Source organism: Neoarius graeffei, chromosome 1 (genome assembly GCF_027579695.1).
Source record: "Neoarius graeffei isolate fNeoGra1 chromosome 1, fNeoGra1.pri, whole genome shotgun sequence".
In the NCBI taxonomy this organism is placed as follows: domain Eukaryota; kingdom Metazoa; phylum Chordata; class Actinopteri; order Siluriformes; family Ariidae; genus Neoarius; species Neoarius graeffei.
This window is the reverse complement of record NC_083569.1, coordinates 55,956,241-56,028,329: the sequence shown is the minus strand read 5'-3', so window position 1 is coordinate 56,028,329 and position 72,089 is coordinate 55,956,241. Positions and strand designations below refer to the sequence as shown.

Here is a 72,089-nt window from a genome sequence, read left to right as displayed (position 1 = left end):
AGGTTTTTGTTGCAATTACATTGCGGGAGGAAGTGAAAGTTGTGAGAAATTGTTGCGATTTTCTCTTTTTGTGATTAAAATTGAGTGATATGTTAAATATTAAGTTATTACTGAAAAACTATTGATTAAAAAAACAAAGACACTGAGAAATGGTCCTATAAACAACTTTACCAATATAAAAGATTACCAGGACTACAAAAATGCAGAAAAATAGGCTTTACTCATCCAAATGCACCTGTTGGTTCAAAAGTTAAAGTGCATCGAACCTCACAGCACAACATGAAGTTACCTTAAAATATAATATAAATGCCTCAGCTTTCATGTAAGAAAAAAAAACTATTAATACTAGTACTGTGTGCAGGCAGTCTCTCCTGAAGACTAAATTAAACAATAATTATAAACTAATAAAATAAATGGCTCAGGCTTCATAGAAGAAAAAAAACAATTTGAACAGAATCTCTCAGTATGATGCTGAAGCTGCCTAAACAATGGAAAATAAAATACCATTTTGGCAAAAATGTTGGCATCCATTAATTTCTTGCATTAGGTAAAAAATAATGTAAAGTGCACACAGTCCTTCACTGTAAACATAACACACTTTCAGTAACAGTAGTTTGTCGACGTCACCTCAAGACGACGCCAACGATTGGTCAAATTTGCGGGAAACACCGCACTGAATTCGTGGGGATTGAATTTGCGTTGAAGTTGCAAATCGCAACATCGCGAAATCCTGGAGGGTCTGTCAAATGAAAATACAAAACGAAATAAAAAAACAACAGTACAGTGTAAAACATTGCACAAATGCGATTTATAGGTGACCTAAAACATAATACTTTATCAGGGAATTGTTTGACTAAAACAATTCAGTGTAAATATGACTTTTAATAACTTTTCTCTAGAACCCACATTATCCCAACCTACCTGAAGCAGGGTAAAGCTCTTCCTGCTGCAAAACACCCACAATGCAAAACTGTACAGAAAGGCTACAAAATAAAAGTCTTGACCCATTTATGCAGGATTTAATGCAAAATACAAATAACTATTTATTAACTCTGTTACACATAGATTCGCAAAATCTTTGGCGCCTGGCTTCTCCACCTCTATGCACAGATCTTATCCCGGTGCGCTGGACTCCTTGCTCCCCCCTCAAAACCACACGCACTGGCAGAGTATACGCTGTCGCCTCACAGCAAGAAGGTCCAGGTTCGAGCCCTGTGGCCGGCAAGGGCCTTTCTGTGTGGAGTTTGCATGTTCTCCCCGTGTCCGCGTGGGTTTCCTCTGGGTGCTCCAGTTTCCCCCACAGTCCAAAGACATGCAGGTTAGGTTAATTGGTGGCTCTAAATTGACCGTAGGTGTGAATGTGAGTGTGAATGGTTGTCTGTGTCTATGTGTCAGCCCTGCGATGACCTGGCGACTTGTCCAGGGTGTACCCCACCTTTCGCCCGTAGTCAGCTGGGATAGGCTCCAGCTTGCCTGCGACCCTGTAGAACAGGATAAAGCGGCTAGAGATGATGAGATGAGACACATAGATTCGCGAAATCTTTGGCGCCTGGCTCCTCCACCTCTACGCACGGATCTTATCCCGGTGCACTGGACTCCTTGCTGCCCCCTCAAAACCACACGCAGTGGCAGAGTAAATGCAGCAAATCTTCATTCACTACCAGCCCATATGAACTTAACATTATCCTCGACACCAACGGCTCAGCCATCACTGATCAGCGTCGCCCTAATAAATGTCCGATCCCTGACAAATAAGACTTTTATTTTAAATGACATCATAACATCTTGTCAACTGGATTTTTTTTTTGTTTGTAACCGAGACTTGGCTTACTGTTGGTGATCACCTTTCACTCAGCGAACTCTGTCCCCCTCATTTTTGTTTTTTAAGCTCACCAAGGTTTTCTGGTCGTGGAGGCGGTTTAGTCACCGTTTTCAATAACTCATTTAAATGCAGATTTCTTCCCACCAGTGCTTATTCCACTTTTGAGGTGCAACTCTTAGCGATTAATGGCCCTGCCCCTGTCCTATGTGCTCTGATGTGCAGGCCTCCCAAAGCCTCCAGCACTTTCATTCAAGAGTTTTCTGACCTTTTGTCTGTCATCGCCTCTCGTTCTGATAAGCTGTTAATTTTAGGTGACTTTAATGTTCATGTGTGTTGTCCAAATAAGCCCATGGTGAGCGAATTTTTAAACCTGGTTGACTCTTTTAATTTAACCCAATTAGTATCTGGCCCTACACATCAGAAAAGCCACACACTTCATTTTGTCCTGTCATCTGGTTTTCCTGTCTCACACTTCATCACTTCTGACATCGCTGTGTCAGATCATTTCTTGATACAGTTTAAATCTCTCTGGTCCTCCTCCTATCCCTCCTCCACCATCATCCCTTGCTCCTTTGCCTGATCTATAAACTTAGCCACTCCACAGCTTTTCTCCAATTTGTTTTCTGACTGCCACCTACCCCGAATCACTGAAGCCCTAGCCACCTGCAGCAACACCTCTGAGCTTGTCAATCTTTTTAACTCTACTTGCGCCAACATTTCAAATGATGTGGCCCTTCTCAAGTCTTGGAAAATTAGGTCCAACACTCCACCCTGGTTTAATGATTTCACCTGCACTGCACGACATGCCTGTAGACGGGCTGAACGTAAATGGAAAAAAGACAAACTACAAGTATCATATGAAATCTTGCAAGACCACCTAAAACGCTACCAACTCTCTGTACAGATGGCACGAAAGGACTATTTTAGCAACCTCATAAACAAAGACGCAAATAGACCCAGAGTGCTGTTCTAGACAATCAACTCTCTTTTAAACCCAGCTGCTCCAGTTATCTCTGCTTCCAATAATGAAACGTGAGGAATTTTTAAAATTCTTTACTGAAAAAATTGGCACTATAAGGGCAAACATCCCACAGTCACAGTCTGATTTCACAGATAGCCCCCATCCTGTTAATGTTCTCCAGCATTTTACACCAGTGACATCCTCCCAACTGTCTGAGGTGATCTCACAGATGAAGCCCACTGTCTGTCCCTCAGACATCATTCCTTCGCGTCTTTTTAAAGATGTTTCCCCTTCCATTTGGCCCCTGATTTTAGCCATAGTTAACAGCTCACTAAATAATGGTGGTGTCCCTTCTTGTTTTAAACATGCCACTGTACAACCACTTTAAAAAAAGCCAAGCTTAGATCCTTGTATCCTAAAGAATTACCGGCCCATATCCAAGCTACCTTTTTTTGTCTAAGATCTTGGAAAAGGTGGTTGCTTCTCAGCTTTTATCCTATTTGAACACGTTTGATATCTTTGACAAATTTCAATCTGGTTTTAGAGCTCTACGCAGCACCAAGTCTGCCTTGCTGAAGGTACTCAATGATATCTTGCTGTGTACTGACTCTGGGTCCAGTGCTGTTTTAGTCTTACTTGACCTTAGTGCCGCTTTTGATACAATTGATCATGATATCCTTTTAACTCACCTGAAGAACTGTGTTGGTCTACAGGGCTCAGTTTTAAATTGGTTTACCTCATACCTGAAGGATCAAACTTTTTCTGTTCATTTGGGAAACTGCACATCATCCTCCACCCCCATCAAATGTGGTGCCCCCCAAGGTTCAATTCTAGGCCCTCTTCTCTTCTCACTGTACATGCTACCACTTGGCTCAATTCTACAAAATCACAACATTCAATACCATTGCTATGCAGATGACACACAGTTGTACCTGCCTGTGACAACAGACAACACCTCACTAACCAATCTGTTCAACTGCCTGGATGATATTAAAATCTGGATGGCTACTAATTTTCTTCAATTAAACGACAATAAAACTGAAGTGATGGTATTTGGATCCCCCTGTTCTGTAGCCAGCCTGACAATTGCACTTGGCCCCCTATCGGCGAATGTTCACAGTACAGTGAGAAATCTTGGCATTTCAATGGACAGTTCACTGAGTTTTAACAGTCAAGTCAGCAGTGTGGTGAAGGGAAGCTTTTATCAGCTCCGAACCATAGCCAAACTAAAGCCACTTTTATCTTCTACTGATCTTGAAACTCTCATTCATGCTTTTATTTTATCCTGTTTGGACTATTGCAACTCTTTGTACACAGTTTTAACCCAGTCTAACATCAATAGGCTACAAATGGTCCAAAATGCAGCAGCTAGGCTTTTAACTGGTACTAAAAAGAGAGAACATATCTCACCTGTCTTGGCTCATCTCCACTGGCTACCAATTAAATATAGAATCGACTTTAAAATTTTACTTTTTGTTTTTAAAAGTTCTCAACGGTCTTGCTCTATCTTCTATAACAGAGCTTTTAACCCCCTACTCTCCCTCAAGGTCACTCAGGTCATCCTCCCAGCAACTCCTCACAGTCCCCCACTCACACCTCAAAAGCAGAGGTGACCGGGCCTTTTCTGTTTTTGCCCCAAAGCTTTGGAATAGTCTCCTACCCCACATCAAATCCTGCCCAACCATTGCCAGTTTGAAATCTAATTTAAAAACTGATCTTTTTACCCTTGCTTTTAGTTCAGTCTGACAGTTTTTCTTTTCTTTTTTATCCTGTTCTTATCTTAATCTTATTGTTTCTATTTATTTACTTATTTTAATTTGTGTATTTATTGATCATCTTTATCCTTGACTCTTAATATCTTTTTTTAACTTGTTTTATATTCCTTGCTCTTCTTATGTGTCCTGCCCTGATTTCTAAATGTCTTTTTACTGCCTTTATCTGTGAAGCACTTTGGGTCAACTGATGTTGTTTTTAAATGTTATATTAATAAACTGACTTGACTTCTGTTGCTTGCCAGCTGACAGCACTTTCAGGGTTTTTTTTTTTTTTTTTACACTGACCCCTGTATTACTGACACTGTCCAATGTGCTCGGGGACAGTAGGGGCTCTGGGTGTGCCTCCCCCATGGATGTTTCGGCCCTTAAATCATCCTCAGTGCTTGGAAAATCCCGCCCAAAAAAACTTCAGCCCAGACTGCGCCATTGTTCAGTTCACGTAGAGATGATTACATCACCACACCAGGCCGATTAAGACACACTGCAATTGGTCAAAAGCTTGGCACTCATGTGGCGATTATGTGTAGTCGATTTTTATTGGTCACAAGCACGCGCTCATGGTTTACAGTCTGGCTTCCTGCCGTCTCTTCACTGGGGTTGGATTTCAGCAAACAGAGGGATTTCTATAAAAGATGACTTATGATAAATATGACAGATACATTAGTCACTGTGATGACTGCTCGTAATTTTCTCTTCATCACTGATGGATTATGTCAAGGATGAGCGTGAGGAGCACCAGCGGGAACCCTGTGTATGGAAAATCTTTCACCTATAAGGACCTGGTGTTTAGCATATAGTTTGTATGTTGTCCATGGTGAATTTGAAACTACATTAAAGCACTGTCTTTTCAAATATCTCCATTCAGCTGAAGCTATGAAGGACAAAAAAAAAAAGACCTATGCAGGTCTGAGCTCAGCCTTTTTCTGATTGAGAGATAGAAGCTACAGTACATAAATAAAAAAAAAATAGCCCACTCAGAAATACATTGACACCAGGATTCAAACCTACTCCTTTCTTGGACAGCACTCTAGATCACTAAGCCACAGAGAATTACACTGAACTGAGATTATGTAACATGGCATTTACATGGTGAGTACATACAGTAGTGGTGCCACACTACAACTGTGGAATCACTACCTGAGAGTGACCAATTACATCATTAAACATATACATACAGACAGGTTCCTCTAAAGGGAATAAAAAAATCAGGAGATACGGTACTTTTCTTGGGGCAAATTTGATCAGATACGATAGTTTAACACATAAGCGATGTGAGGAGTAAGATGGCAGCCAGATGGCTTCACTCGTCTCTACAGCAGGGAATAGGCTACGAGTTCTCCAGATTTTTATGGAGAGCTCAGTGGTATGTTTATATTGGTGACACTTAACTTCCGGTACCTGGCTATGAATGAATTTCCGTCACATCCTGTGCACCATATTAGTTGCCCATGTGCAATGAAACTTGATGTGCTTTTGGACTTTTAAGCTTATAGCTAATGAGGCGGCTGTACTTGTGTGCAGTATTATAATTAGGGCTTGTACTATCGATATCAATCATGTTCAAATGTACCAATACCCTTAAATTGGTTTAAACCACAATGTGGCATTTCTGTATGCACAGTATTGAGTGCTTTAGTTTTTTATGAAAAGGTTTTACTGATACAAATGAAACAAACTAGCCTTCTCTGATCCATGTAAACATATTTTTTCAAAGGCAGGGGAGATTGAGCAGACTGAGCCCCAAGACTGTCAAACAAATACTTCAATAAAAATCTTTAAACTCCTCGGGGTCCTATACTGTCACACAAGCATGTTTATTCATCAGTCACATCAGCAAAATATATTCTATTTTGACATATTCTGTTAACAGTAACAATGAGTGCTCTGAGAGCACAATATCCCCCGCTAGCAACTATGCCATAACTCTGGTAAAATGTGACTGAATTGAACGAAACTGCAATGTGTGTGTATTTTATATATATATATATATATATATATATATATATATATATATATATATAAAAACACATACACACACACAACCCTGATTCCAAAAAAGTTGGGACAAAGTACAAATTGTAAATAAAAACAGAATGCAATGATGTGGAAGTTTCAAAATTCCATATTTTATTCAGAATAGAACATAGATGACATATCAAATGTTTAAACTGAGAAAATGTATCATTTAAAGAGAAAAATTAGGTGATTTTAAATTTCATGACAACAACACATCTCAAAAAAGTTGGGACAAGGCCATGTTTACCACTGTGAGACATCCCCTTTTCTCTTTACAACAGTCTGTAAACGTCTGGGGACTGAGGAGACAAGTTGCTCAAGTTTAGGGATAGGAATGTTAACCCATTCTTGTCTAATGTAGGATTCTAGTTGCTCAACTGTCTTGGGTCTTTTTTGTCGTATCTTCCGTTTTATGATGCGCCAAATGTTTTCTATGGGTGAAAGGTCTGGACTGCAGGCTGGCCAGTTCAGTACCCGGACCCTTCTTCTACGTAGCCATGATGCTGTAATTGATGCAGTATGTGGTTTGGCATTGTCATGTTGGAAAACATAAGGTCTTCCCTGAAAGAGACGTCGTCTGGATGGGAGCATATGTTGCTCTAGAACCTGGATATACCTTTCAGCACTGATGGTGTCTTTCCAGATGTGTAAGCTACCCATGCCACACGCACTAATGCAACCCCATACCATCAGAGATGCAGGCTTCTGAACTGAGCGCTGATAACAACTTGGGTCGTCCTTCTCCTCTTTAGTCCGAATGACACGGCGTCCCTGATTTCCATAAAGAACTTGAAATTTTGATTCGTCTGACCACAGAACAGTTTTCCACTTTGCCACAGTCCATTTTAAATGAGCCTTGACCCAGAGAAGACGTCTGCGCTTCTGGATCATGTTTAGATACGGCTTCTTCTTTGAACTATAGAGTTTTAGCTGGCAACGGCGGATGGCACGGTGAATTGTGTTCACAGATGATGTTCTCTGGAAATATTCCTGAGCCCATTTTGTGATTTCCAATACAGAAACATGCCTGTATGTGATGCAGTGCCGTCTAAGGGCCCAAAGATCACGGGCGCCCAGTATGGTTTTCCGGCCTTGACCCTTACGCACAGAGATTCTTCCAGATTCTCTGAATCTGATATTATGCACTGTAGATCTCATCTCATCTCATTATCTCTAGCTGCTTTATCCTGTTCTACAGGGTCGCAGGCAAGCTGGAGCCTATCCCAGCTGACTACGGGCGAAAGGCGGGGTACACCCTGGACAAGTCGCCAGGTCATCACAGGGCTGACACATAGACACAGACAACCATTCACACTCACATTCACACCTACGGTCAATTTAGAGTCACCAGTTAACCTAACCTGCATGTCTTTGGACTGTGGGGGAAACCGGAGCACCCGGAGGAAACCCACATGGACACGAGGAGAACATGCAAACTCCGCACAGAAAGGCCCTCGCCGGCCACGGGGCTCGAACCCGGACCTTCTTGCTGTGAGGCGACAGCGCTAACCACTACACCACCGTGCCGCCCAAGCAATATCAGTGTATGGGAAAGATATTCTCAAACCATATACTCTTGAATTGTTCCAATGTTGGAAAGTTGGATAAAACAACATTAGCAAGACATTCTTGCATGTCTGTCTCTTAATTCTGAGTGTAGCAACTGTAGTTTTAAGATTAAATGTTTAATGAAAATGCAATGTTCAACATTCATTTTGCAATGACTTCCAGCCACCAACACACAGCTCATCCAGAAAGTAGTAAGAGATACGAGGGTAAGTCAAAAAGTTCGAAGACAGATGGTACAGTATAATTTCAAAAGGTGTGAAAGACATCCCCCAGAATTCTACAAAGAAGGAATTCTCCGATGGAAACACCACTTGCAGAAGTGTTTATACTTAAATGGAGGATATGTAGAGAAATAACTGTTATTTTCATAAATAAAATATTTTTTTCAATTTGTCTTAGAACTTTTTGACTTACCCTCGTATAAGAAGGCGCTGCTACTCACAAAGGTCAGTTAAGCTCCGAATGTTGAAGGAAGCTGGTGTCTCCCCTCCCTCCTCAGGCTACCTCACAATGAAGACAATGAGGACAACATCCCCTGATCATTGAGAGCTCTCCTGGTCTTGCTCTCAAGCTTCAGCCCAATTCTGGCAAGCACTGGAGACCCGATCCACTCACCTCTCAGCCTGCCTGTGACCCACTGCCTGGCTGGCTCCTTCACTTTACCCCAGCATGACTGAGCACCAGATTCCAGCTGCCATTCCTTCACTGCCACTCCTGAACCTCCTCTCGCACTTCCTTTTCCCCCTGCTCTCCTCCAAACTCTAAATAAAAGCACCAAGTTTTCCACTACTCCAGGATCTGTGTCTGTCCACTGTAGCAGTGAGTTTACTACACTGGTGGAGAATGCTGGCATGAGCATGACACCCTCACCCACCTACCACATAGAGCGTCTTTTCTAGCACCTCCTCGAGGCCAGCATTCGGCAGCAGCAGGTGACCCAGTTGCTGGCCCATGTTCTGCAGGCTGCCACATCACCAAGCCAAGGCAAACCTACTCTCCCACCAGCATCCAGGTCAACACCAAGAAGCCCTCTGTCTGCTACCTGAGCTCACCCATGCCAATAACGTTAATGCTTGCATCTATATCTTCGAGCAGAGCACCATCAGGGAGGGCTGGATGGAAGAGGAGGGGGCTCAGACCCTGGCTCACCTCCTGACTAGCCTTCAGTCCTCATGTGCAGCAATGAGCCTTCAACACCCATGACCCTGTCACCAATTCACTGGCTGTCCTTCCTTGGATCGCTTTTGATAGGTACTTACTACTGCATACTGAACACCCCAGGACCTGCTGGGTTGGAGATGCTCTGACCTAGCTGTCTAGACACCACAACCTGGCCCTTGTCAAAGTCGCTCAGATTTATGCTTGCATATTTTTCCTGCTTCCAGCACAACTTTAAGAATTGACTTCACTTACAGCCTAATGTATCCCATCCCTTGACAGCTGCCATTGTAATAAGATCATGAAATGTTATTCACTTCACCTGCCAGTGTTTTTTTGTCTGTCGGTAATCAGTGTATATATTACATATTCAACCTGCACTTTGTTACTCTGCACAATGCTATTATTTGCAGTTCTTTTAAACTGTATTTTATTGCTGAGTACATGCACTGTGCAATATCAAAGTTTTAGTTATCACAGTGAAAAGTTGAAAAAAAAAACCTTTAAATTACTTAAATACTACTAATAAATACACAAACCAACTGAACATTTACATAACGAAAGTTTAATTTTCTTTGGGTAAAATTCATATCTAAAACCTCGAAACAGGAAATCTTGTTTATAAAATATTAACATAAAAATCAGCTTTGACAGGAAGCCTTTCAGCTCACCAATGCATTTAATCATTTTGAAGTTGATGAGCAAAACTGTTTTTATTCAAATAAAATTATAAAAACCTTATCAAAAAGTCACATTTTACAAACTATTTTTACATTCACTCTAATTTTCAGTTTAGCCATCCATGACATTGTTTCATAAGGTCATCAGTATGACACAGGATAAATCTATTCATGCTTTTTTAACATGCCCTGTTTGACGTATCATCATTTCCCCTTAAGAGAATCCTCAATGCCTTTTACATCCCAAGTGAAGTTGTTAAATGACCTCTGCAGGGTAAGGAATCTCGTCAATGCTGGTTTAGGCTTCAGGACCAGATTTCCTCAGAAATTAGTGCAATGTCACCCAATTTCATTGAGTAAATAAAAAAGTGAATTCACTTATGTGAATTATGCCCACTTATGTGCTATGGGTCTGAAGCACTTCGGAGTTCATGAAGGCATTTTAAAAGGGGTACTGAAAAAAGAGCTATAGTTTACTATCACTATGGGAAAAAGCAGAGAATACAGGATATTTAATCAAGAAACAGGTAATATTTCTCTACGGATTAAGGTTAGAAAAGTGCAGAAGCTGACAGCATCTTAGGATCACCAAACCTCAAAATTTATAATCAGACACCACCTCAATACCAGGAAGTTTTGCTCTGTGTGAAGTTTAAAATCAACTTCTGTGAATGTCACATTGCCAAAAGTCCGGTTATAAAATCTGGATTTAGATATCCATCTCTAGAGTGTTTCTATATCCAGAAATATATCTCCAGAGTTTGCATACACTTCTGGCAGGGAGTGCATCCACACATACTGTTTTCACTGGAAGCCCGTTAGAAATTAAAAGAAGGCCGATTAAAAGAGCACACTATGGTGCAGGATGATTAAACAGGTTGTTGTCTTCACAGCTACAGGGAAAAGCTGTACTTTATATTCTTCAAGGGGGTGTCTTTGAAGCCAGACAGTTGTGTAATATATTTGGACTAATCTTACACTGTTAATATATCCATAACAGCTAAAGATGACTGAGGCCAACTTCCACACATCTGCACCTCTTTATTGCAACTCTCAGACTGGCACACACAGGCAACATCCAGGCATTACTGCATAACTAAATCACCACTAGATGGCTCTGTTTAACTACCAATAAAACAGAAGGGTCTCACTAAGCAGTTATAATATCAATATATTACACTCCTCCCCCTTAAACTATGAAGTCCCCACTAATAATAATAACTCATACTTTACAAAAAAAAAAAAAATTTGTGCCGGCAATTTATTTTCAGAGATTTAACAAAATCATTACTGCCAACACAATCCATTAGACCCATTTTTGCCCCATTTCCATTTTAGTCCCAGGAACTCTTTTTTTTTCATAATTTTTTATGAACAGGAACTCTTTTTTGTTTTCAGGAACAATGTTTCTCAGGAACTGACTGATCACAAGGTGAGTCATTTAGGAGGCGCCCTCTCTCTCAGAGGGTACCTGCGCCCAAACACCTCAGGGGAGGTGGTTGCTCGGTTGTCAGGTGTCACTGCCTTGTCACAGGCCACTGAGCCTGATAAAGATGTTGCGAGCGTCTCCTTAGCCTGCATCCGAGGCAACGGTGTAGCTTCAGGTGAGTACGGGCTACCACCTACTGCTCCAGGTGTGCCTCCCCCCCCCAAGTCCACATGAACCACTGCAGGGTAGTTGCTGGTAACGTTCATCTGCTCATCCTGGAACTCAAATGTCTCCAGACTGGACAGCCAGTTGTACAGCAATGGTCAATGCGGACTGAGCGTCGGTTCACCCTGTTCCACACCAGGTAGGTGACTGGTCCGAGTCTCTTTTCCACTGTTCCTTTCGTCCACCTCTCCTTTCCTCCGCGGAAATTCTGGATCAGAACTGAGTCACCCTCAGACAGATGTCTCAGCTTGGAGGCGGTTCGATCATGGTAGTCTTTCTGTTTTTGTTGTTTGGCTTCCACCACTCAAGCGAGATCTGGTTTCAGTAGGCTGAACCTGGTCCTGATCTGACGTTTTAAGAACAGCTCAGCTGGTGCGCAACCTGTAACACTGTGTGGTGTACTCCTATAGGACATCGGGAAGTTGGCTAGCCTGTGCTGCATTGTTATAGTGACGTTTTGTTTCTTCTCGTCGAGCACTTGTTTCAGCAGTGACGCTTTCACTGTCTGGACTGCTCGCTCTGCGGCTCCATTCGAAGCGGGATGGTAGGCTGGTACCAAGGTCTGCTTTATGCCGTTGCTTTGCAGGAATGTCTTGTACTCCTGCGAGGTAAATTGCGGACCATTGTCAGAAACAATCTCCTCGGGGAGACTGTAGGAGGAAAAAATGTTCCACAGCACCTCAATTGTTTTTGCGGCTGTGGTTGTTGCCATGTGGATTACCTCAAGCCATTTCAAATGACTGCCCACTAACACTAGGTGGTGTTGATCCTTCTCTGCAAAGTCAATATGTAGCCTCTGCCACACCCTAGTAGGCCACTGCCAGCAGTGTAGTGGTGCTGCCGCTGGTAGTTTCCTCACACTCTGACAAGCATCACATTGCTGGACTGCACATTCTATATCACTGTCTAACTGGGGCCGACACAAGTGGCTCCTGGCCAAGCTCTTCATCTTGCACCCTCCAGGGTGCCCTTGGTGTAGGTCGTGCAGTAGTCGGTCTCGGTGTGCTGATAACTCGAATTCCCCACAGAATGCATCCTTGTTCCACAGACAGTTCATTCCTTCGGGTGAAGTATGGTTTCAGTGTGTCCTCCTTGATATAACTCGGCCATCCAGAACGAGTCAGCTCCAGTACCTTGCATAGGACTGGGTTCTTTAGAGTGCTCTGTGCAATCTCTGTAGCCTGCACGGGAAGCTCATCTACTAATGAGAAATAAAAGATACTGTTCTCCTCCGCTGTATTATCCTTTCCCTCCGCTGGCAGTCTAGATAATGCATCTGCGTTTGCATTTTCCGCTGACGTTCTGTACTCTATACTGTAGTCATAAGCCATCAGTCTCAGCACCCATCGCTGCATATGCAAAGCGGCCAGTGTGGGGATTTCAGACTTTGGTCCTAAGATGGCAAGGAGAGGTTTGTGGTCAGTTATTAAACTGAACTTGCGGCCATACAGATATTTATGACATTTGGTCATGCCAAATACTATGGCCAAAGCCTCCTTCTCTATCTGACTATATTTACTTTCCACCTTTGTCATTGTGCGCGACGCAAAAGCGACTGGCTTCTCATCCCCATTTTCCATTACGTGTGACATGACCGCACCTATCCCATAAGGGGATGTGTCACAAGCTAATCTCAGGGGTTTCTTGGTGTCATAGTGAACTACTACTGAGCTCTTCACTAGCTGTTCTTTTGCATTTTTGAATGCTGCTGCGCACTCTGGTGTCCATTTCCAGTCAACTTCTTTCTTTAGAAGTTGGTGCAGCGGCTGCAGTATGATCGACAGGTCTTTCATGAACCGGCCATAATAGTTTAAGAGTCCTAAAAATGACCATAGCTCTGTGACGTTTGTGGGCTGGGGTGCATTTCCTATGGCAGCAACCTTTGTCTCAGTGGGGTGAAGTCCCTCTCTATCTATCAGATGCCCCAGGTATTCTACTTTCTCCTGCATGAAAGTACATTTTGCCCTTTTTACTCTCACCCCGTAACTCTCCAGCCGGCTCAGTACCTCCTCTAGGTTCCTCAGGTGCTCCTCTCTTGTTCTGCCTGTGACCAGTATGTCATCTAGGAAGCAGGTCACATGCTCTAAAGCTTGTAGGATCTGATCCATCACATTCTGGAACATTGAAGGCGCACAGGACACCCCATATGAAAGTATGATAGACATACAGTCCTTTATGCGTATTTATTGTCAAATACTTCTCTGAGTCCTTCTCTAACTCAAGCTGTTGGTAGGCATGTGACAAGTCTAATTTGCTAAAGAGAGTGCCTGCAGCCAGTGTGGCAAAGAGATCTTAGGCATTCGGTAGTGGATAGTTCTCCTCCTCCACACTCTGATTTACCGTGACTTTGTAGTCTCCACAGATAAGAATTGACTTGTCTGATTTGGGTACAACTACTATCGGGGCAGCCCACTGACTATGTTCTATCTTTGAGATAATACCCGCTTTTTCTAACCTGTCTAACTCTTTCTCGACTGCATCTTTTAGTGCATATGGCACTGGTCTTGCCTTCCTGAAGACTGGTTTGGTCTCTGGTTTTACTGTGATGCTGGCCTTAAACTCACGAATAGTGCCAGTCTCCTCAGAAAACACTGCTTTGTGTCTCTGCAACACTGCCTCCACATTTGCATTATTACTGCCCCCTGCTGGTATAACTGAGAATATGTTTGCCCAGTCTAGTTTGAAGTTTGTGAGCCAGTTACGGCCAAGGAGGGCTGGTTTGTCACCTTTCACTATCACAAGGGGTAAATCACCACTCTCGTTTCCATATTTCACATTGACAGTCACTTGTCCCATCAAGGGAATGTTCTCACCGGAAAAGGTTGACAGCCGCACTTTACTTTCCTTCAGAGGCAGATGAGAGAGATGTTTCTTATACGCCATCTCAGAAACAAGTGTTAGGGCAGCTCCTGTGTCAAGTTGCATAGCTACCGGGGTTCCTTCTAACTTGACATTTACTCTAATGTCCTTTTTCCCCATTACCAACTGTATTAGTGGTGTACACTGTATTCATGGAATACGACCCGAACAGTTCATCATCATTTCCATTTCCTGCTGTGTCATTTGGATTGCTGTTTTCAGCAACATACTGTGTGTGTCCATGACTATTTTTAGTTTTACACATCCTTGCTATATGTCCTACCTTTGAACACTTGTGGCATGTCTCTGTTATATACCTGCATACTTGCGCTGCATGATTGCTACTGCCACAACGGTAACAGGGCTGGTGCGTTTTTGTTCTCTGTGGTCTGGAACTGTCACTTGTGACCTTATCTTTCCACTCTCTGGTGTCTGGTTTGTTTCTCCACGCACCCTTACTTGCTCTCTCCTTGTCTATCTTATTCACCGTGACAGGTCCTTTCATTTTGCTGGTGAACTCCATCGTATTCTTCGATGCCATTTCCATCGATAAAGACAGACAGTTCACATGCTTTTGCAAACGTCAAATTTTGTTCCATAAGCAACTTTCTCTGAATAGCCTCCACTGTCAAACCACTAACAAATCTGTCCCTCAGTGCTTCGTCCAAATGCAGACCAAATTCACAATGTGTGGCCAGGTGCTTTAACGCCACCACATAATCCGACACGGACTCATTTTCCTGCTGGTTACTTTTTTGAAATTTAAACATTTCAGCGATAACTAGTGGCTTGGGCTTATAATGGGATGTTAGTTTCCCACTCAGCACTTCATATGAGAGGCTACTTGGTTTATCTGGTATGCAGAGTTTTTTTTTTTTTAAAAACAGTCCATAGGCTTCTGCGCCTATTACAGACAGGAAAACGTTGGCCTGTTTACCTTCCTCCACTTCACTGATGATCATCCATTACTCAAACCTCTCAAGGTATGACTCGAAGTCTTCTTGACCTTCCTTGTACTTGCCAATGTTTCCGATGAAAAATGCTATGCTGCACCGCGCTCCACAGTCCACGTTAGCTCGGCTCGTCTTGCTAGCCGCTAGCTATCTTGTAGCATCCCGTTACTTCATGTTAGAACTTTAATATACTAGCTCTGCAACTGGAATTCCCTTCCACTTAAAAGGGATCCCATCCTCGTCGCCACTGTAATATATTTGGACTAATCGTACACTGTTAATATATCCATAACAGCTAAAGATGACTGAGGCCAACTTCCACACGTCTGCACCTCTTTATTGCAACTCTAGATGCCCCTTTTCCACCAAAGCAGTTCCAGGGCTGATTCGGGGCCAGTGCTTAGTTTGGAACCGGGTTTTCTGTTTCCACTGACAAAGAACTGGCTCTGGGGCCAGAAAAAAAGGGTTCCAGGCTAGCACCAACTCTTTGCTGGGCCAGAGGGAAAAAAATCGCTCACGTCAGTAGTGGTGGTGGAGTATTAAGACCGACAACAATAGCAAGACCGCGAAAGGTCGCCATTTTTAAGCGACGAGAAACAGCAGCTGTACAAACGCGAAGTCATCCATTATTGTTGTTGCTGCTTCTCTTCTCCGTGTTGTTGTTACTTCGATGTTCATGCCAAGGTTTATGCAAACGCAGTGACGTAACTGACGTATACAGCGACGTAACTGACGTATACAGTAACGTAATGACGTGGCTCCCCTTAGCACTCCGAGCTATGGAAAAGCAAACTGGATCTCAGCTGGCTCGCAAGTTGAACAAGTTGTGAACCAGCACCAGCACTGGCCCCGAACCAGCCCTGAAACTGATTTGGTGGAAAAGGGGTAAGACTGACACACACAGGCAACATCCAGGCATTACTGCATAATATCAACATATTACAAGTTGCCTCCTATATACTCCTATATGAGTATACACTGTCCAGTTTTGTCCTGTTAAAGCTCTGGTACTGAGCGAAGCCATTTTCTCAGACGTGGTCTGGTGTGCCATCCTCTCTTTTTGGCAAACTTGAAAGCATTTCCAAAAAGGTCAGGGAATGACGTCATCAGATTTAACTTCTCGGCATCTTCAGGACTATTCAGACAGAACAAAATTGGCTTTAACACAACACAAACAAAATCATATGAGAACTGTATATTTTCTATACAACTCACTAATGCTCATGCAGATTCCGGATGAAGCGCAGCAGGCCGAGTGTGTTCTCTGGGTAGGGCTTTTTCTTACCATCCATTTTTTGCACAAGCTCAGAGGGCAACTGGAGAAGCAGGTATTATAGAAAACCATTTAAGAAAACTTTACGATGCACAAACAAGTATTCTGTAGTCGTCTCATGAATGACATTTGCATGGTGAGATCACTGATGCAGGCTATTGCATGATATAATCCCTCATAATAAACAAAGCAGAAACATGTTTGTAAATCTCTGAGCAGAAACAGTTTAACAGTTAACTGTTACAGGTTTTTTCCAACAACTACTATAAAAGAAATTGTAACTACCAAATTCATGGTTTCAAAATTTGCACGTCTTTTCACAATCACATTGTTGCACATGTTTCATGACAAAAATGATTCTATTAAAATACAATAAACACAATATAAATGAAACACAGTGGCACATCAGTATTGTCTACTGTAACGTGACTGAGAGACTTAAGTCAGTATTCAAGAGTGAAATCTGGTTGGACTCACTTTTGTTTTCCAGTCTGAGAAGCTTTTCCCTGCTGTAATTTCCTCTATAGCAGAAAGGAGGTCTGGCTCAGCATTGCGGCAGTTCTCCACATCCTTTTCATTCCCCAGCCTTTTTAAGTACTCCACTTTCCTGAAAATTTGAAAAAAAAAAAAAAAAAAACTGTAAAAAGCAACACAACATGCAAAATTCAGTTTGTGAAGTATTTCCAATTAAAAAAAAAAATCTAACTATATACAATGCAATTTCAGTTTGTATTACAGATTTTTCTTTTTACAGTTGCAAACAAAAGAAATTATAAATAAAAACTCGATAAAAAACTCGAAGATCTTTATCTAAATACATGACCTACTCATTCTAAACCTGCCGAGCTTCGCCACCGAAGCTCTCAAAACTCGTAGTATTTTACTTCCATTCAAGCCTTGTTTCGAAGTCTGGCCAATAAGAACGCTACATTTTTGGTGGTAAATTTGATTTTCTTGATTTAACTTCCATATATGGAAAGCACACGCGTCGGGCACGCCCTGGGAAACAGCTGACTGTCGACAAAAATGCACAAAATTATTTGACAAAACAACAAAATTTTGGTGAGCACGGATTAGTATAAAATTTATAGGCCATGTTTTTTTGAGAATTGGCTGTGTAAAACACGGCTGCATGGCTCGCTAGTCAAGCCTATGTCCTACAGGCAGTTTTTGGTGCAAAAATGATCGCTGGAGATGTAAATCGCTCAAACCAATGACCGGCTCAATGTCCGGTATAGCTCTTAAAACAATTGTTAACTCACCTTTCGTGATCTTTTTGAAGTTTGAGATAAAGTTAATTTGCATAACTAAGCATACGCCATCTTGTGTTTGCTTTGAATATGTTTTCTTAGGTTTGTAGTATTTCCATATTCTGCACTAATGGCCTTCTGTCATATGATGCAAACTGCATACTTCTGTTTCTTGTCTTCTTTTTTAAAATATTTCCAGACAGAGCTTCTGTCTTGAGTGTCTTCTTGCGTTTGGTTTGCGTTGTCCTTGTCAGACATTTCAAATTTTCGCTACCACATAAGAATACATGGGGACCGAGACTTCGAGTATTTTTGCACATGCTCGGTTATGATTTTCAGTGGTTAAAAAAAAAAGAACCGAATTGACTGAATTTTTGTGTGGCAGTGGGGGCGTGGTCAAGCGTCAGTCTGTGAAGGGAGGGCGGAGTTAGGGAAGGTAAGTGGCAGAATCACTACACCTGATGGGAATTAACCTGTGTTTGTGTGTCTTCCCCAGTGACCGTGCCCTATAAAGGAGAGGGAGAGCAGAGGAAGGGAGCTCTTCCCCAACCTGGACACTTGTGTGCGTGCGTGCGTGTCAGAGTGAATATAAAAGCTGAAGAGCTAAATAAACAAGTTTTTGAGAACTCAGTTCTGGCCTGCTGTGCTTCTGTGCTCCACCCACCTAGAACTCTTGCTACAGTGGTGCTGAAACCCGGGACTCGGAGTACGGAAGAGAACAGCCCCATGGAGTCCTCCCCCTTCAAGGACCTGGTCCATGCCCTTGCCACGGCCCAACAGAGCCAGCACCAGGCGCTGGTCGCCCTCCGGAAGGAGCAAGAACAATGATTCAAAGCCCTGGTGCTGGCGCAGCAGGAAGATCACCAGGTGTTCCGGCACCGGCTCGCGTCGGCGGGGTCCACCATCACCACCAGCGTGGACCCTCCCCACCTCACCCTAACGAAGATGGGTCCGCAGGACGACCCCGAAGCCTTCCTCACTCTTTTTGAGCAGGCAGCAGAGGCATGGGGTTGGCCAGTGGAGTAGCGCGCGGCGCGCTTCCTCCCCCTGCTAACGGGTGAGGCGCAGCTGGCCATGCTACAGCTCCCCGCCGACAGCCGGCTGGTCTACACCAACCTCCGCAAGGCCATCCTCCAACGTGTGGGGCGCACACCGGAACAGCAGCGGCAGCGCTTCCGCACGCTGCACTTGGAGGAGGTTGGCCGGCCATTCGCGTTTGGCCAGCAGCTCCGGGACACCTGACGGCGGTGGCTGAGGGCCGACAACCGCGACGCCGAGGGAATCATCGACCTGGTGGTGCTGGAACAATTCGTCGCCCGACTTCCGGGAGGAACCGCGGAGTGGGTCCAGTGCCATCGCCCGGCGTTGCTGGATCGGGCCATCGAGCTGGCGGAGGACCATATGGCGGCTGTTCTGACGGCAGGACAGCGTGTCTCTTCTTCTCCCCTCTCTTCTCTCTCCCCCTGTTCCTCGTCCTTGCCCCGTTCCCCCACCATGGAGGTGGGAGCCGGTTCCACCCCAGCCAGCCCGCTGCACTCGCGGTGCCCTACTGTTTACTACTTCCGTGTCTGTGTCTTCCCCCCCCAGGTGAGTGAACTCCGAAACACTGGTGCAGAGAGAGAGCCTGGGCCGGTATGCTGGCGCTGCAAGGAGCCAGGGCACCTCCAGCATCAGTGCTCGGCGATGGAGGTGGGCATGGTGGTCTGGATCCCCGATGCGCCAGAGACCGCCCTCGATCGGGCCAGAGCGTATCGCGTACCAGTGAGTATCCAAGGGGATACGTATCAGGCTTTGGTGGACTCCAGCTGTAATCAGACCTCAATCCACCAAAGCCTGGTGCAAGACGAGGCATTGGGGAGAGCACAATTGGTGAAGACGTTGTGTGTGCACGGGGATGTTCACAACTACCCTTTAGGTGTCGGTCCACATTCTATTTCGAGGGGAGAAATTTAGAGTACAGGCGGCGGTTAATCCTCGCCTTACCCACTCGATAATTTTGGGGACTAATTGGCCGGGATTTGGGGAATGAATGACTCATTTAGTGAAGAGTGGGGCCTGCCATAGTTTAGCAGGGGGAGGTCCCGGTGTGGCATTGGTGGGAGCAGCTGTCACAGAGCTGTCTATGTCATCACCGCGTCAGAGTGAGGAGCCACAGGCTCCTCCTCCCTCTCTTGGGGAATCCCTCGCGGATTTCCCGTTAGAGCAGTCGCGAGACGAGACTCTGCGGCATGCATTTGACCAAGTGAGAGTAATCGATGGTCAAACGCTCCAGCCAAACGCCACACCGTCCTTCCCCTATTTCTCCATTATTAAGGATAGGTTATACTGAGTGACGCAGGACACTCAGACTAAAGAACCGATAACTCAGCTTTTGATCCCAAAGAGCCGCTGGGAATTTGTATTCCAGGCGGTTCACTTTAATCCCATGGCTGGACACTTGGGGCAGGATAAGACACTAGCCCGAATAATGGCCGGGTTCTATTGGCCAGGGATTCGCGGCGATGTCCGTAGGTGGTGTACGGCGTGCCGTGAATGCCAGTTAGCAAATCCAGCAGCCATTCCAAAAGCGCCTTTGCGCCCTCTGCCATTAATCGAGACCCCATTCGAAAGAATTGGGATGGATCTTGTCGGGCCATTAGATCGGTCAACACGAGGATATTGCTTTATTTTAGTTCTGGTGGACTATGCAACGCGATATCCGGAAGCAGTGCCTCTTCGCAATATCTCAGCACGCAGTATTGCGGAAGCACTCTTCCGCGTCATCTCCCGAGTTGGAATCCCCAAAGAGATTCTGACTGATCAAGGCACTGCGTTTATGTCACGTACGCTGCGAGAACTGTATGGGTTACTGGGAATTAAGCCTATCCGCACCAGTGTTTATCACCCACAAATGGATGGCTTAGTCGAACGGTTCAATCGCACACTCAAAAACATAATTAAAAAAAGTGTAAGTGAGGACGCATGCAACTGGGATAAATGGCTCGAGCCCCTGTTATTCGCAGTGCGAGAGGTCCCACAAGCCTCCACAGAGTTCTCCCCATTCGAATTATTATACGGGCGTAAGCTGCATGTCATTCTAGATGTGCTGCGTGAAAATTGGGAGGAGGGACCTTCAACAAGTAAAAATGAAATTCAGTACGTTAATCGACCTGCGCGCCAAACTCCACACCCTCATGCACTTAACCCAGGATAATTTGCGGCAGGCCCAAGAACGTCAAGTCCGTCTGTACGACAGGGGCACACGCCTTAGGGAGTTCACACCAGGAGATAAAGTACTCGTGTTGTTGCCCACGTCGAGCTCCAAATTAATCGCCAAGTGGCAAGGACCCTTTGAGGTCACACGGTGAGTCGGGGACGTCGACTGTGAAGTGAGGCGAACGGACAGGGGCGGGGCGTTACAGATTTACCACCTCAATCTGTTAAAACTTTGGAGCGAGGAGGTCCCCGTGGCATTGATGTTGGTGGTTCCAGAGAAGGCGGAGCTGGGGCCAGAAGTTCAAAAAGGAAAATTGACATCGCCCACTGCTCTGGTCCCCTGTGGAGCCCACCTCTCCCCAACCTAACTCGCGGAGGTCGCCCAGTTGCAAACAGAATTTTCTGACGTGTTCTCGCCCCTGCCGGGCCGCACCCACCTCATAGAACACCACATTGAGACATCCGCGGGGGTAGTAGTGCGCAGCTGCCCTTACAGACTGCCCAAACACAAAAAAAGGTGGTTCGGGAAGAACTCGAGGCCATGCTCGAAATGGGCATCGTCGAGGCCCACAGTCCACAGTGACTGGAGCAGCCAGGTGGTCTTGGTGCCCAAGGCCGACGGGTCGGTCCGGTTCTGTGTGGACTATAGAAAAGTCAACGCGGTGTCAAAATTCGATGCATACCCAATGCCTCGTATTGATGAGTTGTTCGATCGACTAGGCACGGCTCATTTTTATTCGACACTGGATTTGACAAAGGGATATTAGCAGATCCTCTTGACTCCACTATCCCGAGAGAAAAGGGCCTTTTCCACAGCGTTTGGCTTACACCAGTTCGTCATAATTCCTTTTGGGCTGTTTGGGGTGCCTGCTTCGTTCCAGCGGCTTATGGATGGGGTCCTCCGCCCCCACGCCACCTACGCGGCTGCATACCTAGATGACATCATTTACAGTAATGATTGGCCACAGCACCTAAAACACCTGAGGGCCATCCTTGGGTTGCTGAGGCGAGCAGGTCTCACAGCCAACCCGAAGAAGTATGCAATTGGGCGGGTGGAAGTACGGTATCTGGGCTTCCACTTGGGCAATGGGCAGGTGCGTCCCCAAATTAACAAGACCGCAGTGATTGCGGCCTGCCCAAGACCAAAAAGGGGGTGAGACATTTCCTGGGGCTGGCTGGCTACTATCGTAGGTTTATACCTAATTATTCGGACGTCACCAGCCTGCTGACTGATCTCACTAAAAAGGGGGCACCAGATCTGGTCCAGTGGATGGAGCAATGCCAGCGGGCTTTCTCTGAGGTAAAAGCTGCACTGTGTGGGGGGCCACCATTACATTCCCCTGACTTCACTCTCCCCTTTGTTTTGCAGACGGACACGTCGGACAGGGGGCTGGGGGCTGTTCTGTCCCAGGAGATGGAAGGGGAGGACCATCCAATACTGTACATCAGCTGGAAGCTGTCGGTGCACGAGGGTCGCTACAGCACAATAGAAAAGGAGTGCCTTGCCATCAAGTGGGCGGTCCTCGCCCTCCGCTACTACCTGCTGGGGCGCCCTTTCACCCTCTGTTCAGACCACGCACCCCTGCAGTGGCTCCACCGCATGAAGGATGCCAATGCGCGGATCACCCGTTGGTATCTGGCACTCCAGCCATTTAAGTTCAAGGTGGCCCACAGGCCGGGGGCGCAGATGGTCGTGGCGGACTTCCTCTCCCATCAAGGGGGGGGGAGTCGGCTTCAGGCCAGACTGTTCCCCAGCCTGAGTCGGGTGGTGGGGGTATGTGGCAGTGGGGGCGTGGTCAAGCGTCAGTCTGTGAAGGGAGGGCGGAGTTAGGGAAGGTACCGGTAAGTGGCAGAATCACTACACCTGATGGGAATTAACCCATGTTTGTGTGTCTTCCCCAGTGACCGTGCCCTATAAAGGAGAGGGAGAGCAGAGGAAGGGAGCTCTCCCCCAACCTGGACACTTGTGTGCGTGCGTGTGTGAGAGAGTGAATATAAAAGCTGAAAAGCTAAATAAATGAGTTTTTGAGAACTCAGTTCTGGCCTGCTGTGCTTCTGTGCTCCACCCACCTAGAACTCTTGCTACATTTTGGTTAACCGCACAGCATATCCATTAACATCCGTTAACATCAGCATATCCATTCATTTTGTCACCTAAATGCACATCTATCAAATCAGAATAAAAATGCCTCATAAGAAACTACTTTTTTTCAAAAGAACACCGTCAGTCAAAACACTATGATTTAAAAAAAACACTAAAGACTGGAGGTGTTTTAGCAGGTACACTTGTATATTTAGATTTATATTTGAGATATAGGGGTGGCACGGTGGTGTAGTGGTTAGCGTTGTCGCCTCACAGCAAGAAGGTCCGGGTTCGAGCCCCGTGGCCGGCGAGGGCCTTTCTGTGTGGAGTTTGCATGTTGTCCACGTGGGTTTCCTCTGGGTGCGCCGGTTTCCCCCACAGTCCAAAGACATGCAGGTTAGATTAACTGGTGATTCTAAATTGGCCATAGGTGTGAATGGTTGTCTGTGTCTATGTGTCAGCCCTGTGATGACCTGGCGACTTGTCCAGGGTGTACCCTGCCTTTCGCCCGTAGTCAGCTGGGATAGACTCCAGCTTGCCTGCGACCCTGTAGAACAGGATAAAGCGGCTAGAGATAATGAGATGAGATTTTAGATATACACTGATCAGCCATGACTTGTCCAGGGTGTACCCCGCCTTTCGCCCATAGTCAGCTGGGATAGGCTCCAGCTTGCCTGCGACCCTGTAGAACAGGATAAAGCGGCTAGAGATAATGAGATGAGATTTTAGATATACACTGATCAGCCATAACATTATGACCACTGAGAGGTGAAGTGAATAACAGTGATTATCTCATCACAGTGGAATCTGTTGAGGGGTGGGATATACAACCCCGATTCCAAAAAAGTTGGGACAAAGTACAAATTGTAAATAAAAACAAAATGCAATAATTTACAAATCTCAAAAACTGATATTGTATTCACAATAGAACATAGACAACATATCAAATGTCGAAAGTGAGACATTTTGAAATTTCATGCCAAATATTGGCTCATTTGAAATTTCATGACAGCAACACATCTCAAAAAAGTTGGGACTGGGGCAATAAGAGGCTGGAAAAGTTAAAGGTACAAAAAAGGAACAGCTGGAGGACCAAATTGCAACTCATTAGGTCAATTGGCAATAGGTCATTAACATGACTGGGTATAAAAAGAGCATCTTGGAGTGGCAGCGGCTCTCAGAAGTAAAGATGGGAAGAGGATCACCAATCCCCCTAATTCTGTGCCGACAAATAGTGGAGCAATATCAGAAAGGAGTTCGACAGTGTAAAATTGCAAAGAGTTTGAACATATCATCATCTACAGTGCATAATATCATCAAAAGATTCAGAGAATCTGGAAGAATCTCTGTGCGTAATGGTCAAGGCCGGAAAACCATACTGGGCGCCCGTGATCTTCGGGCCCTTAGACGGCACTGCATCACATACAGGCATGCTTCTGTATTGGAAATCACAAAATGGGCTCAGGAATATTTCCAGAGAACATTATCTGTGAACACAATTCACCGTGCCATCCGCCGTTGCCAGCTAAAACTCTATAGTTCAAAGAAGAAGCCGTATCTAAACATGATCCAGAAGCGCAGACGTCTTCTCTGGGCCAAGGCTCATTTAAAATGGACTGTGGCAAAGTGGAAAACTGTTCTGTGGTCAGACGAATCAAAATTTGAAGTTCTTTATGGAAATCAGGGACGCCGTGTCATTCGGACTAAAGAGGAGAAGGACGACCCAAGTTGTTATCAGCACTCAGTTCAGAAGCCTGCATCTCTGATGGTATGGGGTTGCATTAGTGCGTGTGGCATGGGCAGCTTACACATCTGGAAAGACACCATCAATGCTGAAAGGTATATCCAGGTTCTAGAGCAACACATGCTCCCATCCAGATGACGTCTCTTTCAGGGAAGACCTTGCATTTTCCAACATGACAATGCCAAACCACATACTGCATCAATTACAGCATTATGGCTACGTAGAAGAAGGGTCCGGGTACTGAACTGGCCAGCCTGCAGTCCAGATCTTTCACCCATAGAAAACATTTGGCGCATCATAAAACGGAAGATACGACAAAAAAGACCTAAGACAGTTGAGCAACTAGAATCCTACATTAGATAAGAATGGGTTAACATTCCTATCCCTAAACTTGAGCAACTTGTCTCCTCAGTCCCCAGACGTTTACAGACTGTTGTAAAGAGAAAAGGAGATGTCTCACAGTTGTAAACATGGCCTTGTCCCAACTTTTTTGAGATGTGGTGTTGTCATGACATTTAAAATCACCTAATTTTTCTCTTTAAATGATACATTTTCTCAGTTTAAACATTTGATATGTCATCTATGTTCTATTCTGAATAAAATATGGAATTTTGAAACTTCCACATCATTGCAATCCGTTTTTATTTACAATTTGTACTTTGTCCCAACTTTTTTGGAATCGGGGTTGTATTAGGCAGCAAGAGAACAGTCAGTTCTTGAAGTTGATGTGTTGGAAACAGGAAAAATGACTTGTCAGAGTCACTCCGTAAGGATCTGAGTGACTCTGACAAGGGCCAAATTGTGATAGCGAGATGACTGGGTCTGAGCATCTCCAAAATGGCACATCCTGTGGAGTGTTCCTGGTATGCAGTGGTTAGTACCTACCAAAAGTGGTCCAAGGAAGGACAACCAGTGAACCAGCAACAGGGTCATGGGTGTCGAAGGCTCACTGATTTGCATGGGGCATGGAAGGCTAGCCCATATGGTCTCATCCCACAAAAGAGCTACTGTAGCACAAACTGTTGAAAAAGTTACTGCTGACACTTTTCTGTTTTAGCCACCATTAACTTTTTCAGGAGTTTATGAGATAATGAATGTTATTCATTTCACCTGTCAGTGGTCATAACGTCATGGCTGATCAGTGTATATTATTTGTATTTACATGTATCCAATCACCAGCTTACGTGGAATTTTATATTTCACATTCACTGGATTTTGAGAAACAGCATTTTTATTTTTTGCAAATTCAATAAATAAAAATTTTATACAAAACATCAACAAAATCATTTCTGCGTAGAATGTAGTAGCAATTTGTGAAAAATGCTATAATTCTTGAAAAATGAAAGATATTTTCATTCCATGTTTTATTGATTTTTTTTTTTGTATTTTTTGGGGTTTTGTTTTCAAGTGGAGTTTTTATTTCGTCCTCGGTTGGTTCAGCAACACGCTCCGCCATTTTGTTTTTCTCTACTCACAGTATATGAGCTGATAGCCTAGTAGTAGAGTAGCCAATCAGAGCGTGCGATTGCTCATATCCAGTGAATGTGGATAGAATAAATATAATACACACACACAGAAAATAGTATTCCTACAGTGCAGTGCAACTTATAGGAAAAGGTATGCCATTATGTCAGTCAGCAGCGTTGACAGAGCCTGGGAGATTAAAGGGTAACATTTCCAAAGGTGTTTTTCCACATCAGTTTCCCACAGAAGAACCAGTTTCAGTTCAGATACAGAATAAATAAAGCGTGGATTTGCAATATAATGTGAGGGTTAATTTAATATTAAGGAGTTGATTTAGTATTACTGCCCAGTCTCAACTGCAAACAGAGCTCTCTTTATTATGTCTTTCTCTGCAGCAGTGACTGTGATGCACAAATTTTTATAGGTTATCATAAATAACTTACTCAAGCAATTTCTTATGTCTTTTTTATTAGCACTTTATGCTGTCTAATATTGCCCCACCTTGTCCATATAATTTATTTCTTTTTCTTTTCTATAAAAAAGTCTACTTTTGATAGTGCAACTAGTCTAATAAATTAATATCAGCTGCACTCGTAATTTTTTTTTTTGAAGAAGTGTCTTTGCTCTGTGTGAAATAAATCAGTTTCATTATAGACATTGCATGCAAACATCCTTGAACCAAATTAGAAATTCAGAATCAAATTAAAAATCAGCCGATGTACACTGAAAGTGAGGCTCAGGTCAATATTTTGGATCTCCTGAAAAGCATGAAGCAAAACAGAGTAACATAGTACTGCATGTCCACAGCATTCTCGAGTTGTCTAATGAGTTTCAGCATGCGTAGTCAAGACCTATCAATTTTTCTGTTTCACTGAGCTGATGGAAACATGGTCCAATACGGTTTTAGTGGACTTCTAAGAGATATAGTAATATGTTCCGGGCTGCACTAGTATTTTCTCAGGTCTTCTGTGTAGTTAAGTTGTACTAAATACTGGTGTTGAAAATGTGACACTATTTTGAATGGACTGAAAATCAGCACATGCAATGCAAACGTATACTTTCTTACCCGTTTCTTTCCCCCACAGAACATCTACAATAACATGAGGCACTATAAATTATATTTAGTACTAGCAGTATAGTAATCTTCTGGGTGATATTCCTATAGATAACTTTTGGTCCCCCTCTGAGCCAAAAGATTCACCATGACCTCTTACTCTCATTAATAATTTTGAGGGTTTTGTTCAGTAGCTTGTTTATTTTAGTTTGATATCTCATAAGTCATATTTGGTTTTCAACTTCAGGCATGCCACTGGGGATATCTAAAAAAAAGTGAATGTCAAGCCAGGGGGGTGTGGGGGCAGGCTACGCCCCCACTGGGGTCCAGAGGCAATGCCCCGCTGGGGGGGTTGTAGGCCTTTGGCCCCCAGAAGCCAAGACCTTTTCACAGAATTCATAGCACACATTTTAAAATTTGAGAAACTTTTAGAATAAAATGCATGCAAACTTTCAAATTACAAGAACCTAATTTTTCACACTTTCAAAAAAATCTCATGAGGGGTATTTCATCTGACTGGCTCCACTCCTCTGACTAGTGGAGGGCTACTTAAACTTATCAAACATCACCATTTTTAATAAGTTTATTTTCAGTAAATATTACTGAAACAGGATAGCATTTTTGAAAATTAGTTAATACAAAAACAATGTACATATTTCATAGCTCATAACTTTATTATATTGCTGAAAAATTACACATCATAAGTTGGCAGCATGCTTTTTCTTTTTCTTGGGTAGTTCACCGTCTTAAAGAAATGACTGTCTGTCTGATTCAGTCCATGAATTAGCTTGTAAGTTGCACTACTTCTTGCCATGTGAAGTGCATCCAAGGCTTTTTTATCTTTAGCTACTTCTTTACACGAGGCTACAAGATCTTCTACATCACTCATGGCCAGAGTTTTCTCTGCAGCAAAAGCTAAGATTAAAGCCTGAAAAAATAAGTTTTAAAAGAAGTTAAAATCACAGTACATATCTGCTAATATCAACATGTACAATATTTAAATTTGAGAAGCATTAAACCACAACATTAACAGTTTCATGCAAAAGCATATAGGCCTATAGTCTATCAGATTCACTAACTGTTCTATTGTGCATTACGAAGACTCACATGTACACGAAACTACATTTGATTAATTAAACTTAGCCTGCAGTAGATCTAAATATTTAATAAGTTTTATTTGTATAAAATTACTTTAGTGAGGTATTTTCATGATTTTGCAATTGTAAGCAACTCAAAACTAGATCTAAATGTCAAATCAGTTGTATTTCATTCTAAATTTGAAACTTTTCTCTGTAATTAGGATATATTATATTCTTTGCATTGTTTGACAGTTAAGAGGAAAGTGCCAAAAACTTCAGCAAAAAGTGGTTTCTTACCTCAATATGTGCTTTCCTGTCCACAAATGGTGTCAGACGCTTAGACTGTGTAGCTGCAGGCTTTTCCGAGGCCTGTAAGTAAACAGGGCTAATGCCATATGTCAAATCTTGTTTTTGTGCATCTTCCTGGTGACGAGTGAAAAAATTACTCGGCAGTTGATGATTTGACTGCTTTTCATACAGTTTCCGTGCGTGTCCTATTGTTTTGATATGGTCGACCATGGCAAAGCAACCATGATCAGCATACAGTGGTGCTTGAAAGTTTGTGAACCCTTTAGAATTTTCTATATTTCTGCATAAATATGACCTAAAACATCATCAGATTTTCACACAAGTCCTAAAAGTAGATAAAGAGAACCCAGTTAAACAAATGAGACAAAAATATTACACTTGGTCATTTATTTATTGAGGAAAATGATCCAATATTACATATCTGTGAGTGGCTAAAGTATGTGAACCTTTGCTTTCAGTATCTGGTGTGACCCCCTTGTGCAGCAATAACTGCAACTAAATGTTTGCGGTAACTGCTGATCAGTCCTGCACACCGGCTTGGAGGAATTTTAGCCCATTCCTCCGTACAGAACAGCTTCAACTCTGGGATGTTGGTGGGTTTCCTCACATGAACTGCTCGCTTCAGGTCCTTCCACAACATTTCGACTGGATTAAGGTCAGGACTTTGACTTGGCCATTCCAAAACATTAACTTTATTCTTCTTTAACCATTCTTTGGTAGAACGACTTGTGTGCTTAGGGTCGTTGTCTTGCTGCATGACCCACCTTCTCTTGAGATTCAGTTCATGGACAGATGTCCTGACATTTTCCTTTAGAATTCGCTGGTATAATTCAGAATTCATTGTTCCATCAATGATGGCAAGCCGTCCTGGCCCAGATGCAGCAAAACAGGCCCAAACCATGATACTACCACCACCATGTTTCACAGATGGGATAAGGTTCTTATGCTGGAATGCAGTGTTTTCCTTTCTCCAAACATAACACTTCTCATTTAAACCAAAAAGTTCTATTTTGGTCTCATCCAGCCACAAAACATTTTTCCAATAGCCTTCTGGCTTGTCCATGTGATCTTTAGCAAACTGCAGACGAGCAGTCATGTTCTTTTTGGACAGCAGTGGCTTTCTCCTTGCAACCCTGCCATGCACACCATTGCTGTTCAGTGTTCTGATGGTAGACTCATGAACATTAACATTAGCCAATGTCAGAGAGGCCTTCAGTTGCTTACAAGTTACCCTGGGGTCCTTTGTGACCTTGCCGACTATTACACGCCTTGCTCTTGGAGTGATCTTTGTTGGTCGGCCACTCCTGGGGAGGGTAACAATGGTCTTGAATTTCCTCCATTTGTACACAATCTGTCTGACTGTGGATTGGTGGAGTCCAAACTCTTTAGAGATGGTTTTGTAACTTTTCCCAGCCTGATGAGCATCAACAACGCTTTTTCTGAGGTCCTCAGAAACCTCCTTTGTTCGTGCCATGATACACTTCCACAAACATGTGTTGTGAAGATCAGACTTTGATAGATCCCTGTTCTTTAAATAAAACAGGGTGCCCACTCCATACCTGATTGTCATCCCATTGATTGAAAACACCTGACTCTAATTTCACCTTCAAATTAACTGCTAATCCTAGAGGTTCACATACTTTTGCCACTCACATTTATGTAATACATTTATGTAATATTGGATCATTTTCCTCAATAAATAAATGACCAAGTATAATATTTTTGTCTAATTTGTTTAACTGGGTTCTCTTTATCTACTTTTAGGACTTGTGTGAAAATCTGATGATGTTTTAGGTCATATTTATGCAGAAATATAGAAAATTCTAAAGGGTTCACAAACTTTCAAGCACCACTGTAGTTCAGTGTTTCGCAAAGTGTGGTCCGTGGACCACTGGTGGTCCGCGAGGTGATCTACAAATGTAGTCAGCGTTTTCAAGATAAGCTAGCATATGCTTTGTAACATTATTAGAAAGTTAAATTTATCCAATCTTGTTTTTAACGGCAATCAAACGGGCCTATAATTTCATCATTATTATTAAAAAAGCGTTCTGCATCTGAATTTGCACCACATAAAACTTGTAGTGTGCACGTGCTCTTATTCCACCTCTCGTCTCTAGGCAACAGTCACCTCACAAATCTCTGCCTCACAGGCAAACAGGCAGGCAGACCTGAAAACAAGCAAACGAAAATTCTGAACATATATAATAGGCTAATCCTAACTAGCTCATGTTCGTGGCGATTTTTTAAATTTACTGAAAGTGAAACAACAAGGATGGAGAAGTGACGGACAGGTTCAGTTAAGAGGAAAAAACCTGACACTACCGACACAAGCATCAATAAGGAGAAAATGCAAAGAAAAGAAGATTCAGTTATCACTGAGTCCCCAACACAGAAAGAACAAGAAAAACAAGCTCAGCAGACTAAACCAACGGCAAAGGTGAAAAGAAAATACCACAATGAATATCTAAAGTTGGGATTTTTCTGGACTGGGGATTCTGAAGATCCCAATCCCCACTGTGTCCTGTGCTATGAGATTTTAGCCAACGAGGCAATGAAGCCAGCAAAACTCAAGCGCCACATTGAGACGAAACACAAAGAATGCCTTGGCAAACTTTTGCCTTTAAAAACCACGGAGGATATGGAATGGATAGGCCTTTAATGTATTTAGTTAACCATAATTTTTTTCAATTAAAAACACCTAATAGTACACATCTCTGTATGGTCTGTGTGCGTGTGTGTGTTGTGTGGGGCGGGGGGGCGGGTGTTGACAGGTGGTCCCTGAAATTTTTTTTGGGGACAAAGTGGTCCTTGGTCTGAAAAAGTTTGAGAAACACTGGCATAGTTAGTCTCTGCATCACACAAGACGCACCTGCATTTACCAGCAATGTTAACTTTCCGGTAATATTCGCCCACAGTGGTGTCCGTTTCTTTATCTTTATAAACGACTTTTAACGGTTTTGAACACCATTCCCAATTCCATTTCACTCTGCACCCACTATCAACTTCCTTTGCTCGGTTTTCTTTTCAATTAATAATTTTTGCCATTGTTCAAAATATTCGCTTTCTAACTTCGAAATGCGGTTACCACATTGAAAACAAGCAAGAACGAGCTACAATATATTCACATTGCCGATTGGCTACATTACTAACCCTTGACACGTTTTCTTCCAATCACGAACCTCATTACACATGAATAATCGGAGTCAAGGTCAGTCTGTAAAACACGGAATGGGACATGGAATCGGATGCAAAATAGCAAATATTATGTTTGCACATTTACCGCAAGTCAACACCTCTCCCGATTTGAGTATTTTGGCATTTCACAAAATTTTCAAAATGTACACAAATCCGCAAATTTTCGCGGATCCACAACCAAATAGCATGCCTGGAACTTGAATGCAATCTTTTGGGCTGTCAAGATTCATGGTTTTGCTGGTGATCTGCATAACTTTTGCAAATTATGCTCAAGGAATGCAATAAATTAATTCTTTCATCGACGGTATCTACTTTCCTGGTAAGCTGAATAATTTATGTTGTGATTTGTTAGATATGGCTTACCGTCCATCTGTCCAAAAGAACGGGTGGCAAAGAGTCTCCTCTACTTTAGGTCTGTCCTTTGGATCATGACTGATCATCCACTCCACCAAGTCCTTTGCCATTTCATCCTCCAGGTGTTCCAAAGAGTACTTCCCACGAAGAATATTCACCTCACACCAGACACCTTTGCCAAACGGATGATGTCCAATGGAGAGGATGTAATACACCAACATTCCTGCAACCTAAGAGTTTTCAAACCAAAAATGATTCTTGGGTTTTAATTTTAACATTTATTATGGATTCTGCTTGATATCCAAAACCTGAATGTCAGAACTCCTCTTGTAGCCATGGTTACTGTCCTCATCAAGCGTTTCGCTGGCTTTCCAGCACTTTGTCCCAGCAGGATTAGTGTGGCAAGTCGTCTCCCCCAACTTCAGTTTTCGACTTATGCCAAAATCAGCCAATCTCGCCTTTCCAGTTATATCTGTTAAATAAGAATAATAAATAATAAAAAAAAAATGGGTTAAAGGGCCACTGAAGTATGCACCAGTTATAAAATAATTAGACAGGCCTGATAATTAAATAATGATTCCTACCAATCAGAACATTTTGAGGTTTCATGTCTCGATGAAGCACAATGGTATCTTGGCTATGAAGAACTTGTAGGCTACGGAGTACTCCTTTTACAATTTTCTTCAGGACCTGTAGCTGCAGAGAACGGTCTTCTGGCAAACGGTTTAGGATGTACTCCTCCAGTGTGTATTCACAAAGTTGAAGGACAAGATACCCAAATTTGTCATCTTCTGCAAAGTCCACATATCGCACAATCCAAGGATTGTCGAGCTCAGGAAGCCGTAGAAATTCCTCTTCATTTTTGAGGTCTTGATAATTGGACTTTAACATTCGTTTGACAGCTACCTCAGTGCCGTCATCTCTCAGTCCAAGAAAAACCTGTGTTCCATCACTTCCTTTAGCTATCTCAAATTCAGGGATATCACCAATTGTGAGATTCCTCAGGCGATAAACCTTACTTGCTTCCATGCTAACAAGTTTCTCTAGCTTGGGCTTCCAGCGTTGGCTGATTGAATGCCATTTTCTTGGCACTGATGAATCCTCAGTATGTGCTGCAAATGGATGCACAGTGGAGTTTGACTCCTCAACTGAAGTCTTTTCAGTACCTGAATCAAGTTTTGATTTTTGTACAGCATCTTCTTTTGAGCTTGTCTCTTGCTGCATGCCTTTCCTCTTTTTTTTCTTCTTTTTCTTCTTTGATGATGTGCTGTCTGCTACATCACCTAAGCTTGAACTTTGGGGAAATCTGAGATTTGTGTCCAGTTTTCGCAGTTCATCTTTAACAACATTATTTGTTCTGATGTCTACAGCAAAAAGAACCCTATCTGGCACTGAGGTTAATCCACGCGAATGAATGTGCTCTGGGACAAATTCATACAGGGCAGCAAACAAACGGTAAACAAGAATGCTGACATTAGTTGAGTAGTTAGGATCAGTGAGAGGCATAAGTGCATTGCAAAACTCTTCAAGAACAACAGAGTTAATATCATCAGCTGTAGGTTTTCGCTTAGAGAACTTGTCCATACTCACACAAAGAATACTGAGTATTTGGAGATTTAACACATTTCCCTGCACTGTATTAGTGAGCAGTAAACCTGGGATCAGAATGGGTACGAGCTCATTAAATATCTGAGGGGATATTTCTCTCATCATGCAAATTACAGCATTTAGGCTGTTCAGTGCCATCCTCCTATATTCATGAGGAATTCTGGGAAAGCGTTTGATAAATCCCTGGATGTAGGTGTCCGTTTTCTTGGAGTCTTTCAACCACTTTATGCTACTTTGTTGATATTGTTCTGCTGATCTGCTCATAACATTAAAGTATCTTTCAAAAAGTGCAAGAAGGGTAAAAGGATGTTCCTCAAGAAAATGTTCCCTACAGAAGTTAAAAACCTCTGGCTGAGTTTTTTTGGGAACCATAGTAGTAAAATTGAAAAACATTCTGCATTTCTCTACAGCTTCATTTCCTGCAGGTAATTTATTCATAAGAGTCTCTACTTTTTTATCAAGATCAGGAATTATCCTATAATTTCTTTCGGGGTCAGCACCAGCTTCTATAAGTGTTTTGAATATGTCCACTCTGTTGTTCCTGGCAGCAAACTGTAATGGTGTCATTATTTGCTGACGATGACCATTTGGATTAGCTTTTGCAGCTATTAATCTTCTCACAACATTCAGTGGAACTCCTGCTGTATTTGCAGCGTAGTGGAGAGATGTTAGGCATTTTGTGGACAGTATGTTGGGATCTGCATTTTCTCTAAGTAGAAAGTTACAAATCTTTTCATTCCCACATACAGCTGCTGCTGTCAGCAGGGTAACGTCATCATTCCAGATTGCAGAAGAATACAGTCCATTAATATTGATTCCTTTAACTAGTTTCTTCAGTTTGTTTGATTTGTTGTCAACAATGCATTGTATTAATGGATTTGTTTTCCTTGGCTCCAATTCAACAGGAACCGGAACAGTAATGGGAAATGGTACAGGTATTTGGAATGCCATTGGTTCTCTCAACAGGACATTTGACAAATTGCGATGGCCTGGGTTATCACTTCAGCTTTGTCACTTCACATCCATACATTTTACTTTCAAGAAAAATCTGCATGCTACTGTAAAAGACACAGAAATAGACCATGATTAGTTCACAAGCTGACATCATACCACAGAATTTATAGATTGAGATATACACTTACTTACAGAGTGCAATTACTGGACACATTATTACAATTCTCTTTGTTTTTAATCCAATTTCCTAGCTTACGAAATGATTTCCAATTGAAAACCTTTCTAAAAGGAAAACTATTTGTTGTAGTGTTCTTCCTAAAACCTTTACAAATTGTCCTGAGGAGACAAACTGAAAATCTAAGGGTAGTATCTCACTGGGCTGCGACAGCCTGCGACAAGTTGGAGACACAACAACTGCAATAAAATATGCAAATTTTCACTTGGAATCACACTGAATTGATATTCGCATATTTTATAGCAATTGTTGTGTCTCCAACTAGTCGCAGGCTGTCGCAGCCCAGTGAGATACACTCACACTTCCTGTCTCACGGAAACTGACTTGAGAAAAAACTGACTTGACAGCTTTGCGACACCAGCGACGCATTTGCGGCTATTTTGAGAGAAATTTTGTCGCACGAATTTTTTGAACATGTTCAAAATTTCAGCGACGAAGGAGCGACACTTTGCGACTCGTGCGAGGAAACTGAGAAGCCCCGCGAATGTTTCAACACACTTTTGAAACTCTCTCGTGAATGATGTTCGCAATTTGTTGCAAGCTGTCGCAGCCCAGTGAGAGACTAGCTTAGGTGGTAAAAAAAGAACATGTATTGGTACAAACTGCAAGTGATTTAAATTTAAATTATTTGGTTTATTAGTTCGGGAATTGCTCATCGTTTTATCACCATGTATGGAAAATTTTTCACCTCTAAGGACCTGGTGTTTCGTGTGTATTTTGTATATGCTGAATTTGACACTGCATTAAAGCACCGTCTTTTCAAATATCTCCATTCAGCTGAAGCTATGAAGGACAAAAACCACCAGAAAGTATTATAAACTTATGATCAAGCATAATGAGACTGTTTGTTTACCGTTATGCCATGGTGTAAATAATGCCTTACCCATAAAGTTTGATTTTGACCAGGGTCTGTGTGGCAGAATTACTCTCAGAATAGAGACCGAGCTCGCCGCTGATCATTCATAGAAGTTTAATGTGGTTAACAAGCATCACATTATAGGCCGACTTCCATTTGATCATAACTAATAGTAGAGACTTGTGCAGGTCTGAGCTCAGCCTTTATCTGATTGGGAGATAGAAGTTAGTCAAGTCAAGTTTATTTGTATAGCGCTTTTAACAATAAACATTGTCACAAAGCAGCTTTACACAATTTGAACGACTTAAAACATGAGCTAATTTTAATCTCTAATCTATCCCCAATGAGCAAGCCTGTGGCGACGGTGGCAAGGAAAGACTCCCTCAGACGACATGAGGAAGAAACCTCGAGAGGAACCAGACTCAAAAGGGGACCCATCCTCATTTGGGCAACAGCAGACAGCATGACTATAATATTAACAGCTTTAACAAGAAGTCAGTTTCATTGATGTTATAAACTCTTCATTGATGGAAACTTGAGTGCAAAACTGTTCATGACAACTGCAGTCCTAAAGTTAGCAAGTCAACTGTAGTCCTCAGCCGTAAAAGCATTACTGTAGGAGTCCAGAGCATCTTCCAAGTGCGACGTTCAACTGTCCTCATGGGGCCGTCCTCCACAGGAGCGATGTGATGAGACTCCGACCAGACACAGGGCATCAGGATGGATCAGGCAGGTCTGAGGAGCAGAAGCGGTCAGCATCTCGATCCCAGGACCAACATGTAACTCAGAGGGACATATTGGGGGGGGGGGGGGGGGGGGGACACAGGTTGTTAGGTATGCCCAATGTCACCTGAATAAGTAGGAACAGTATACATATTGCACTGAGTACAAGCAGGGACTCCGGCAACTAACTGACAGCATAACTAAAAGGGGAGAGCCAGAAGGTAACACAGGCATGAGGGAGCCCCGGGACATAAAGCAGCCAGCCACTACACCGTCAACAAACTCGAGTGAGCAAGCGAGTGGGGGACTGACAGCATCCATGCATCCCAGTTTACCAAAACACCATGTCTGAGGACCCTCCAGATCTACACCTTTACCTCAAACACCATTAACAAAAGGCTTGACTAAACAGATGTTTTCAGCCTAGACTTAAACACAGACTGTATCTGAGTCCCGAACACTACTTGGAAGGCTGTTCCATAACTGTGGGGCTTTGTAAGAAAAGGCTCCGCACCCTGATGTAGCCTTCACTATATGAGGTACCAGCAGATAGCCTGCACCTTTTGATCTAAGTAGGCGTGGCGGGTCATAGAGGACCAGAAGTTCACTCAGGTACTGTGGTGCGAGACCATTTAGTGCTTTAAAGGTCAATAGTAGTACTTTATAATCAATACGAAATTTGATTGGGAGCCAATGCAATGTGGATAAGACAGGGGTGATGTGGTCATATTTTCTAGTTCTAGTAAGGACTCTTGCTGCTGCATTTTGAACTAACTGGAGCTTGTTTATGCACTTATTGGAACATCCAGACAGTAAGGCATTACAATAATCCAACCTGGAGGTAACGAAGCATGAACTAGTTTTTCTGCATTGTGTAGTGACATTAAATTTCTTATCTTAGCAATATTTCTGAGATGAAAGAAAGCTATCCGGGTAATGTTATCAATGTGAGTTTCGAATGAAAGACTGGGGTCAGTAATCACCCCGAGGTCTTTTACTGCTGCACGTGAAGAAACAGAAAGGCCATCCAGAGTTACTGTGTAATCAGAAAACTTACTTCTAGCTGCATGTGGTCCTAGTACTGTACAAGCACTTCAGTCTTGTCAGAGTTAAGCAGAAGGAAATTAATAAGCATCCAGTGTCTAATGTCCTTTAAACATTCCTCATTTCTATTAAGCTGGTGTCTTTCATCAGGTTTTGCAGAAACATACAATTGTGTGTCATCAGCATAACAGTGGAAACTAATACAATGTTTACGAATAATATCACCCAGAGGTAACATATATAAAGAAAAAAAAAAGCAGTGGACCCAAGATAGAGCCTTGTGGAACACCAAACTTTACCTCAGTACGTCTAGAAATATCACCATTTATATCAACATAGGGGAGAGCGGGGTAAGATGAGCCAGGGGGTAAGATGAGCCACCCCCTGTTTCTAAGAAACAGTAAACAAATGTGACCATGTGACCACATTCAAAGGGGGCCGGGACCATTTACTTACACTTGTGGAGAGGAGCACCACATGTCAAACTAGGTGAGGGACATATTTATAAAAATGTGTTTTTGTGCTTTCTAAGTCAATTCCATGTTTGTCCACAGTGAAGATGATTTAGAGAAGACAAAAGTAGAATAATATTTAGACACATTAGGGTTAAGTTAGTGGCTTTCTAAGCTATGATATGAATGCTAATAAAAATAATTTTGATTAGCCTAATCCCCTTTATTAGCATTTTTCTACAAAATGGTGGCCATGGGGTAAGATGAGCCATTAGATGTGGGGCAAGTTGAGCCACTGGCTCAACTTACCTCATTGGTGGCTGAGCTTACCCAATATGGATGACACTTAAGTTTTCACATTTACTGGTCATATATGACAACAACATATATATATATATATATATATATATATATATATATATGAATGACATCAGATGAGGAAGACCAGTTGTTAGATGTGGGGGATTATGTTGTGGCAAAATACACGGGGAAGAAGAAAGTGCATTTCTTCATTGGCCAGATAATCAAATTGGATGTCTTCGAAATAGAGGCAAGATTTCTCAAAAGAAGCCGGTCATGCCATGGCTCTGCAAGAAAGCCAACCTTTGTCTTCAAAGAGAAAGATGAGGCTGTCCTGTCAAGACAGGATATTGTGAAAAAATTGCCCCGCCCCTTTACTGTTGGGGGGACAGCACGGAGGGAGAGGCAAATGGTGTTCCCTTGCCATTTGAACGCTTGGAACATTGAATAATGATGAAATGATTGAATGATTGATGGAATGATTGCTGCATGTTTTAGCAATGTTTTAACCTACTGAAAGAAATAAGATTTTTTTGGCACTGTTCTACTGTTTTAGTAATTTCTATAATATAGTATATCTCTCATTCCCTCTCTAACCATCCCTCTTTCTATCTATCTACGCATCTCTCTCTCTCTATCCATCTATCTATCCCTCCCTATCTATCCCTATCTATCCCTCGTTCTATCATCTCTCTCTTCATCTCCCCTTCTCTATGCAACAGCCCTATCCCCCACTTGATTGACTTGATTCATTTATTGCATTTCTAATAATAAAAAAGTTGTTTACTTTGTTAACCTAACATGTTTTGTGTTGGCTCAATTTACCCCACACAGTGGCTCATCTTACCCCGGTGCATGGGGTAAGTTCAGCCACTTGACATTTTTTTTTCAAGAGGTAATATCACTCTAACCATAAGAGTTTATCAATTATGTTTTGCTCAGATAGTAACAGTACACTTTGAAATTTGGTATGGTGTGTAGACTGGAAGCAAAAATGGCTTTAACATGTAGTTATGATGAAAAATGTAAAAAGTGGCTCATCTTACCCCACTCTCCCCTACTGATAGCGATTAGTTAAATAAGACCTGAGCCAGGAGAGGGCCGTTCCCTTAACTCCCACAACATTTTCTAGTCTATCCAGAAGAATGGAATGATCAATGGTATCAAATGCTGCACTAAGGTCAAGCAACACAAGTAGTGAGACACAGCCCTGATCAGATGCCAACAGTAGATCGTTTACTACTTTAACCAAAGCTGTCTCTGTGCTATGATTAGGTCTAAATCCTGACTGATACATTTCATGGATGTTATTCCTATGTAAATATGAGCACAACTGCTGTGCCACAGCTTTTTCAAGGATCTTGGAGATAAAGGGGAGGTTTGATATTGGCTGATAATTGGACAGCTGACAGGGATCAAGGTCAGGTTTTTTAATCAGGGGTTTGATAACTGCTAGTTTAAAGGATTTGGGTACATAGCCAATCGTAAGAGAAGAATTTATTATTTTTAGAAGCAGTTCAATTACTTCAGGTATTATCTGTTTGAATAGACGTGTAGGTAAGGGATCTAGTACGCAAGTTGAGGCTTTTGATGCCGAGATTAATGAAAGTAATTCAGTTTCTTTTAGGGGAGTAAAACATTCTAATTGATGATCTGATACAGTTATATTGTTAACTACAGGGTCACTTGTGGGTGGCACGGTGGTGTAGTGGTTAGCGCTGTCACCTCACAGCAAGAAGGTCCGGGTTCGAGCCCCGTGGCAGGCGAGGGCCTTTCTGTGCAGAGTTTGCATGTTCTCCCCGTGTCCGCGTGGGTTTCCTCCGGGTGCTCCGATTTCCCCCACAGTCCAAAGACATGCAAGTTAGGTTAACTGGTGACTCTAAAAAATTGTCCGTAGGTGTGAATGTGAGTGTGAATGATTGTCTGTGTCTATGTGTCAGCCCTGTGATGACCTGGCGACTTGTCCAGGGTGTACCCCGCCTTTCGCCCGTAGTCAGCTGGGATAGGCTCCAGCTTGCCTGCAACCCTGTAGAACAGGATAAAGCGGCTAGAGATAATGAGAAGAGAGATGAGACATGGTCACTTGCATTGTCTGACCTTAAATTAGTAGTTTGAATTTTTTGTCAGATATTCTCAATTTTGTCATTAAAAAAAAAAAATCATGAAATCGTTGCTACTACAGGTATGCATGTGTCTATAGTGGACTTATTCCTGGTTAATTTTGCTACAGTATTAAATAGGAATCTAGGATTATTTTTGTTATCTTCTATTAGGGAGGAGAGATATGTTGATCTCGCAGCACAGAGCTTTTCTAAACTTCAGGAAGCTCTCCTTCCACGCTAATTTGAACACTACCAATTTTGCTTGACGCCATTTATGTTCCAATTTCCGAGTGGTCTGTTTTAATGTGCGAGTGTCATCATTATACCAGGGTGCTCATTTTTTGTCTCTGACTATTTTCCTTTTAAGAGGAGCTACATTATCTAAGGTATGGCGGAATGTTGACTCTAAGCATTCAGTTGCCTGATCAAGTTCTTTGGGGGCTGACAGTGACCCAATCAAAGTTGCTAACTCTGGGAGATCATTTATAAAGCTCTGTGCAGTAGTTGATGCGAATGTACGTTTAATACAGTAGCGTGGTGAGGTGCATATATTATTACTCAGACATAGTTTGAATGAGATGAGATAATGATCTGAGATAACTTCAGACTGTGGAAGTATGACTATATTGTCTGTTTAAACCGAATGTTAGTATAAGATCGAGGGTGTGACCACCATTATGGGTCGGTCCTATGACATTCTGATTAATCCCTACTGAATCTAAAATGGACACAAATGCTGTTCTTAAAGGGTCTTCTGGGTTATCGACGTGAATATTAAAATCTCCGACAACTAAAGCTTTGTCTAAGGAAATCAGGGATGTGATTGGCCAAGGACAAAAAAAGCAGGAAAATATATAGACCCATAATGCGACACGGCAGCAGTGTGGTGTGGTATGGCGCGGCAACAGTGCAGCCACTACACACAGTAACCTCATTTTGACACTTTTAATGAAAAGTGCAATACGCAAACATTTAGTGCCAATTTTCATCATTGGAAAACAATTATTTTGAGGGCAAACAACCTCAAACATCAAACAATAGGTGCAGATATTAGAACAGGTGATGAGCACACACTCACTGTCATTTTTTTCAAAATATGCACAATAACAATGTCAGTAAGTGTAGTATAAAGTCAAGAAGTGTAACAAAGTACAAAGTCAGGAAGTGTAACATGGACATACAAGTGAAAAAACACTAAACTCCCTCATCAACAGCTTTAATGTCAGGGCTATTCACTGCAAGTCTGGCCATAAGTCCAAAGTATGCTGGAAAAGATATAATAAAATAAATTATACAATTATGACACAATCCCTGCATATTTTAGCCAATAAACACAAACTGCAGTACACATGAACGTGGTCTATCACCAGTATACGGACATTGTTATTATGCAGCATGTATGATAATGTGCTATGCAGCCAAGATGGACTATAATAATAGTTCAAGTTTTTCATCAGCATCAATGTTGATGTTGATATTATGTTGCCTACACTGTTATGTTATTATGAACCACATTGAACATTCTGTAATTAAGCAATATAACAAGGGTGGGAGTGTGGCTGTTCCTGCATATCCTCACAGGTGTGGTTTAGCTGCAGGCATGAAGCCGGGGCTGAGAGTAATCAATGAGTATTGCTATCTTGGCAAGGCATTCCAATCATCTCTACCAACTCAACTACAGAACAGGGTATACTGTACAGCAATCCTTAAATTAAATTTAATACCTTTTTTTTTTACTACCTTTAGATTTTTACACCATCATGACAGAGTTGCAAGTGTTAATCAGCGACCTTTTGTAATGTGTACACAGATTAACATATATGCTATACATACTAGTGTTTCAAATGACAAACAACCAGTGAATTGCTATGACGTCGGCATCAAACTGTTGAGACCTCAGGTTTGAGACGATAATCTTGATAGGCTAAAGCCCACCATTTAAACGAACTGATGCGAATTGTAGCAGACAGAATTTCAATCAAATTAGGACACCTCATAGTCAAAAAAAAAATACCTCTACAACCAAATTTAACACTTAATTGCCTTGTTCACTTAACATTCACTTAACGCTAACATTCTAAAACCTTAGTAACATTAGGAAGCCATCTCATGCGAACGGCTAGGCAATTGCTAGGCAAAGAATTTTGTTAGCTGTGGCAAATCATGTTGAATGCTGACACGCGAAACTTTCCTTTCCCAAAAACAAAAAAATGCCTTTTTCCAACTATACAAGTAAATCATCTAAACACTTTCAAGAGGAGAAATGTTTACTCACCGATACCTGCAGTTTTAATTTTTTTTTCAACCTAGCCTGGTAGCTACACATTGACTAACCTGGCTAGTACCATAACTGGCTAACTAAGAAACATTTGACTAACGTTAGCATTAATACCACCGTGGCAAATCTTGGACATTGAGATCAGTGAAAAACTATTAGATAATAGGCATGCAAACAAATACATGAAAACAATATTAGCATAGGCCTACCTGAATCATCCAAATGTCGATCCTATTGACAACTGAAGACATCGAAGACACTGGTATGCTACGTCACACACGAGAGTAGGGTGACGGCTGCATCCATTCCAACAACAAACTGACTACTAACGCGCGTGCGTCTTACATTACTTGACTCGGGTCACATAAAGGTTACTCTCGCGTTATGCATAATGGGCTTTTTTTTATTATTATTGGTACCGCTTAACCTAGGGTAGGTTATTATGCGCACGCGTGGCTCATTGGAGTTGCCTATGGGTAATGTGGTCCTACCCCTCCCAAAAAAAAAAAACGAATTTGCATGATTCACGAGGGTCGCATTTTTATGCCTGAAAATCCGGAAAAATCCGGAAGAATCACATCCTCGGGAAATAACCAGATCTGAGGTAAAATCTGCAAATTCAGAAAGAAACTCAGAATATGGCCCTGGGGGCCGGTAAATAATAAGTAATGGAATTAACTGGGTAGACCTATTTTTCGAGGCTACATACATTATGAGTATGAAGAACTTCAAATGTATTAAATTTATAACCAGGTTTTTGTGTTACACCTAGATAATCATTATAAATAACCGCGATGCCTCCTCCTCTGCCAGTTAGACGAGGCTGGTGTATATAACTGTATCCAGGAGGACTCGCTTCATTTAATGCTATATATTCATTTGGCTTAATCCATGTTTCAGTTAAACAAAGTAGATTAAACTCCTGATCAGTAATGAGTTCATTAACCATTAGCGCTTTAGATGCAAGAGATCTAATATTTAATAGCCCTACCTTTAGATTAAAGGTGCTGGCAGCAGCTGTACAGTCAGTATGATCTAATTTTATATTGATTAGGTTACTGGAACAAACTCTCTGAATATTTCTACCTTTTTGTTTAGCTGGGGGAACAGACACGGTCTTGATGTAGTGGACCAAGTGACGACTTTGTGCAGCTAGCAGACAGTCGGTTTAGCCTGTTCGTCTGCTCCCTGGCCTTGGCTCTGGATTGTCAGAAATTAACTAGGCCTGTTCTGAGACTATGACCTATGCTGCAGGAAATGAGAGCAGCACCTTCCCAAGTGGGATGAATACCGTCCTGCCCTAACAGGCCAGCAGTGCCCTCAAAATTAGCCCAATTACCTATAAAGCCCACACTGTTTTCAGAGCACCATCTGGACAACCAGCAGTTCAGTGACCATACAGTGGGGCAAAAAAAGTATTTAGTCAGCCACCAATTGTGCAAGTTCTCCCACTTAAAAAGATGAGAGAGGCCTGTAATTTTCATCATAGGTACACTTCAACTATGAGAGACAGAATGGGGGGAAAGAATCCAGGAAATCACATTGTAGGATTTTTAATGAATTAATTGGTAAATTCCTCGGTAAAATAAGTATTTGGTCACCTACAAACAAGCAAGATTTCTGGCTCTCACAGACCTGTAACTACTTCTTTAAGAGGCTCCTCTGTCCTCCACTCGTTACCTGTATTAATGGCACCTGTTTGAACTCGTTATCAGTATAAAAGACACCTGTCCACAACCTCAAACAGTCACACTCCAAACTCCACTATGGCCAAGACCAAAGAGCTGTCAAAGGACACCAGAAACAAAATTGTAGACCTGCGCTGGGAAGACTGAATCTGCAATAGGTAAGCAGCTTGGTGTGAAGAAATCAACTGTGGGAGCAATTATTAGAAAATGGAAGACATACAAGACCACTGATAATCTCCCTTGATCTGGGGCTCCACGCAAGATCTCACCCCGTGGGGTCAAAATGATCACAAGAACGGTGAGCAAAAATCCCAGAACCACACAGGGGGACCTAGTGAATGACCTGCAGAGAGCTGGGACCAAAGTAACAAAGACTACCATCAGTAACACACTACGCCGCCAGGGACTCAAATCCTGCAGTGCCAGACGTGTCCCCCTGCTTAAGCCAGTACATGTCCAGGCCCGTCTGAAGTTTGCTAGAGAGCATTTGGATGATCCAGAAGAGGATTGGGAGAATGTCATATGGTCAGATGAAACCAAAATAGAACTTTTTGGTAAAAACTCAACTTGTCGTGTTTGGAGGAGAAAGAATGCTGAGTTGCATCCAAAGAATACCATACCTACTGTGAAGCATGGGGGTGGAAACATCACGCTTTGGGGCTGTTTTTCTGCAAAGGGACCAGGACGACTGATCCGTGTAAAGGAAAGAATGAATGGGGCCATGTATCGTGAGATTTTGAGTGAAAACCTCCTTCCATCAGCAAGGGCATTGAAGATGAAACGTGGCTGGGTCTTTCAGCATGACAATGATCCCAAACACACCGCCCGGGCAACGAAGGAGTGGCTTCGTAAGAAGCATTTCAAGGTCCTGGAGTGGCCTAGCCAGTCTCCAGATCTCAACCCCATAGAAAATCTTTGGAGGGAGTTGAAAGTCCGTGTTGCCCAGCGACAGCCCCAAAACATCACTGCTCTAGAGGAGATCTTCATGGAGGAATGGGCCAAAATACCAACAACAGTGTGTGAAAACCTTGTGAAGACTTACAGAAAACGTCTGACCTCTGTCATTGCCAACAAAGAGTATATAAAGTATTGAGAAACTTTTGTTATTGACCAAATACTTATTTTCCACCATAATTTGCAAATAAATTCTTTAAAAATCAGACAATGTGATTTTCTGGATTTTTTTTCTCATTTTGTCTCTCATAGTTGAGGTATACTTATGATGAAAATTACAGGCCTCTCTCATCTTTTTAAGTGGGAGAACTTGCACAATTGGTGACTGACTAAGTACTTTTTTGCCCCACTGTAGCCTGCTGTAAGCTACATCGTCATGCCGCATTGGGATGGGGCCAGAGCGTACTACAGCATCGGACATTGCCTTCGCTAATTTAAACACCTCTACAAAGTTACTCTTAGTAACCTCAGACTGACGAAAGCGTATATCATTAGCTCCTGCATGGATAACTATCTTTGAGAACCTGTGCTTGCCTAGGACCCTAAGATTACCTGCTCTGTCTGGCGCCCTGGCTCCCGGTATACACCTGACTAAAGCTGCTGGTGCCCCAAAGGCTGAGCTAATTTCACATGCCGTATGATAGAGTCCCCTATAACCAGAGCTCTTTCAGGTTTCTCAGTGGGTGCATCACTAAGGAGAGCAAACCTGTTCGACACGTGACGTGGAGAGGAGTGGTGCTCCCGTGGGCGAGCCTCAGCGGTAGCTCTGGCTCTACACTTATGCCTCCGAGCAGTCACCCATTCGCCCCGCTGTAAGGGCTCTAATGCTGGAGCTGGGGGATTACTAACTCCACCTAGGGCATCCAGACTTTCCCCTACAGAAACTACACTGTTCTCACGCTCACTGACCTTCTCTAAAGCCTGGATACGCGCTTCTACCACTGTAATCTTCTATGTCAGAAAGCTAACTAATCTGCACTTATCACAAATAAAGCTATCGCTAGCGACAGAAGAAGAATGACTAAACATCCTGCACTCAGCACACTGAACAGGCCGAAGGTGTGCCATGATGAAAGGATTCACATACCTTAATCGAAGATCTGTTGATATTAAAGCAGATCCGATGTGGATAGCCTCCGCTTGTGGTCTTTACGCAGGAGGAGAAAAAAAAGAAAAAGAAAGCTTCCGGTCTCGGCGTTCTTCCGAAAAAAAGAAAAAAAGCGGAAAAAAGAAAGCGAAAGTGGAAAGTACAAAAAGGAAAGCAACAGTACAATAAAAATGAAGATGATACTGGAAAATTATTTGTAGAATTTTTTTTTTTAAAAAAGACTAGCAATTAACGCCAACACTCGCGGAAAAAAAAAGGACTCGTCGCAAACAACTCAGGAACCAGGAAATGCCTGAACAAATGTATAAATGCACATGCTACAGTACAGAAATAAAAAAAAAATAGTCCACTCAGAAGTAAATTGACACCAAGATTCGAACCCATGTTCATTTTGGAACATGGGTTCGTTCCTTTCCTGGACAGCGCTCTAGACCAGTGTTTCTCAACCAGTGGGCTGAAAATTTTTCTTCAAGTTGAAGCTAATTTTTACTTGTCCTAAGGTACAATTGCTGGGTCGCATCCGATGTCACATCCGCCTCATTAAGCTACGGTCAGACTACAGCTCGCGATAGGTTCTTGATGAGAATGAGGCATTTTGGTGGCAATGCATCATGATATACATGTGAGCTAAAAGTTATGGTCACACAGTAGGTGAACACTTGACTGTCACGCCTTTGCGCGCTTGAGTCTGGTGCAGCTCGAGCAACCGCGCTCGCTCACGGAACATGCTGTGTGCACACTTGGGACCCAGTCATTATGGGAAACACCTGATGCCGATTTGAGCACAATCAGCACATACAAATACGGACGCTGTTTACACAGAGATTTTGAAGTAATTATCATTATCACGGTCACGTTCGTTTCTAGCCATGTTTAACACCACTTAAATACTCTGCTTTATGATTCTGCTTTGCTTTCATTTGTGTTTTGTTTCTGTAAATATCACACCTGTTCATAAACACTTTCACTTCACTCCGGCTACCCCGTCTATCTTGTATCTTGATCCCCAGATCTTCAAGCAGAGATGAGAATGGGTCCTGATGAAAAAAGCAGAAAATCTGTAAAATGTCCCGAGGGCGTCAAAGGCGCCTGAAGTAATAAGGGGGGTCCAGGGGGGACACCCCCTGGGAAATTTTTTTCAAAATGAGACCTTACCCTATTTCCTGCAATCTGAGCTGTAGTTAATTAAAACACCTGATGCCTATTTTCATACTTATTGAAATAAAAACACTATTATATAGAACAATATGCATCAAAATCAATGTGTATTGTATTAATTCAAAATAATATCTACATGAAGGGGACTGGTTATTACTCTGTCAACATCACTTGTTTTTCTAAAAAATGTCCATTAAAATTCATAGTTATTTGCAGTTCCATTAATAATTAAAATTCATATATTCAATATATTGAATTAAAAAAAAAAACATTCATATCTTATGGAGACTGACCTTTTCCCTAATGTCCACATTACTTGTATATGATTTTTTCATAATGTCTATTTAAACTTTAAAAAGTTATACAATTATCAACACTGTCAGCTATAATTCAAATTATCATATATTCAATGTATTGAATCAAACAAATGCATATTTTATGGGGACTGTCTATCTTATTGTCCACATCTTCAAAAGGAAAATGTCTATTTACATTTTTTACAGTTAAAAGTTATTTACAGTTCCCAGTTATTTTTGAAACAAATTTATCATTTAGACTACTTCAGCTTCTTGGCCAAAGCCAAAAGCTCATCAGTCCTCTCTTTTTTCCTTGTTCTTTCATTAGCCAGCTCCTCCTGTGTTTTTACATGCTCTAACCTGGCTCTCTTCTGCTCTCACACTCCTCTCTTGCTTTCCTTTTGCTTTGCTAAACTTGTCTTTTATACCAGCATCAATTTCACGTACCTTCGCTTCATCTCGCTTGTCAATAGTATTCGGCATCTTGAGAAAACACGCCGATTAGAGGAGCGTATTTTTGATATGCAGCTCACAAACGTGTAAGTTTTGATAAAAGAAAGCGGATGTGGGTGTCTTTGTAAAAACTGTTTTGATCGGCCATTATGGTCTCGACATCGATGTTTTGACCAATAACAATGTAGATAACACGAATTTTACATCACATTAAACAAGACTAAAGATGGCGATTTACAAATAATGTGTAAACATCGTTGGAGTTAATTAAGTTTGAACAGCATGAAGGAACATACCCCAACCCCCTGAAATTAATTTTTAAAAAATTCTCAACGGATTTGGCATAATATAAAAAGGTCGTTTTTTACTCAGAAAAAGCAGAAATCCGCCGAAAAGCGGAAAACTCTCATCCCTGTTTAAGCCAGCGACATATAAAAAGTTGTACGCGTCCATGCTCTTCCAGGTTTCCACCTGTTTGTCCATGTAGAACGATGTCTGCAGCACCAGGTAGTTTGAGATATTGGGGAACTCAATGGATGGATAATTTTCCAACTTGTAGGAAAAATCCCTTCTTTATTAAATGTGTAAGCATCCATCCCATTGAGTAGTTTTTACATCCACTTCTTTTGAATGTACTTCTCGGTTTGAATAACTTGCTTGTCTGCTGTACACAAATATGGCAATAAGTTCTTGCATTAATGGACCAGACTCCACTTCTGGATCATTAATCCCTTCTGAGTGAGAATGCCCTGCATGCATGGTTTTATTTTGGCTTATGGAACATCCATACAGTTAAATACAATACCTACAATTAAAAACAGTGCCACTTGCTTTTATTATTACAAGAATGATTATAGTTACACAATTAAAAACAGTGCCACTTGCTTTTATTATTACAAGAATGATTATAGTTACTATATGACTATAGCTACAACTGGAACGTGCTGATTTAGGTTAGCGTTTGTAATTATTGTACCATTCACTATTAGATAAACCCCGGTAGATGGCTGTACTTTGGCGCATAGGGGGTAACAATAACATTTTTAAGAAAATTGTTTAACTCAAACAACTCGGATGCACCGGCATTAGGAATACTGTCCAAGCCAGCACTGAACCCAGATGCGGTTCCCACAATTTTTGGCCAAAAGCGGACAAGACAAACGAAACAACACGGTCAGTAGCCCGCAAAAGAGAAGTTCAAAGGGTAAGAAAACACTTTTTAATGCCTTCCCTAACTTTTTTATTAAGCGTGATGTTATTTCGAGTTCCTTTGGGCATCAACGTAATTGCTGATGCAGCTAAGCGGCTTGATGTTTGTTGGGTGTCCTGGTTTGATTCAATGTCAGAAAAACCTCGGTAATGACTAAAACAACTCTATAAATATTGTTCACTTGTGTGTAACTAATTGATATGGTAATGCTTGTTTTTCATGATCATCATCATCGCTATTCGTGTCATTGTCTGAAATACTCAAGTGAAGAAATGTCACTGGCGCTATGGTCCATTTTGTCAAATGTGGCTGTGTATTGCAAGTGACGTCACACTTTACGGAAACCATTTGGAGTTCTTTTAGGTATACAGGAACTTGTTTGTGGAATAGCCAGCCTCGATCACTGCAGTCTAGTCAAACACGTGATAATTTTAAGAAACAGGTGAAACAGTTTTTATGGAGTAAATTCCAAACCCAGTTTTATGATGTGTATATAACTAATTTTTAATCATTTTGGTGCCATTTCCATAATCTAGTTGTCTCATCTCATCATCTCTAGCCGCTTTATCCTTCTACAGGGTCGCAGGCAAGCTGGAGCCTATCCCAGCTGACTACGGGCGAAAGGCGGGGTACACCCTGGACAAGTCGCCAGGTCATCACAGGGCTGACACATAGACACAGACAACCATTCACACTCACATTCACACCTACGGTCAATTTAGAGTCACCAGTTAACCTAACCTGCATGTCTTTGGACTGTGGGGGAAACCGGAGCACCCGGAGGAAACCCACGTGGACACGGGGAGAACATGCAAACTCCACACAGAAAGGCCCTCGCCGGCCCCGGGGCTCGAACCCAGGACCTTCTTGCTGTGAGGCAACAGCGCTAACCACTACACCACCGTGCCGCCCTAATCTAGTTGTACTCTGATAATTACAATTCGCATTTTATTTTTGGGTTATGACTATCATTGTTTATACAATTTTGTCAATTTATTATTGTCTCTTATATTTTATTGTTTCCTGTTGTCATCAAGAGGACCACATTGGAAATAAGTGTATTTTATACTTTGTGTTATCCTCGGTGCTCTTTATACTGTATCTTTTACATGTACAAATTTTACCAAATAAATCCATACCATACCAGCAGCTCAGGTGTTTCTGGCAATATTTCTGCCTTTTTCTGTACAAGTGCATCCTCCTGTAATGTTCACATGAATCCTGTATAGTAAAGCAGTGTTTGTTTACCCTCTTTCTGCATTGCCGTGGGGGTTGGACTGCCTACTACGGTAATTACGGTAGGCTAGCCTGGGGACGTCTTGATGAGAAAGTTTTTCATGAAGGAGTCCAGAGCATGCTAAGCATGCTAATAGAAGAAAGAAGAAACCTTTATTTGTCACATGCGCACTTCAAGCACAGTGAAATTCATCCTCTGCATTTAACCCATCTGAAGCAGTGACCAGAGCAGTGGGCAGCCACACGCAGCGTCCGGGGAGCAGTCAGGGGTTAAGTACCTTGCTCAAGGGCACCTCAGCCCAAGGGTGCCCCACATCAACCTAACAGCATGTCTTTGGACTGTGGGGGAAACCGGAGCACCCGGAGGAAACCCATGCAGACACAGGGAGAACATGCAAACTCCACACAGAAAGGCCCCCGCCGGCAGCTGGGTTCAAACCTGGAACCTTCTTGCTGTGAGGCGACCGTGCTAACCACTACACCACTGTGCCGCCCAGTATAACAGTTTCAGCAGTGTTTTACAGGTAAAGAGTTCAGGTTTGTCCATAAGTCAGGGTTGCAGCTCATTAATACACTATTTCAGATGTATAGTGAATAAAAAACAAGCAAACAAAAACATGATGTCACTTTAGTAGGCCTTTCGCGTTGCCTCTTCAGTACTGAAGTATAGAGGATGTGCAGTCACGTGACCCGTCCGTGTATACTCCGCCATATTGGATGGCTTCAGGATTGTTTACCTTGCGCGAGCGTAATGGATCCAGGGAGTAATCCCCAAGAAAATTCGGAAAATACCCCATCTACATCGCGCGATAACTTGTCTAAGTTTGTTCAGCATCTTGAAGGTGACGTGAGGCAGCGTTACATGGAAAAGTGTTCCAGGTTGGGGACTGCAGATCCGTACAACTTGCCGCAATCCTTGTTCAGGGAAATTCGGAGCTGCGGTGCCGGCGATTTGCCCGATCTGGGCTACTACGACATTTACAATTTTCTTGTTAATCGTGAATCGTGTTACACTGGCAAAGCCCTCAAAGCTTACAAGAGCCTGGAAGCTTATAAATATTTTGTTGCGGGATGGGTATCCCAACTATACCTCTGGAAGGTTCCGAAGAAGAATGTCTACTTGATAACCTCACGGGTAAGTGGCATTAAGACGTTTATCATAAAGAGAACATGCAGGACGTTTTATCGTAAGAATGTTCGAAATCTAAACTCAGTTCCAGATAATGACAGGGTTGTAAATATGTATGTTTTTGTGTGAAAAAAAAATATCACAAATCACCGCTATCTTTATCTGTGCAGAATTATTATTCAGTATCAGATATAAATGTATAGGGGTCACAGATATGTCCAGCTTCTATATTCAAACAAATTAAAAAAATATTTTCTTGCACCTCTATGTGCCTAAAATAACATACATATTCTTTTTCAGTACTTTACACAATCTGATAGGAAGAACTTTATAAACAAGTTATGCATTTGTATACATATTTTATTAAGAACATTAATATTACACGTCCATGTGAAAACCAGTTATGAGCAATTCCAGCGTTATGGACGTGACACTTGAACTCAAAATGGCAACAAATGACCCAGTGCATGTTTTATTGTCTCCCAGTATTTAAACAGGTGTTGCATATTTTAAGGCTGTACCATACTGGAGAAGTGATAGAACAAGAACAATTCCCATAGTACATCTAGGGCATGCCAGAAAACGCCAATAAAAGATGCGTTATGGATGTGACAGAAAAAGTATCACTTTTCTTGGGTGACTGTACATTTTTACCAAACTCTGTGAAATTGTAAACCTAATGTCGAAATGGAGATATCCATTTGATAGAGGGGTCCAAGGTGAATATTAAAAAAATCTTTGTTTAAAATATTTTGTATTTCATGCAGAGTTTCGGAAGGAAAAGTCAGCGTTATGGATGTGACGAAATTCCGTTACGGATGTGACGCGTCTGAAATAGACATGGCGTATGTTTAGAAAATCAGCAATTTACCCACCATAACCCTTTGAAAAACTCTCTAAATATCAGCTAAAACTATCAAAGTTCTTAAATAATATTTAGGATGGCTATTGTTTTGCTGTTTTGTGGATTTTTGCATACATTTCTGTGGCTTGTGGCAATAATATAGAATTGTACATGATCAAAGTTGATTTTAGCTTGGGGTTTACATTATAAGAAAGAAAGACTGACAGTGACATATTAGGTTGGTTACAAATTGGTTCAACTTAATCACATCTGTAAAATACAGGCCTAGGTGATATCTCTGGGAGTGGTTTTGATGTATTACATGTTGCTTTATTTTTGCATGGTGAGGTTGACATTTACATGGAATTGCCCTTATATTTTTTTGATCACAACTTGGTGATAGGTGGTGCAGTATACTACAATTATACAGCAAGTTCTAACTAACATTTTGAAAAGACCCCAATGGTCCAATAAAGTGTGCAGTGACTAAAAACAGTGTCTCTCCTCGTCTGCGGGGAATCTATAAAATGACAGGCCCTCCTTTTGGCACAACCAAATGCTGAACAAGATATAACCATTCTCGAAAGATCTACTCCCACACACTTGATAATCAGAACGGGTTCGTCTAAGTTCTATGCAGTGTTGCCAGATTGGGCGGTTTCCCGCCTAGTTGGGGGGTTTTTAGTGCATTTTGGCGGGTTTTGAACATATTTGGGGCCGGAAAACGTCAGCAGTATCTGGCAACACTGGTTCTATGCGCGGCCATGCCGTCCAAGATGGCAGATAAACAAATATCACGTGACGTCACGTGCACGCTCTCTATACACTCAGCCTTGCGCCCAAATGACGTCATGCATCGCCCTTCCAACAGACAACATGGCAGCCTCCTGGTGGCATTACAGCAGTGATACAAAAACGCTCACAACTTTCTTATAAATGGTCAAACATGCCTGAAACTTTTCTTACAGGCTCTTAATATTACAAGCTACCAATCCATGCATGTATTTACTTTGCATTTTCTATTCCTTTAACAGTAACAAAACATATATATTGGCCTCTGCTATTAATTTTTCTTACCATTAGGGGCCGCTAGCGTGCACTGTGTTAAAAAAAGCTTTGAGTCATGAATCTTTATTCGACTCATTTGGATTCGGAGCTTCACTGGTTCAGAAATCTTCATTGCAGCTTCACCAGTAAGCATTCATAATAACTTAGAAACAGTATGTTTCGATTATTAAATGAAAACATATTTAGTAGACCATTTTCCCAGCTGTAAATTATTTTCCAGTTTCTTTATTACTTGACTACACTGAACAAGAAACTTCAAGATTTTTTTTTTTTTAGTTGTCGGAGTGTTGCTTTTATCTTTAAAACAACACCATCTTGTCTGTGATTAGTAGCTGTAATTCAGGTCTGGTAGGTGTAGCACTGCAGGGTGGATTCACTAGAGTACATCCTGTCTGTGTTACAAGCAGGCTGTCAAAAGATGATAGCCTGCTTGTAACGGAAGCAGTCGATTTACATTTAATCAGTGGCTTGTTGTAAATAACTTGTGCACAAAATATATGAGAAAACCACACCATCAAAGGTAATAATAAAAGGAGTGAGAATGAATCAGTAGAAGTGAGTTTGTTTTATCTCCAGCTGTCGGTTTCCAACAACTTGGAGAGAAAAGTAACATTTTCACAAGATTTTCAGATCTGAGTTTCATTTGATAGCAAACATCATAAACGGATATAAAAAAACATTATATCCGTTTTATATAAAATAATTAGGACAGGCGAAAATAGTTGTTTGTGTGGGCTCGCTCCCTAATATAAACTAAATGTTCATTATTTTGTTTGGTGTCGAACATAAAAACGGAACAGATTTAATTATCAGAGTATTTATAATAAGCGTACTTACTTATTTTTCGGTGTGTCAGTGTGTTGGGTGATTCAAAAGAAAAGTATCGCTGAAGGTAGAATTCCAAACTAACTACCTCCAGTTCTCTTCAGAAAAGAGGAAACGACACAGGCAGGTCTGGGCAAAGTTTAGACTACACCCTTCCAGCGTCAGGCACAGAAAGCGCGCGAAAAATGTGCTGCAGGAGCCATGTACTGCATGATTCAGATCTTTCAATTTTTTTTTTTATCTCCTCAAGTGAATCTACACTCGGGAACCGTAAGAAAGTGTGAGAAGATCCGTGTGACCGATAACGGGTGTGTCGGGAAGAATACGTCGACACATTTTGTGTGTGTATGACTGGCAATTACCTTTTTTCATGTTTTTTTTTTTAATTTTATTTTTTTTAAACACAAGGATACATACAACGACAAACTCTCTACAATACAATAAATCTATCAGAAACCAAAATCCCACCTCCTCTAATGAGTGGATTAAATATGTAAGATAAATAAATAAAAGAAAACAAATATAACAAGGGGTTATCACAACTGATACGACAATATACAGTGGTGTGAAAAAGTGTTTCCTCATCGCATTATCTCTAGCCGCTTTATCCTGTTCTACAGGGTCGCAGGCAAGCTGGAGCCTATCCCAGCTGACTACGGGTGAAAGGCGGGGTACACCCTGGACAAGTCGCCAGGTCATCACAGGGCTGACACATAGACACAGACAACCATTCACACTCACATTCACACCTACAGTCAATTTAGAGTCACCAGTTAACCTAACCTGCATGTCTTTGGACTGTGGGGGAAACCGGAGCACCCGGAGGAAACCCACGTGGACACGGGGAGAACATGCAAACTCCGCACAGAAAGGCCCTCGCCGGCCCCGGGGCTCGAACCCGGACCTGCTTGCTGTGAGGCAACAGCGCTAACCACTACACCACCGTGCCGCCCTAATCTAGTTGTACTCTGATAATTACAATTCGCATTCTATTTTTGGTTTATGACTATCATTGTTTATACAATTTTGTCAATTTATTATTGTCTCTTATATTTTATTGTTTCCTGCTGTCATCAAGAGGACCACATTGGAAATAAGTGTATTTTATACTTTGTGTTATCCTCGGTGCTCTTTATACTGTATCTTTTAATAAGGCCCTCGCCGGCCACGGGGCTCGAACCCGGACCTTCCTGCTGTGAGGCGACAGCGCTAACCACTACACCACCGTGCCACCCATGTTTCAGATCATCAAACAAATTTAAATATTAGACAAAGATAATACAAGTAAACACAAAATGCAGTTTTCAAATGGTTTTTGTTATTAAGGGAAAAAAATTCAAACCTACATGACCCTGTGTGAAAAAGTGATTGCCCCCCATTAAAACATAAATTAACTGTGGTTTATCACATCTTTGGAAAGCTGAGTGCAATTTCTCTCGCCCAGGGGTTTTCAAAGTGTGGGAGAGTCAGCCCCCCCTCAGAGAGCAAATAAACAACAGCGCCCCCCACACAATTTTTGTTGTTGCTATACTTAATGTTCCATTCGTATTTAAAAAAAATGGTTGTTGTACACTTTTTTTCCCTTTTACACATTTTAAACATCTGTGCTTTTTTTTTTTTAAAAAAAAAACCCTCTTGTTTTACACATTTTAAACATCTCATAGCATCGTTAGCTAGCACCTCTTGGCAGACAACACACTGTGGCAGTGGAGCATCTTCAGATCCAGTCCATGAAAATCCAAACTTTAAATAATCGTGGTTATACTTCTTTTTTTTTTTTTTTGCTTGGCCCAGACTCTGTCTCCTCACTCACTGTAGCTTTAGGTACTAAAAATCGATCCATTTTGTCTCTTGCAAAGGCTAGCTGAAGTTCGCTAAATGTCCGCAATAGTAACTTATTCTGGTTTATTTTTCCTCACGTTGCGCGCCCCACACTTCGAAAAGCCCTGCTCTAGCCTGATTACTCCGAGGTTTTACGGCAGCCGGCATCCAAAAAGTTGCATTGCTGCCATCTACAGGACTACCACCGTAGTGCATTATATCCTGCTATATACACCAGTGTCCGTTCAGAACTTGAAAAAACATCGTCTTCCCCTCCTGCTTGACCCTATTTCTAAAATACCTTTCAGAGATACTTTTTCCAAGCCAATCTCCCGCAGCTGTCTAATTAAATCTTGCCTTTGGCGGTCATAATTTCTACAAGAAATCAAAACATGATGCACTGTCTCGCACTCTTGGCAAGCACACAGGCCATTTTGATGCTTTCCCAAAATAAATAAAGTGTTGTTCAGAAATGTGTGACCAATCCTCAATCTAGAAATAATCACCTCTTCCTTACATCTAGCTCCCCCCCCCCCCTTTTACAGTCATTAACTGAATCAGTTACCCTACCGACAATTGAGAATAGATGCCTCCCTTTGTTTTCTTGCTCCCAAAGCTGTTGCCATTTTAAAATTGTTTCCTGCCACACAATAATTTTGCCTTGGACCATAGTTAATAGAGGGAAATGGTTAGGAAACTCGGCAAACTTCAAAGGACCGTCCTATTGTTTCATATTTGAGGTTGAACTGTATAGAAGCGAAAGAAAACTTAAAACATTTAAAACTATGTACAGTATATGATGAGTGAAAATCATTTAAAATAAGTCTTAATTATTGTAAAAAAAAAAAAAACGCCGTCAATTTACCTATTTTCTAACCATCATCGGTTTACGATACGGCAATCAAAACCAAACACTGAAGGCTTATCAAAAAAAAAAAAAAAAATCTTTGCCCCAGATTTCCTGGTTGTTATTTCTTTAAGAAGAATAGTAATAAAAGCCAGAATCTTTCAAATCAAGCGATCTGAGAAATAGGGAAAATTTGGCATCTCGTAGAGGTGAGCTTCAACTGTTCGAAACTGAGTACAAGTTAAACAATCCTAAAATTGTAAAAAACGTCTGAGATTTTTATTTTTTTTTACTTCGATTTCAAGAGATAAAATATTGATACTCAATGTTTTGGGACCTTTTATTATCCCAGTAGCTTTTAAAGTACGTATAGCGTTATTCAATTTGTGCTCATAATATTTTCAGTGAGCTTCGTGCTACTCTTGTTGCGAAATGTAAACAAACACGGAATCGAAGCAGGAGCATGTTGCGGTTTGAAAACGTTGATTTTAAATCAAAATTCTTAGAATATTCTCAATAAACTGTAAAAATACATCGCATGCATAGTCTTTTCTATTGAGGTTTTTCACCCACGTGACCAAGTCATGTGATGCATCGTTAGGCTGCCATTTTGGACGTCACGGCTCGAATCAGTTTGAATGCGAGGAAGGCGACAAACGAAAAACATAAAAGAAAAAGGAGCGAGATGCAGAAAACACCCTCACTATCCAGCGACGTAGGGCATTTACAGGGCGAGCAGAGGGAGAGGTATTTGCAAAAATTGAGGTTAACAGGCTTAGAGAACGACGTTTACCTGCTTCCACCAGGATTGTTCACTGACGTACGGAAGTAGACGAAGCCCTCGTCTTTACCTGACTTCGGCCCACATGATCTGTATACCTATGTCGTTAAAAACCCATCGCCATACACAGGTATTGATCTGAAAGCGTATAAGAGTTTGGATGCCTACAAATATTTTGTGTCAGGCTGGGTAACATGCCTACATCAGTGGGTCGTCCCTGGAGCCGGTGGTCGCCATCTTATTACAGCTAAGGTTTGTTCACATTTTCATTTACTTTTGGTCCTCAGGATAAACAAAATGTTATTAAATGTCATTGAAATAACTTCTTAGTCTGTTGAGACATGGCCCGTTATAAATTTGCTGTTACCAGGCAATGACCAAGAACTGTATTATTAGGGTCAGTGTCTGTGTTGTAGCAGTGTACTAGCAGCTAGCTGTTAGCACTAGCTAATGTCAACAACATAGTAGCTAGTATGTTACTGTAGCAATGTTTACGTTCAGTCATTTGGATGACTGTTAAAACCTTTCAGTCTCAAGTTTTTCCTTTACTGTATTTACTAGTTTACTGTAATTATGATCCGGCAGCTATTTACACCGGATCCAGTGTAAATAGCTGCCGGAGCGCGCTCCGGCTTGCTCCCCCTCAAATTAAGCAGCGCGCTCCGGCTTGCTCCCCCTCAAATTAAGCAGCGCGCTCCGGCTTGCTCCCGGAGCACTCCGGGAGCAAGCCGGAGCGCGCTGCTTAATTTGAGGGGGAGCAAGCCGGAGCGCGCTCCGGAACCTCGGCCGGAGCACTCCGGGAGCAAGCCGGAGCGTGCTGCTTAATTTGAGGGGGAGCAAGCCGGAGCGCGCTCCGGAACCTTGGCCGGAGCACTCCGGGAGCAAGCCGGAGTGTGCTGCTTAATTTGAGGGGGAGCAAGCCGGAGCGCGCTCCGGCAGCTATTTACACTGGATCCGGTGTAAATAGTTGCTGGATCATAATTACAGTAAACTAGTAAATACAGTAAAGGAAAAACTTGAGACTGAAAGGTTTTAACAGTCATCCAAATGACTGAACATAAACATTGCTACAGTAACATACAAGCTACTATGTTGTTGACATTAGCTAGCTTGACCTTCAAAATGGCGGACACCGGGGCGTCACGTGACTCTGTGACGTCAGGTGAAATACCTCAATTAACTATGCTTGGACAGATTTATGTTGACATCTTTGGTTACCTTTTGAGCAGCTTCCTTCGCCAACTTAACCTTTTCATTTGATGCTATACTTACATGTGCTGGGACCCATACAAATGATATTTCTACCCCTCTCCTTTTCACAGCTCTAATTGCCAGAAGGTCTTGTCGGCTCTTTGATGACCCTTTCCCAATACTATTGATTGCTGACACAGAGTCACTACATATCAATACTTTATAGTTCTGAGGTGGTGTTTACATTAGACCGTATCCGTCTCGTTTTCGTCGCGGATGCACTGTCCGTTCACATTAAAACACCGGGAAACGACTCCACAGGCGGAACAACTTGAATCCGCCAGGGCCCACGTATTCAATCCATTACGTATCTGATCCGGTGCTGTGTAAACATTGAGAAACGAGGATACGCTGTGCTGAGCTCTAGCTGACGTCGTCATTGGACAACGTCACTGTGACATCCACCTTCCTGATTCGCTGGCGTTGGTCATGCCACGTGCTGACGTCGTCATTGGTCAATGTCACTGTGACATCCACCTTCCTGATTCGCTGGCGTTGGTCATGCCACGTTGGTCATGTGACGCGACTGCTGAAAAACGACGCGGACTTTCACTTCCTGCTATTTGTCCCGAATCACTGCTCGTGCGCTTCACTCGCGCGCTCTGTGAGCTGCGCAGGGCCGGAGTGCGCACCCTCCAGAGGGCACTCGCTGTTCAGGGCGGAGTGATTTGGAGCGCAGGATGCCTGCAGGATGCCTACAGGATGCCTGCAGGATGCCTGCAGGATGCCTGCAGGATGCCTGCGGAGCCGAGCGTATCCGTGTATTGGCGTTGCTGTGTGCATGCGAATCGTGTATTGGCGTTGCTGTGTGCATGTGAATCGTTTTAAAAACGTTAATCTGATGATCCGCTGATACGGTCTAATGTAAACACTACCTGAATCTGTTCAGCCCATTGTACTGCCATCAGGATTGCATATAATTCCACTGTGAATACACTTAGAAAGTTTGAGATTCTCTTAACAGCTTGGATATTCAACCTCTGAACAACAAAAGCTGCTCCTGTAGCACCCGTTTCTTGATCCTTTGAACCGTCAGTAAAAATGAATATGTATTCCTGATACCTTTCTCTTACATGACATTGAAATTCATGCACCAAATCTGCCTCAGGATTATCTGACTTAGGCTACATCCACACGACAACGGCAACGAGATGTTATTTAAAAATATATCGCGTCCAAATGGGCAACGATCAGTAAAATATCAGGTCCATATAGCAACGCAACGCTTGCTGAAAATGATGCAATACACATGCCACACCTCTAGGGGCGCTGTAAGACGGTCCCTTCGGAGACACCAGAACAATAGAAGAAGTAAGGACGCATGCGCATAAACTATTATGCGCGAGACTTCATATTAGCCACAAAGTCAGGAAAATCTGTTCGTAAAATGACATTATAATGACCAAATACAATGAAAAGTATTTTTCCAGTCTCACCTGTGAAAGGTAATCCCATGTGATCTCGTTTGGACGGCAAACCTGTTGGTACAGTTAAACGCAGCTAATCTTTATTCTCCGCTTTGACCTATCCAATATGGCGGCGAGGATGACGTATGATTCTACGCGGAAGGCGGCGTCTTTAATGGTCCGGAATAAATTGAATGCTACACGTTAATGGATTAATTTGTTGTTTCTCACCTGTGAAAGGTAATCCCATGTGATCTCGTTTGGACGGTAAACCTGTTGATACAGTTAAACGCAGCACATGAATCTTTATTCTCCGCTTTGACCTATCCAATATGGCGGCGAGGATGACGTATGATTCTACGCGGAAGGCGGCGTCTTTAATGGTCCGGAATAAATTGAATGCTACACATTGATGGATTAATTTGCTCTTCTACGCCCGTTTTGAGGAATGTATAGGATTTAAACCAACATCTGAAGAGGTGAGATCGCTCCTTTTTTTTCCCTATTTTTGCTGGCGGGATTGACTCTGCCCTAAGGGCAGAGTCTCTCTCTCTCTCTCTCTCTCTCTCTCTCTTTCACTTTGTACCATTACACAATAAATATTCATAGTGAAAATATTTTGTAAGCGCGTTTCATGAACCAAGTTATAGGATTTGTTGACAACTCGCATCGAGTTCGTTACACTTCTACCCGGTGTGAAGCACTGACAGTCATGTGGTTGTGACGTCATCGTAAACAAATCCGTTCTACTCATCCAGACGACTTCACAACGGCAACGTTGCCAGATCTTTCCACTCTGGAACCCGTTCTCAAAAAGATTGCGTTTTGGGCACCCAAAACGCCGGTGCCGTGTGGACGCCAGGCCTAAACGATAAGCAATTGTATCGGAGTCACCTGAATCCGTTGCCGTGTGGACAGGGCCTTAGAAAGTTTGAGGTTCTCTTAACAGCTTGGATATTCAACCTCTGAACAACAAAAGCTGCCCCTGTAGCACCCGTTTCTTGATCCTTTGAACCGTCAGTAAAAATTAATATGTATTCCTGGTACCTTTCTCTTACATGACATTGAAATTCATGCACCAAATCTGCCTCAGGATTATCTGACTTAATCCCAAGCAATTCAGTCTTTGGGAACTCCAATTGCCATAGAGGAACTGATGGCCACATTACTCCTGGACAAAAGTTCTTGTCAAGAATAGCCATTTCCTGTGCCACTGTCTCTCCTATCCATCCAAAACTTGGAAGTCTCGCCACCTCTCTCTCCCAGCTTGTCTGAATTATACTTTTAACTGGGTGATCACACCTTTGACCCAGTGCCGTATTAAGCCAATGCGGTGCCCCTGGGCACTATACCTCATGTGCCCCACCACCACCACCACCCTGCGCGCACGCGTTCAGTAACCTCCTGCACACACTCACAAACCTTGCCCTTTGCTGTCAAAAATAGTAGCATATACTACATAAACAATAGTACACATAAACAAGGTCATTCTTCCTCATTGAAAATGTATTAAGTAGGCTACATCAGCCCATCAAATTCACTGAAAACAACCAACGATATGCATGTAGGCATATTGAAATGTCTTATTCAAAAATGAGCAGCATATATTTGTATGTCTCAATAAAAACCTTCAAAGCATCCATACTCTATTCTATCCATATTAAAATGTCTCAATTCAAAATGTGTATCAATTCAAACAGCATCAGCAATTTAAACAGCATCCATCTATATACAATACAGCCTATTCAAATGTGTCAATTCAAAATGTGTATCAATTAAAATAGCATCGATCTAGGCAACATATTCAAATGTCTCAATTCGAAATATAAATTCAAATAACATCCAGTACGGCATATTCAGATGTACAATGTACATACAGTTGTGTTCAAAATAATAGCAGTGTGTTTTAAAACGTGAGTAAAACTCAAAATCCTTATAATAGTTTTTATTTCCATGCATTGGGAACACTGCACATTATATTCTATATCAAAACATGAAGAAAAATGTATCAATATTTTAATTACTTTACAGAAAATGAAGAAAAATGAACATTGGGCTGTTCAAAAAAAATAGCAGTGTCTGCATTTTTCATTACAAACTCCAAATATTTACTGTATAAAGTGAAAAAATCTTAAGGATTTAGTATTCCTGTGAATCACTAAGCTAATATTTAGTTGTATAACCATGGTTTCTGAGAACTTCTGGCACCTGTGAACAAGTATTCCAGCCCAGGATGATTTGACAACATTCCACAATTCCTCTGCATTTCTTGGTTTTGCCTCAGAAACAGCATTTTTGATGTCACCCCACAAGTTTTCTATCGGATTAAGGTCTGGGGATTGGGCTGGCCACTCCATAACTTTCATTTTGTTGGTCTTGAACCCTGATGCTGCTCGCTTACTGGTGTGTTTGGGGTCGTTGTCTTGTTGAAACACCCATTTCAAGGGCATTTCCTCTTCAGCATAAGGCAACATGACCTCCTCAAGTATTTTGATATATGCAAACTGATCCATGATCCCTGGTATGCGATAAATGGGCCCAACACCACAGTAAGAGAAACATTCCCATATCATGATGCTTGCACCACCATGCTTCACTGTCTTCAGAGTGTACTGTGGCTTGAATTCAGTGTTTGGGGGTCGTCTGAAAAACTGTCTGCGGCTCTTGGACCCAAAAAGAACAATTTTACTTTCATCAGTCCACAAAATGTTTTTCCATTTCTCTTTAGGCCAGTCGATGTGTTCTTTGGCAAATTGTATCCTCTTCAGCACGTCTTTTTTTTAACAGTGGAACTTTGCGGGAGCTTCTTGCCGATAGATTAGCTTCACACAGGCATCTTCTAATTGTCACAGTACTCACAGGTAACTTCAGACCGTCTTTGATCACCCTGGAGCTGATCATTGGCTGAGTCTTTGCCATTCTGGCTATTCTTTGATCCATTCGAATGGTAGTCTTCTGTTTTCTTCCACGTCTCTCTGGCTTTGCTGTCCATTTTAAAGCACTGGAGATCATTTTAGCTGAGCAGCCCATCATTTTCTGCACTTCTTTACAGTATACGTTTTACCTCTCCAATCAACATTTTAATCAAAGCACGCTGTTCTTCTGAACAATGTCTGAAATGACCCATGTTTCTCAGGTTTTCAGAGAGAAATGGATGTACAACATGTGCTGGCTTCATCCTTAAATTAGGGCCACCTGACTGACATCTGTTTTTTCACAGAATGAATGACCTCACTAATTAAACTCCACACTGCTATTATTTTGAACACGTCCCTTTCACTTAATTATTCGATTACACAGACTCAGGAGCATGCATATCATGAATGTTGGGTCTGTTGGTTTTCTATGACTCTACTACACCTACTAGTAAATTATTTGCCATGTAGTAATATAATTTCCACCAAAAACAGTGATTGATCTGGTTAGTCGTGTTGGACTGCTATTATTTTGAACACAAGTGTATGTGTATCAATTCAAAGAGTATCTGTTCTGTATGAACCTAGACATGTTCTCCCCATAGCGCAAGATCAGTTGAAATAGAGAAGTGTTCTACTGGCGTCGGCTGCGCTGGGTTGACATCCATAACACCCTCGTCTTCCTTCTCGTCACCATGGTGTGAACTGATCTCTACCTGGCTTAAAGTGGCTTCGCACATATCCTCCTCCCCGGGGTCTCCCTTGCTCCCATCTTCCTCAAGGGGATCCTCGTCGTCGCCGACCCCTCGGCTAACACTGGCTGTGGTTGCATCTCCCCGGCTAGTGCTAGCAGGGCCATCTCCCTCACTAGCATCGCTGATTTCACTAGCTTCGGCTTCAGCGCTGGTAGTGACAGCAGTTGTCGATGTTTTTATAAAAAAACGATCTAACACTGGAACATTTTTAATTGCAGCTACACGCCTGGAGTCTTTCTCTTTTTTTAATTTTCTCTTCGCACAACCAATCAATTGATGTCTGTCCATTTTTCATTTCTACCGCGGTTTTTAAAAAATTGATACATTTCACCGTAGTTGGACTGGCTCAACTGACAGGTTGAGGAAAGGGGGGTTAATGGTCACATAGGCCACTCTTGCTCAGAATTATGATTGTTGTTGTTCTTATGAAATTATTGTTCATAATGAATTATATATGACTATTTAACAATGTCAAGTGTATAACCATTTTAAGTGTACAAACATTCACGAAAAATATTTTTAAAGTTTCTGTCATGTGGTGCCCCCCCACTGGCTGTGAGTGGTTAGTGCCCCTGGGCATTGTGCCGCAGGCCCATATAGTTAATCCGGCCTTGCTTTGACCCATCAGATTAACCCAATAGTTAGCCTGAAGCTGCTTTCTCCGCAAACAGAGTGGCATTTCTCCTGTTTCTACCTGTAAGGAACATACTGGGGAAGATCGCACGGCTCCTGTACATATTCTCAGTGCCTTAGCTTGAACTATATCTAACCCGGCTAAAACTGATTTGGCTGCAGATCCATAAACCAAACATCCATATTCAATTCTTGCTCTAATTAGATATATATAAATTTGCTTCAAAGAAGCTACATCTGCTCCCCATTCTGTGCCAGCAAGGCATCTCATTAAATTCATAACCCTTTTACATTTGTCTATTGCTTTTTATACATGATCTCTCCATGTAAGTCTTGTGTCAAAAAATACACCAAGAAATTTTAAACCTTTAACCCTTTCCAAAGTCCTACCATACAGTTCCAGTTTTAAACTTTCATCTATTTTCTTCCTAGTAAAGAACATCACCTTAGTCTTTTCAATAGATAGTCTAAAACCCCATTTCCTTCCCCAATCCTCCACCAGGGTTAGAGCTTCCTGCACCTTCTTCAGGGTGTACTTCACATTCTTCCCCCCTTTTCCATATGCTGCCATCGTCTGCAAATAGCAACTTTTCAATCCCTGGCTGAACATTCGAAAAAATGTCATTAATCATTATATTGAAAAGTAATGGACTAATAACACTGCCTTGTGGAATCCCATTTTCAACCACACACCTTCTACATATTTCTTTCCCTATTTTCACCTGAATACTTCTATTACTTAAAAAGTCCATTACCCAGTTAAACAAATTTCCCCCAATCCCTAGCATATGCATTTTGATTAAAAGACCCTCTACCCATAGCATATCATATGCTTTTTCCACATCTAAAAATACTGCCACAACAGTCTCTTTCTTTACTTGTGCTTTTCTTATTTCATCCTCAAGACATACAGAGGTGCTTGAAAGTTTGTGAACCCTTTAGAATTTTCTATATTTCTGCATAAATATGACCTAAAACATCATCAGATTTTCACACAAGTCTTAAAAGTAGATGAAGAGAACCCAGTTAAACAAATGAGACCAAAATGTTATACTTGGTAATTTATTTATTGAGGAAAATGATCCAATATTACATATCTGTGAGTGACAAAAGTATGTGAACTTCAAGGATTAGCAGTTAATTTGAAGGTGAAATTAGAGTCAGGTGTTTTCAATCAATGGGATGACAATCAGGTGTGAGTGGGCACCCTGTTTTATTTAAAGAACAGGGATCTATCAAAGTCTGATCTTCACAACACATGTTTGTGGAAGTGTATCATGGCACAAGCAAAAGAGATTTCTGAGGACCTCAGAAAAAGCGTTGTTGATGCTCATCAGGCTGGAAAAGGTTACAAAACCATCTCTAAAGAGTTTGGACTCCACCAATCCACAGTCAGACAGATTGTGTACAAATGGAGGAAATTCAAGACCATTGTTACCCTCACCAGGAGTGGTTGACCAACAAAGATCACTCCAAGAGCAAGGCGTGTAATAGTTGGCGAGGTCACAAAGGACCCCAGGGTAACTTCTAAGCAACTGAAGGCCTCTCTCACATTGGCTAATGTTAATGTTCATGAGTCCACCATCAGGAGACCACTGAACAACAATGGTGTGCATGGCAGGGTTGCAAGGAGAAAGCCACTGCTCTCCAAAAAGAACATTGCTGCTCGTCTGCAGTTTGCTAAAGATCACATGGACAAGCCAGAAGGCTATTGGAAAAATGTTTTGTGGATGGATGAGACCAAAATAGAACTTTTTGGTTTAAATGAGAAGCGTTATGTTTGGAGAAAGGAAAACACTGCATTCCAGCATAAGAACCTTATCCCATCTGTGAAACATGGTGGTGGTAGTATCATGGTTTGAGCCTGTTTTGCTGCATCTGGGCCAGGCCGGCTTGCCATCATTGATGGAACAATGAATTCTGAATTATACCAGCGAATTCTAAAGGAAAATGTCAGGACATCTGTCCATGAACTGAATCTCAAGAGAAGGTGGGTCATGCAGCAAGACAACGACCCTAAGCACACAAGTCATTCTACCAAAGAATGGTTAAAGAAGAATAAAGTTAATGTTTTGGAATGGCCAAGTCAAAGTCCTGACCTTAATCCAATCAAAATGTTGTGGAAGGACCTGAAGCGAGCAGTTCATGTAAGGAAACCCACCAACATCCCAGAGTTGAAGCTGTTCTGTACAGAGGAATGGGCTAAAATTCCTCCAAGCTGGTGTGCAGGACTGATCAACAGTTACCGGAAACATTTAGTTGCAGTTATTGCTGCACAAAGGGGTCACACCAGATACTGAAAGCAAAGGTTCTCATACTTTTGCCACTCACAGATATGTAATATTGGATCATTTTCCTCAGTAAATAAATGACCAAGTATAATATTTTTGTTTCATTTGTTTAACTGGGTTCTCTTTATCTACTTTTAGGACTTGTGTGAAAATCTGATGATGTTTTAGGTCACATTTATGCAGAAATATAGAAAATTCTAAAGGATTCACAAACTTTCAAGCACCACTGTATGATTGAATCATTAGTACTTCTCCCCTTTCTAAAACCACTCTGATAGCTAGCCATCAACCCCCTTTCTTCAATAAAGTGCATTAACCTTCCATTAACCAACCTTTCTATTAATCTACGTACGGTAAATGGGAAGTTAAAGCTATTGGCCTATAAGGTGGGGTTTACATTAGACCGTATCAGCGGATCATCAGATTAACGTTTTTAAAACGATTAGTGTGCACACAGCAACACCAATACACGATTCGCGTGCACACAGCAACACCAATACACGGATACGCTCGGCTCCGCAGGCATCCTGCGCTAGACCCTGAAGCCGCCGCCAGGCGCCGCTAAAACCGCCATTTAGAATTTGAGCCGCCGCCAGCCAATAATTTTGTAAGCCAATTTGAGCCGCTATCTAATAAAATTTGGCTGAGCCACTAAGAATTGTGTACATCAAATAATGGGTTTATCCACATCATGAGCTACAAGAAAAGTGACACAAACATGATCAACTGTACACACTTGTAGTAACACAATAGAGACGTATAGGCATACACTGTAGAGATTTAGAACTGATATCACAGCACAGAGAGCCACCACAAGCTTGCCGTTGTGACTACCTGTCTGGCTTCCCGCCCCTCACACCGTTACCACGATACACTGGGGAACCCGGGAACCCACCCAGAGCATCAATTGACTCCGATATCGATGAGATGGCTGCATTCTTTGCCGCTGCTGAGGGAAAGTGTAAAGGTATTTTTTTTTGTTTGTTTGTTTGTTTCACATACTTCGAGATTGATAAAAAAAAGTACTCCACCACTCTACTTTCATCATAGTAAGATAGCTGCCAGTCCTTCACTGGTCATTGCTAGTGAGAGTAGATAGCTAGATGTCTTCCTCGAACAATCCAGATTAGCTTATTATTAGCATTGAACTACAATCTTGCTAGATTTATATTTACAATGAAGTAAGAGACCAGGGGACCTGTGGTAATTTGCTTTTTATTCCCACCATTTGTTTGATCCGTTCGCCCGGATATATGCCACACAGTGACGTCCATTAATTAAGCGGGACTCCCTCAGAGACACTCTTTCATGATTCATACTTTGCAGTCTGACCACAGCTAGCAATATACTGACCGCTCTGTTTGCCTGGTAGGCAAGGCAGACAGAACATTAGTGAACTTGGCGGTCGGAGATAATTTAGAGCGAATCCGTCGCCGTACACTGCACAGAATAAAGTCTACTAGGGCCTACTATATTTTAATATCTCATAATTCATATGATTTCATGTTAAATGACCCGTGTGTATGTGTGTGTGTGTGTGTGAGAGAGAGAGATAATAATAATACATCTAAGTACTTATAATAAATAAATGTAATAAATAAATAACTTATAATCAATAAATGCTATCATAAATACACCATTTGTTGTAGTACAATCAGTTTTTTAACCAAACTGTGTTGTGGAAATAGCCTATGTATCTGTGTAACCAGTACACTGCATCTTATAATCAATTGAACGTAGACCATAGGTGTGAAGAAACAGTATCAGCCATTTGTAGCCATAAACATTTTGGTGGCTGCAGCAGCCATTAAGGTTTTGGCTGAGTCAGCTAGCCAGCCAATAATTTCATCAGCCAGCCATTATCCTGAAAACAAAAACGGCTTCGGGGTCTATCCTGCGCTCCAAATCACTCCGCCCTGAACAGCGAGTGCCCTCTGGAGGGTGCGCACTCCAGCCCTGCGCAGCTCACAGAGCGCGCGAGTGAAGTGCACAAGCAGTGATTCGGGACTGAGCCGCTGTGTGTGTGATCCCAGCGCATATCACTTACCACTTGCAAGTGGAAGGATGGCAAGCCTAAAGACAATCATAACTACACAATGGGCAGTATTTGCATCAGTATTTGCAGTATTTTCATACTTTTATACTCTTTAATGAAAGGTGATACAAGGCGGAAGTCCGCGCCGTTTTTCAGCAGTCGCGTCACATGACCAACGCCAGCGAATCAGGAAGGTGGATGTCACAGTGACGTTGTCCAATGACGACGCCAGCTAGAGCTCAGCACAGCGTATCCGCGTATTCTCAATGTTTACACAGCACCGGACCAGACACGATCTAGATTGAATACGTGGATGCTGGCGGATTCCCGTTTCCCAGCGTTTCCAGGCATTTTAATGTAAACGGACAGTGCATCCGCGAAGAAAACGAGACAGATACGGTCTAATGTAAACTTGGCCTAATTTGCTGGGTTACGAGCATCTTTTCCCGGTTTTCTTATTGGAACAATGACTGCCTCCTTCCACCCTGTAGGAATCTTTCCTTCCTCCCAAACTTTATTAAATACATTTAAGACCTTTTGAATTCCCTTATCACTTAAATGTCTTAACATGCTATAACAAATTTCATCTTTACCAGGGGCTGAATTCTTATACCTATCCAATGCATTTCTTAATTCTCTCAGTGTGAATGGAACATCATATTTATCCTCTAATTTTCCCTTCTTTTGAATAACCTCTGCATAAATGCTCCTTGTTTCTTCCCTACCTCTTCTTTCTTCTTCTGATAGATTACCAGAACTATGCACCTTACTCAGTGTGTTTACCATCATTTCTGCTTTCTCTAGGTTTGATATGGCCAACTGATTTCCATCTGAAAGGATTGGGTAATTCCACTCTTTTCTATTACCTTCCATCTTTTTAATCATTCCCCATACGTCATTAATATTAGTAGTATTTCCAATTGAACTACAATAATCCCTCCAGTATGATCTCTTCCTTTGTCTTATCATCCTTCTTACTATTGCTTATAATCAATCATATGTTGAAAGTTATGAGTTCTTTTTAACCTTCTAAAGGCTCTATTCCTTTCTCTAACACCCTCTTCACATTTAACATTCCACCATGGGACTGCTTTTCTTACTAGTTTTCCTGAACTTTTTGGTATTGTAGCCATTGCAGCCATATTAATACTCTGTCGCAACTCAATTTCATCAACATCATCTGTTTCTTGGACTGAACTAATATACAAATCACTTATTTCCATAAATCTCTCCCAGTCTGCCTTTTTGAAAATCCACCTTCCATGACTATTTTCTGTGCTCAACCTTACATCAACATCCAGTTTACATATAATTGGGTAATGGTCACTTCCAATAGTGCTTTCTCCATACACTTTCTACTCACACTTTGGCGCCAATTTACTAGACAAAAACGTGGGGTCTAGTACTGATTCTTTACCAGTTCTTATATCAGTCCTAGTCCCTCTACCATCATTCACACAAACTAAATTCCTATCATTCATTATCTCCTCAATCACCTGTCCATTATTGTCTGTCTTTTCCCCTCCCCACATTGTATTATGAACATTAAAATCTCCACACCATATAACATTATCTCTATCCTGTCCTTCTATTTCCTCTAGTTCATTTAATTCTAACAGTTTACAAGGGTTATAATAATTTATTACTACTATTTTCTTTTTATCAGCCCATACTTCCACTACCACATATTCTTGTTCCTTATCTGTACCCAACACCCTATGAGGCACACCCTGCCTTATTAAGGTAGCACAGCCCCCACCACTTCCTTGCTCACTGTCTCGTCTAATGACAATATAATTAGCTAAAAGAAAATCAAATCTAGGTTTTAACCAAGTTTCTTGAATACACATTACATCGGATTTCGCACTGCTGTTATCTATACAACTGCTTAAAATCTTACCCATTTGCTAACAAACTCCTTGCATTCCATTGTAAAAGTAACATAATCAATATGATCATCCTACACTACTTCCTTCCTGGCTTGCTGATGTCACACTAAGACCACACACCTGTTCTCAATCAAGAAATCACTTACTGTAAATAGGACCTGCCTGACAAAGTGAAGTAGACTAAAAGATCCTCAAAAGCTATATATTATGCTGCGATCCAAAGAAACTCAGGAACAAATGAGAAACAAAGTAATTGAGATCTATCAGTCTGGAAAAGGTTATAAAGCCATTTCTGAAGCTTTGGGACTCCAGCGAACCACAGTGAGAGCCATTATCCACAAATGGTGGCAACATGGAACAGTGGTGAACCTTCCCAGGAGTGGCCGGCCGACCAAAATTACCCCAATAGTGCAGCGACAACTCTTCCAAGAGGTCACAAAAGACCCCACAACAACATCCAAAGAACTGCAGACTTCACTTGCCTCAGTTAAGGTCCA

General features: G+C 42.0%; 2 protein-coding genes and 1 pseudogene across 9 annotated transcripts; all 3 read right to left on the bottom strand.

Annotated features, from left to right (window-relative positions):
• Positions 1-13,927: 13,927 nt before the first annotated feature.
• Positions 13,928-14,614, bottom strand: LOC132894936 (uncharacterized protein K02A2.6-like). Its single transcript, XM_060935077.1, has one exon. The coding sequence runs from the start codon at positions 14,612-14,614 to the stop codon at positions 13,928-13,930; it is 687 nt and encodes a 228-aa protein (XP_060791060.1).
• A 1,149-nt stretch (positions 14,615-15,763) lies between these two features.
• Positions 15,764-55,095, bottom strand: LOC132894887 (uncharacterized). 8 transcript variants are annotated; one of them, XM_060935032.1, is made up of 9 exons: positions 54,981-55,095; positions 47,698-47,786; positions 46,729-46,840; positions 33,032-35,113; positions 32,756-32,919; positions 32,457-32,677; positions 17,198-17,327; positions 16,663-16,763; positions 15,764-16,582 (listed from the first exon to the last, which is right to left on the bottom strand). In XM_060935032.1, exons 4-9 carry the CDS (start codon positions 35,004-35,006, stop codon positions 16,444-16,446), a joined length of 2,730 nt encoding a protein of 909 aa, XP_060791015.1. In that variant the 5' UTR covers positions 35,007-35,113; positions 46,729-46,840; positions 47,698-47,786; positions 54,981-55,095; the 3' UTR covers positions 15,764-16,443. The 8 variants fall into 8 exon arrangements, 7 of the variants coding, with proteins under 7 accessions (XP_060791015.1, XP_060791012.1, XP_060791006.1 ...); XM_060935029.1 differs by lacking the exon at positions 46,729-46,840; XM_060935023.1 differs by lacking the exons at positions 46,729-46,840; positions 47,698-47,786.
• Positions 41,916-46,719, bottom strand: LOC132885053 (uncharacterized; annotated as a pseudogene).
• Positions 55,096-72,089: the final 16,994 nt, after the last annotated feature.

Bases quoted from the DNA above. Each gene is read 5' to 3' on its own strand.
- LOC132894936 (XM_060935077.1), bottom strand. From the start codon at position 14,614: ATGGGGAAAAAGGACATTAGAGTAAATGTCAAGTTAGAAGGAACCCCG.
- LOC132894887 (XM_060935032.1), bottom strand. From the start codon at position 35,006: ATGGCATTCCAAATACCTGTACCATTTCCCATTACTGTTCCGGTTCCT. The intron at 32,920-33,031 runs GTAGGAATCATT...CTTATTTAACAG, and splicing joins ACCTCAAAATGTTCTGATTG to ATATAACTGGAAAGGCGAGA. The intron at 16,583-16,662 runs GTGAGTTGTATA...CTGTCTGAATAG, and splicing joins CGGAATCTGCATGAGCATTA to TCCTGAAGATGCCGAGAAGT.